Below are 72089 nucleotides of genomic sequence, written 5' to 3' on the forward strand. Positions count from 1 at the left end.
GTTTGAGCTCCAATATGAACACATCGGTGTGACGTGGACCCGCGCGCCGTCCCGACCGGATTCCCTTTGTACGTTTCAGCTCAACTAGAACTTTGTCAAACAGGCTAATTTGCCTTTTACGTCGTTTTAAGTGGAAAATACATGCTATTCACATTCACTTTGATATATATTGATTTATTTTAAAACATATTTAAGTCTAAGTCTGATCTGATCTGGACTGAAGTCACGAGCTCTCACCATTACTGCACACGTGTCTACTGCAAATTAGTAATTATTATGTGAATATGTCTCTAAGACGACTATGTATCTTGCACGCTGTCTCTCAGCCCCTCCACGGGAGCCCGGCAGCCTCGTAGAAAGTGCATTATTCTGCACAGTATTCCTGCAGTTGGCATGATTGTTAATGGTACTTATCCCAACAGCGAACCGCTCCTCTGATTAAAAAATATTCCTCCTGAAAAAACATTTCCTTGAAGATATTCGAATCGATGTTGGAGCTTCTCGAGCTGCTTTAATTGTTAGTACTAGTTAGCCCTCGTGAGTACAACTATCAGTCGGTGCCGCCTGGCTCGGAGTTACTCTCCTGAATAATAGACCTCGTACATAGCATAAACAGTGCAGTAACTTGTTTACGACACTACTACACTAAAACGTAAATGCCGCGACCTACTTTGAGATATCAGTTCTAAGTCTCAGTTTTTACAGTACCACGGCCGGCCCACCCTTCAAACTGAAATAACCAAAATAAATTAAAAGGAAACTTTAGCCTTTTGCAGTTTTCTGTGTCTTAGGCGGAAATAATTTCCTTTTATTTATGAGACACGATATTAAATTAGCTAGTAAAGTGAAATGTTTTGGTTTACATATTTAAATTCACAAAAATCAATAAACTACTGTATTTATCGTCACAAGTCTTCGCTACGAAATATTGCATTGATTATTAGTGGTTATCATACCGTTTGTCCGTATATCTGGTGCATAAGCTTAGCAATCACTTAGTTCTCAGCGTCGGTCGGTTCACAACTCTGTTAGTAGACCGCCCCGCGACGCTTTACACTGTAAATGTACTGCATTTTCAACTTTTTCAATAATTACATCACATTTTACATAATACGTATTTAAAGTTTATGTAGAAACATAACGGTTACGAGGTGCAGTCTAATACGAAGCCTTTAATTAGTTGTGGCGCAGTGACAGCTAGTACTACTATTGCGCCGCCGTTGATCGTTAAAACTCAGCCGAAAATTAGAAAATTACCTTTAAAACTTTAAGTAAAAATATTTTATCGAGTTCGATAAAATATTTTTAAGGAAATAATTTAAAATACAAACCAGCTGAAATATCTAATATCAAAAAATCGTTTACTTCTGTATGTTATTTTGGACGTTTGAGAAGAATCCCTCATTACATTAATTTGTTCCAGTAGTGCCATGTCTATAATAATATCAACTTTAAGCTATTCGCCTTTAAATATGTAACTAATCACGTAAGTACTCACAAATTTATGCACAGTCTGAATTTGTTCGTTTTTTATATATTTTCTGAAACCGGAGTATAAAAGGGATCGATGAAATAGTAGAAGAATAATGTATTTAAGCTGTGACGAGTGGCAGTCAGCATTTAACTCGGCGCCTCCAATTTGTTGAGGTGAGGTTCGTTACAGGTCTCGAGGGAGGTGGGGGGAGCGGAGGCGGGGCGGGGGCTACACGGACACACTGCGCGATATAAACGTAGTAAATAGCATACAAAATGAAACATTTTCGTTGTTATGGTAGCTAATGCGTGATAAGATAAGGACTTCATCGTCACCTTTCTATAATGAAGTGATGCTTCTAGAAGAATATGAAGCATTACATCGGGCGAAATCATTACGGGGTGACAGCTACATACGACAAAAACTACAGACATATAATTTAGGATAGTTAGCGGCTTGGCTGTGTCTATGACATTTCTGATTTCCATGAGCGACGCCTACCAGACGAACCATATGTTCATAATTATCTATCGTGGGCAATTAAAACAAGAATGCACATGAAAAGCTCAAGTTTTGATTGAAAATATGTATATACTTTTTCCTGTGTGTGATTTTGTAACTTTGACCATATGTTTAGATTTTTTGGGAAAATGTATTTTAAGCGAATTACATTTGATTTTATATATTATAATATACGTAAAAGTTGAGTTTTTATATCAAAATAATGTGAGTTACAACGTTCAACTCTACAACTATCCGAATCTCATTGGCGGTCGGCGGAGTCGATCAGACAATCGCTTTCAGTACGAGACACGAATTTATTTACTCTTTGTGGCGCTCATTCTTAATTCTACAATTTTTATGGAGATTTCATTACACCGTGCTCTCGGCGACGGCTCGCTCCGGTGCATTCGGCTCGAGTTTGTTATTTCTTCATTCAAACAATAGTTTTAATATTATTCGAGAGTAGGAGTTGTGAGCGGTGTGAATGGAGTAGTCATGACTTGCGGCGCGGCGGTGGAAGCGTGCTCGAGGCTCGCCACTGTGCGGGCCTAACACTTGAGATATTAACTCTAAGTTTCAATTCAATGGGGTAGTGGAGCTTATCCTCGCTGGATCACTTCATAATACTAGCAGCAGCAGTAAACATATAATCTAATTGTAAATCACGTATAAACTCTCGGTCGCACGAGACACCGCAGCGCCAAAATATAATGGTCAAGTTCTAGTTAACACCCGCCCTGCCTAATAGTCTACTTTGTTATTCATGTTAGTTAAAACCGTTACATGAAATCTATTATCATTTACTAAGGTACGATACATCAGCCCGCTGAGTTTCTGGTCGGATCTTCTCAGCGGGTCGCGATTCCGATCCGGTAGTAGATTCATTCGCGAAGCAGCTGCTCTTGAGTTGTTAGGTCTCCTCCGAAGGCGTTCGGGCAGCTGTTAATAAATTCCTTCCCTGAGTGAGCCTTTGCTCGCCCACCTGTCCTGGAGAAACTGGAAAGGCTTCCGGGCCACCAGTAATCCTTCATTCAAAAAATAGGTGTACGATGACACCTGCGCCATCATGTGGCTGCAACTGCCAAAGCACATACTGCGAGCTCGACTCCAAAGATCGTCTGCAACTGGTACCAAGCTAACCACAAACCAATACATTTAATAAGATATGCTTACTATGAAATACGTTTGAAAACTCTCTGAAACTAATGAATCTGTACAAAACCGAAATAACGTTTTTAAAACACCAAATATACCACAAAAACAAAACTTATAATTTCATAATTAATTTCTAAAAAAATAATTTCGAAGAGAATAAAGTACCTACAACATAATTCACTAGATTGTTATTAAATTAAAACAAAAGAGAAGATGAGAACTTCCGTAAACATCTCGTAAATGCAAATTGTTTTTGTTACAGCGTGCTCGTGCTCGGCGTGAGCTATAAAAAATTAAAATGAAACTAAACACACAGGAGAGCGAGAGAGATGACTGGGCCATCGCGCGACACGCTATACAATATTTTTGTGGCCCGAAGGCATTTCCAGTTTAACCAGGACAGGTGGGCGAGCAAAGGCTCAGCCAGGAGGGGTGGGATTTGCTAACAGCTACCCGAGCGCCTCCGAAGGGGACCTAACAACTCAAGAGCTGCTGCTTCGCGAATGAATCTACTACCGGATTGGAATCGCGACCCGCTAAGAAGATCCGGTGAGAATCTCAGCGGGCTAATGCATGGGTTAGATTGTCGAACTCGACGAGTACAGTTAACGAGGTCCCTAAACCTGCTCCTAGTGTTAGAGCTGAAGGCGTTTAATGCAAAGGTTATTGTATCTGATGGATCCGTAAGGACGTGTCTAGGGCGTCGACGGTGACTGGCTCCTGCGTGATCAGGATTCGGGAAGTAGTCAGCGGCGGCAACGATAAGACGATTATCATGAAGCATAGCCATATATCGAAGGTACGATCCGCAAACACATGAAGTCAGTGTCGGAACGGTAGTTCCGACACTGACTTCATGTGTTTGCGGATCGATTCGAGGCCCAGGTCGTCGTGTAGGTCGACGTTCCTCACGAGCTCCGGAGCTCCGACGGTTAACCTGCAAAAGCGGGATTGTACTCGTAGGGGTTGGAGGGTGTGTGTGCGGGCCGTGTGAGCGAACACCACACTCACGTATACACGTAGATGTAGCGAGAAATTATTTTCCTTCGGGAAAACTCGGATCTTTATCGGAATACGATAACACCCGAACTGTCAATGAATGATCGTATTAAATGACTGACATTTTCATATCCATTAATATGGAACTTTTTTTTATTGCCTAGATGGGTGGACGAGCTCACAGCCCACCTGGTGTTAAGTGGTTACTGGAGCCCATAGACATCTGCAACGTAAATGCGCCACCCTCCTTGAGATATAAGTTCTAGGGTCTTAAGTACAGTTACAACGGCTTCCCCAAGGTTCAAACCGAAACGCATAAATGCTTCACGGCAGATATAGGCAGGGTGGTGGTACCTATTCGCGCGGACTCACAAATGTTCCTACCACCAGTGATAAAATGTCAAAATGAATAATGTCATTGTATAATATAGAGATGTTACAACCATAACAATTATTAATTGAAATGGGATATTAACCAGTGTATTATACGAAATGAGTTCCCGATATTTTTAAGTAATAATTGTTATGTTCGTGACCATGTTAGTTTAAAATCAATTATGTTACAACCACCTTCTGTAACTTAGAAAATACTCAGTTTTATTGTCATTAGTAAACAAAAGCTTATTGGGAAATATTTACAATAATAAAACTCAATACCTGCCTACATTTTATGTCATTGGCGTCCTTCTCGTACCTAAGTAAATAACCTGCGTCTGAGAGGGATGCAATCCATATAAAGGCTTAAAATTTAATTAAAACCTACTGCATATTTAGATCGATATTTTCAATATTTTTCATTTCACAATCAGAGTAACAGTAAAATATATTATCGTAGATTCGTCAGTGCTTTCATTGACGTTAATAACAACCCTATCAATGTGATCATCCATCGAGTGTTGCTGTGAGTAATATTTATTTTTACATTTGAAAGCATGATCACAAACTTCGGGGAAGTCGGGGTGGTATGACGATAACTTTAACACTTCGTGTCCATGTTGATATCAAATTTTGTCAATGGAATATTCTACAAAGTCTTCTTTATGTCGACAAATAATTTCGTGTAGTTGTATTTTGGTTAATGAATATATTTTTTTACCTCATTTACCTTTACTTTTTTACCTCCACTTTATTAATAGGTAGATTAATGTAATTGTTTAATGTATTATATTGTGAATATTTTTTTTTCCTTACATTATTCGTTAGATTAGTTTTTGTTATTGTGTTGTTTTGTCATAATTGTAAGGAACATTGTTGTACAAATTCAGCACTATATGTCTTGTTTTGTCGTGCGCACATAACTTATGTTGCAAGCCAGATTTTGTTTCTTTTTATTTGTGTTTTTTATGTATCTTTAGCTTGTGATGTGTATTGTGAGCATAATAAAATAAAAATAATAAAATAAATAAATTTTATTTCAATATTTGAATTGCGTATTATCCACTCTATATATATATATATATATATATTGTTCTGCTGATGCGACCTACCCCTACGGCTCTAAGATGGTACTGAAGCTATTTGAGAAAACACGATAAATACGAACTTTTCCGAAAAATTACAAAAGAAAATCTTTTCTCACTATATCTATGTCATGACGGGCCGTTTTACTCCGCTTACAGATCATGGGGTAGAGTCTGCCGATAATACGCACGGTCGGGAACTGATTTTATACGCGGGTGGAATGTCATAGATACGTCCAGGGTTACTTCCAGGTACTTGACCTTTCTGGGCCAAGTTATAGGTTGGCTAAATGGTAATCGGGGTTGTGAGATTCTTCCTAATCGAGGAGGAAATCCGTTTGGAGTTTCCCCCTTGAAAGAGCACCGCTGTGCTTTTCACTGCATTGATGTCTATGCGCCATTTTCGGTGCCACTGTCCTAAGGTTACAGCAGCGCTCTGGAGTTTCCTCGCCATTAGGAACTTGTTGTTCGACAAGAAGTCCCGTATGATGAGCACGAGACTATCCGGCACGCCCATGTTGAATAGTTTGAAAATCAAACAATTATGCCAGACTTTGTCGAACGATTTTGCGACGTCGAACGAAGGTTTTGGGTGATTAAGCCCTACGAGAATATGCTCAGCGGTATCCTGAGGGGACGGGGTAGAGTACGGGCTAAACGGGAGCGATGGTGGATCAGATTCAGCCAGGCTGATGCCCAGCGTGTGCCAATCCACCACAGTCCTCTTGACGGGAACGGAGTCGGGAGTGTGACTGAGCTTCATAACGACGGGACGGTGGTCTGAATCTAACTCTGAAACTACTTCGATCAAGTGTAAGCGCAGAGCTACGTTTTTTAATAACGCTATGTCGAGTATATCCGGGCGATGCGCGATATTTAGCGGGTAGTGAGTCGCATATCGAAGGTGAGATCATCCACTAACGCGTCGAGGCGCCTGCCATTAGGGGTTGTGGTGTGCGAGTTCCATTCCACCTGATGTTTTTACAATTTAGGTCGCCCGCCAGAATGACAGCATTCCATGCCGAGCAGCACCTCGATATCATTGCTTAAAATGATCTTATCCAGTGAAAGATAAACGGACGTGATAACGATCGGCGCGTGTCCCGTCAGTGAAATTCAGCAGACTGATACTTCGATCTTAGCTTGCGTAGGAGCATCGAGTGGGACGCAATGCAGGGCTCTTCTATAGTAAATGACGGTGCCATCACCACGAGCAGTGAGCCTGTCGTTCCTAGCCATGTTATAGTTCGCAATTTTAGGGTCTCGGCACGCGGACTTAAGTAGGGTCCTGAACTATGAAAATGTCAATGTGATGATCATGCAAAAAATCAGAAGCCCGATCAGACGTTGATTTGCAAGACCGGCAGATCCCTATTCCACATTTAATGTGGATGTTAGCAATGTTAGGGGCTTACATGGCTTGGCAGCCCGGCTGCACGTCGACTGACGCTAGAAGGAGAAGCCGCTGCGGCTGACCATCAGTGGGACTAAATCTTACGATATTTAGATGCTCCTGGGGACTTTCAACCAGGATCCCTCGGGATGCCCGTACAAAACGTTCCGCAAGAACTTGCGATCGAGGGCGTCCCGGTAAACGAGTGACTCCAGCCTCGGCAACTGTAACTAATAGGGCTAATGCTATTCTTACACGGGGAGAGAATCTTCCAGCTGTCCTCCACGGGTGCGCCACCGTGTCACGTGGGTGATGATGCCTCTACCGAGGTACCCTCTCTTAAAATTTTGACTACTAATCATAACCTATCGGTCCTTCTCTCCTGACATCCTATTTTGTTTATCAATTACTATGCAGGTGACAGCATGGGGGACGTGCGATATATCGGCCATCAGAGTTTCTCTCGAAGTGAGTTGCAGGAGACATGATCAAAACTTGTGTCTAAAATGGAGAACTCTCCGGAACGGATCTTTCAGTGGGGTGAATTAAATTTAGTTCAAGACAACTTTTTTGAGATTCTTTGTATTTTGTACCGCATATTCCATGATGAGTGCTCTGAGAAATTATGTGAGATGATCACATCATCTCATTTTTACCATCCCACTACTCACCATGAAAAATAGTTTATCCATACTACCTAGAACTATCAACTGCGACCATCAACTGTGCGTTTCCGGAGATCTTTTTTGTCACGTACCCGACTTTAGAATAAACATCCCTCTATGTTGTTTCCCGAGCGCTATGACATGCCTTTCTTCAAACGTAGTTGGTTGGTTGCAGCGGTATGCAGCGTTAACGTCCGTGAGCGATTAAGAAATATCCTTGGTATTACGCTGAACATCAGTATCAACATGACCAGCATGTGTTCAGCCAAGATATTCATCATAGTAACAATAATCAAGATCAATCTTAATCTGCAGCAAAGCGTGTGAAGGGTCGTGTGAGGTGCAACTCGTTTACAGAACTGTTTAATGTTTGATGGATACAAATGATGCTTCGTATAAATCAAATGCGGAACAAGAAGACGGGCAATAAAACAAGTAAGGCGCGAACAAAGCTCCATGAATATGCACGGGGCGTCCGCTCGACGGGCGCTCGACGAGGCGCCGACCTTAGAATAGAAGAGTCTTTAACGGGGGCTCATAATCTGCACGAGGGCGGCTCCCTCAGAGGAATACTCACCGTCTTAATCACTATATACTTTTCATTAACTCAAACTCGTAAAAACCATAGCTTGTTTTTCTAACGTTGTAAATCAAAATCACGTGATTTTATAAGCACTTCTGTGCTTTATTTATGCTCGCCGGCTCAACAAACAGTTCATTATTATATAATATATTAGTAGCCGAATGTCAAACGTGACCATATTGGTTTTTGTGAGATTTGAACAGAAAATGGCGAGTATCCAATTTTGAGAGCTCTGGGTCAAAGGTAAAAAACAATCATCCAAGAATTATTTATAGAACTGCCATTTCCGGAACCCTTATCCACTATTTTAAGCGGAGCCACCGTGCACCCCTAACCAAATGTCGAGCCCAGATCTGAAGTCGCGTGGCTCGTGACTGCTGCGTCTGCTCCAGGCGCTCATCAGCTCACTACAGGAACAAAGGCCCACTAAATGACTTAAATAGGGTTTTTGTCACCAAGCTATATTTACCTACAATAGCAAAACTACAACTTTAACTTCCAAAGATTCCTCTTACTATCACAAATTCATTCTCGCCAAGTCGGCGGAGTGACCTTGTTGAAAGATTATGTGATTCAGCAACATCGTTACAGCGGCTCTGTAACAAATGTCGCTTCATCTCCAAAGCGATAGTTTATCGAGTTCAGGTCTGACGATCTGCGACGGTATTCGGTTTGGGATCGATGCTAGTTTCGTATTGGGCTCTAACAGTCGGCTGGCTCCTTTGGTACAGTACTATCCATTTTCAAGAATATTAAAAACAAAACGAAATGTTGTAGGTAATTAATTGCCCTAGACAGCCGCGCCGCCGTCAATGTTACAAAATACAATAAAGTGGGTGAAACGTTTAATATTTCTTCATTTATTAAAATCGAAAAATATTTTATTATCAAACTGAATCTAATAAAAATATTCGAACATTATGGAACGGTAAAAGAAGGTAAATTCAATGAAATGAAAATAAAAAATGAAAGACGAGCTCTGGTGACGCAGCTCTAGATCTAAATGTCAAAGTGTGTCTATACTCGACACTCGTCCTGGTGTGAGCGGCCACGGCGCGGCCTCACGAGCGCGGGAGGGCTCCGAGGTCGCGGTCTTCCCGAGGGCGGGTACCGATCTGCTCGTAATTAGAAGGTTCGTAGCAGAGTCGTGTCAGCGCGTTCGCTCTAAAACTTCCAATTTTTCTTTGTCATCTGAAGATAGCATTCGAGCGGCTGGAATTTTTCTACGTCATTGTTAGTGTCGGGTTCGCAGGCGGCCGCCCATCCGTCTGTGTCACGTCACTTCATTAGCGTCAATGAGAACACAATTACACTTAATCATGGTTTTATTCGGAAATTTCAGTTTTTATTAACATTCCGTCTTTATATAAATTCATTCTAGCGTTATGCCTAAAGTAACCTGCATACAGTTCCAGTCTTCGAGCGCGCTCCGCTCTGACTCCTAGTGCCTACAACTCACAGTCACTTCATCGTTTCAATATTAAATACCAAATGTTACATATCTCGTGATGCCGCGATGCCGTGATGGCGTGATGCGTGTGGCGACAGTATACTCCGGCACTAGCAGTGCGGGCGGGGTCGTGACGCAACACACGCACACAGTAACGGGAGCGCGCACACACACACACACACACCGCTCGCTAATTAATGTACATTCGTTTATTGGATACAGGATTAATAATTATTGTATAACAATTACAATAGATCGACCCCACTGGTCGCGCCGGCGCCGCTGCGAGATGCACGTATCAACATCTGACCGTCCAGGCCGTGAGACCAGAACAAGATTATACTAATTTATTACAAAGGAGTTTAAGCTCTATTTGGCTTACATTAAGTTATATTTAATAAACTTTAATGTGAAAAGTAGTTGATCTTGTCTCACGGCGATCACTTAAATGACTATGGAACTATCAATTGCATACAACTACAAAAAATAAAAAGTAATATTATCAGACTTTAGGAATAGTTCAGATAAACTCTGAATATCAAAACATTCCATCTCTGTGGCAATCAGACAAAAAATCGTTGTAAAGAAATCTCTGTACATTATTGTTATAACAATAGAGTATGTACTCTGTTTTAACCGATGCTTACAAAGTCATTGGGATTTTGTAAACATCGAATATCCGTAATCACATTCAAGAAAGCCCCTTTTATTTTTTGCAGGACAAAGATGTTGCATCGAATTCAAATCCATATTTTAGTGGCAACTAACTAGAATAAGGCTTTAACTTTAGTCGACATAAACTAGTTTAGTTGTTCTAACAAGAACGTCAGAACAAAACGTCATAAATATTACATACAAAGAACGTTTACATTTTGTACAGACAATAAATGACTAGAAATGTTATTTGGCTGAAAAATCACTTAAGACTTCGCTCGACTTAGGAAACGTATCTTCACCTGTTCTGTAATTCGTTTAGTTACATTATACAATACAATACAATACAATATGACACAAAAACGACGAATTAAGATCTTTCCTATTTAGTTTAAATTGCTTAGAAAAATTACAATATATTATTAGAATATTAAAATCTACAAAAATAAGATATTAAGAGACTTTTGACGAATTAATCTCTCGAAAAGTCTTTCATTAAGATAAAAATATATACTGTGTCAACTATATACAGAATACATACTTGTGCCTACGAGTACTTCAGGAGGCTTTGTAAGTAAATGATAACAGTCTAACATTAGGCTAAGCTTTTTGAGATGTTATCCGCAGAAATTCAGATGATAATTGTTTGTATAGCCCCAGTCTAATGTGTTTGGTATATATTGGTAGGTATATGAAAGTGGTTAATAAATTAGCTACATTTTCTGTTTACCCACTTTCAGAGATTATAAAGAAATGAATAAGAACGAGTAGAAACCGTTCGTCACGTATCTTGTGTTGTTGTTGTACTTTAAGGATGTATTAAGGTTTCTAATATTCTCTTCAGCGAAGCGTGGTGTATCCGACGGACGCGGGAGACGTGCGAACGTGTTTGGAAATTTCCCATCTAGGAGACGGTCTCTCCTTGTTTTAAGTCACTTTATAATCAAGTTCTGGTTTGAGTAGAGTCGACTGTCAGAATGAGCATTTTACTCATTTGGCACTCGACTTCACTCGAGTCGAGGCACCTCCTCTCACGTGGTGCTCCCATTCACGCACGTTGTACTTAATTAACTTCTTTGCTTGTTTGATCAGCTTGCTGCTTGCATCCATTGTTTCTAACAACGATTTGATTCACACTAGATGTAGCAGTATAATAATGTAATTGATTAATTTTACCGCAACTAATTCAAAAAATCACTAATTTGGCTCTTCTCTCCTTGTACTGGGATATCAACCAAAACTCATAGCGCTATCAAGGGAGCGCCTGCTTGGCTGAGCTATCGGCAACAGTAACCACCTACTACCTACTACTTTGCAACGGCTTGGCTCTGCCCCCGGCATTGCTAAAGTCCACGGGCGACGGTAACCACTCACTATCAGGTGGGCCGTATGCTGGTCTGCCTACAAGGGCAATAAAATAAATAAATAAAACCGGGTGAAACGTCCGCAGGTAACGACTGTAAAATGAAATGTTCCTGGTGGTGTTGTCTGTGATGTTGTTTGTTTGAGGATATTGAAGGAAACCGGGGGCCGCGCGGTGGACGGACCTTACTGCAAATACACGACACATAGTACTTACTATTTACATATAATCCAATTAAACTTAAATTATTGCTTCAAATAGTTATTGCTTTTAGTTTACATCGTTTCAATAACATCTTAGTGAGATACATATAATTCACATTCGACTATACAATAATGTTAATTTGACCTATCGAAAACAAATTTTAATGGTGAAAATTACTTTAACGTGCACTGTACTGATGCACAATAGTTGCACTGTTCTCTTTAGTTATCTTACAAATGTTTTTTTATTTGTACACAATCAGAATGTTTTTTTCACAACTCGGATAAGTAATATCTAATGTACACTTTATGAATAAAGTATAGTATGTAGGTAGTTTTTAGGGTATAATTTGAGCACTATCGGTTCAAATCGGTTGTTCCTCCGCGCCCCCTCCGCGTCGCCTCCGTGCCGCCCCCGCGAGTACTGTGACCAAACTGACTAACTGTAGCTAGACAGCACGGGGCAGTAATCAATCGCAGCTGAATTATACTAAATACAATCCATTGAACTTGAAACATTAATTTTGTACACCAGCTTCTCTTAGTCACGTACATATTTAAGTACATATTCACTGGTAAGCGACTTTCTAGAATTAAACCCCTGAGGTGGTGAACACCTATTTTTGGTATTCTATTATTATGTATATTATTATGCTGTTACAGTATTTAGTTTGACTTATAAAATGTTAGTGAATAATAAAAACAACGAAGTACGTGGATAATTCGGTAAGTTCCTTATTCTGATAAACGATATAAAATAAACAAACACGCGGCACAGTGGCCGCGGAGGATACTGCGTGCGTTCAAGTATTTAATCCCTGATCATTGTCCGGGAGGAGCCCGGGGACATTGCCAGCCCGATGCGCGGAGTCCTCGTGCAATGAAGTACAGAGCGCAAACTGTACTCTATTAGTGGTTTCTTATTATATGCACTTTGAAAACAATACATAAGATTTAAGTGGGAAATACTCAAATGACATCCACGAGTGTGCAAGTCACACACGGTAGAAGTCAAACTTATAAAATATAAAAATAATCGCAAGGGTCAACCACTCCGCAGTACAATGGAACAGCCGCGCCCTGGGGGAACCGCCTACATGATCACGGTATGCCGACGCCAGGTAAGTATGATCGATAGCAAGAGAAAGACGAGAACGTTTATCAACTGTGTAACATCTCGTCACCGCGATTCAGGAGTTGTTGAATTTACGTGCAGCGACATCTGTTGATAACAAACTAAATAGAAATAAAATAAACATGGCGCGTAACCGAAAAACGTTACATACGTTTTTTCCTCCCTACGTCGATAAATAAGTTTCACTTCAATTATGAAATCCTTAAAAAAGTACAGAGATTTAAATTAAATCATGTACTTAATATATTCAGCTCTCGTGCTAACATCAGCATAATCTTGAAACGAGATTTTTAATATTTTCGTACCTAAACGTTATCTAACAGTGCTCAAATTATTTCCTAAAATAAATAGGTAGCACGTATAGAATGAATGTAAAGTTTTGTGCAGCAGTGTTGTGTTCAGGGCAGGTTGGTGTAGTGGGTGTGCGCGCGGTAGACGGAGGTGAGGCGCGGGTCCAGGTTCTGGTACTCCTTCCCGGAGCGCGGCCGCAGCGTGCTCGTCGTCTGCCGGAACACTCTGCACACACACACGCACACACGCGCTTTACACCAGGCTTAACGTGCGTAATTACTGGTGGTAGGACCTCTTGTGAGTCCACACGGGTAGGTACCACCGCCCCGCCTATTTCTGCCGTGAAGCAGTAATGCGTTTCGGTTTGAAGGGTGGGGCAGCCGTTGTGACTATACTGAGACCTTAGAACTATATCTCAAGGTGTGTGGCGCATTTACGTTGTAGATGTCTATGGGCTACAGTAACCACTTAAGGCTTAACACCAGGTGGGCTGTGAGCTCGTCCACACATATAAGCAATAAATAAAATAAAAACGTCATACAAAAAACGTAGCTTTGCATCAATGCGGAAAGCTCATTATTAATGTTCAAGTAGTAGTAGTTCAGGGCTTACCTCATGGTGATAGGAGTATCAGTGGAGGAGTGAGAGGAACAAATAGAGAGTGTCTCTATGTAGTCGGACATGTCGGACGTGCCGCTGGATGTGCTGTGCGTGTCCATTACACCTGTCGAAAAAAATAAACACGTGAAGCATTTTGAAAATTACAAACATGTTGCTAAAGCTCTGGACAGTAATTTTACCTCGAAGTGATTTCACGGAGAGTACAGGGACCTCCGCTTCTGCAGAAGAGGACTTCGCCGGGACACGAATCTTGTGTAAAGTGGGTAAGTCTGTGGGCGGGTCGGTGGAGCGCGAGCGGCGCGGCGCGGTGGCGCGCGCGGCGCCGGTGGCGTGCGTCTCGCTGCGGTACTGGCCGTACTTCCGCCGCGTCGCCACCCTGGTCAGGGGCAGCTCGAACTCCCCCAGCTCCGCGCCCCGCCTGAGCGAACAACTCGACACACCGGAGTCGTTCGAACTCGATGAATCTCTGTTCCCTCCCACTTTACCAGAAACAGAAGACGATCGTTTAGCGGGCAGTATACCTCGACCTGGATCTTTTGATGCCTCTGAACTATCTGCGTCTGAATGTTTGTTATCCGCCACCAGACAATCACAAGGCACGGACGTCCTGTCGTTATCCAGGACTATGTTTCGTAGGGTCTCAATGGACGACGTGGATCCGTGACTTTCGACACTTCCATCGAATTCTTTGACGTCTTCTAAAAATCTAGAAGAATCTGCTGAGCTTGATCTTTTCCTATATTCTATTCTTTCATTATGTTCACCGTTACCACGAAGAATTCCAGAGTTTTTATCAGAACCAGAATTACATCCTCGAGTTTCTTCAGGACCGCACAGAGTGGGATTACTTGCAGATTTTTCCTCCAGCAGTCTGTTGATTGGACTCTTTGCTGGATGTTTCAGAGACTGGAAAGCAAAACTGCTTATAGGTGACATCGGTGTATAGCCGGGTGGTAACGATCTGTTCCGATCTAACGAACACTCTAGAGATTTCGGCTCCATGATCAAATAATCGTCACTTAAACCACTGTCTAACGTTTCAATGTTTGAATCTTTTTGTTGTTTTACTTGTGGATGGCCACACTTCGCACAAATACTGTTTCTGTCTGTATTCGACAACGACAGTGGACGTAAATTCGCCGAGATAGCATTTAGCTCGGTCTGCGTGATGCCAGCTTTTTTAAGAAGATCTTTAGCATTTTCGTAGTACTCAAGCGACAATGCAAAGTTAAGGTTTTCGTAATTAGCTAAAGGCCCGTTGTCGACTTCTACGGCTTCAGGACTCAAACATTGTTTAAATCGGTCTTCAGCGGGTAGTTCTCGACAGTTGTCTGGGCTAAGTTTCCGTCTAGTTTTCCGCGATAAATCAATGGTAGCATAGAGAGCACTTCTATCACTGTACGTTGGCACACAGTTTTCCTTGTTAAGCGCTAAGTTATCACTAGAAACAGTAGTCTTTTTACAGTAGGGGAATTTAATCCAATTGTTGGCCCAGTCGGTGACTCGCTGGCAAGGACACTGGCTACCCGGCTGAATGGTTTCCTCGGTGTCTATGACAGTGGGCTCCCTCCGTCTTTTGCCGAATTTGAGCAAACAGCCGCAGGGTTTTTTTAATATAACGGCGTTTGAAGTCGAGTTCTTTGTGATTTTAAAAAGTTCATTGTTGAGACTTTCTTTGAGCCTTTTTGGTGTGTCGTAGTAGTCTTCCTCCACCTAATAAAATGAATTTCTTTAAATGTAAGTCTGAGTAAGCTAGGTATAATTTGTATAGATTCCTCATTATTCACTTATATTTCGGACATCAAAAATATTTTATGAAGTACGATGACGTTATAAAACATAAACTTTGATAATACAGTATCGGATATTAAAAAGTTCAAGTAGTGTACTTACGTCTGCTGAAGGAAGCTTCGGAACGTCATAGTTTTCATAGGGACCAATTTTACTTGAATTTTCTACAGGAAGTACATGCGCACAGTTACACGTCTGTACAGGAACTGGCATTGGCGGCTTCTTATTTAATTTCAAATCTAATTTATTGCTCTTTGGTGGTCTCTCTGGCGGTCTGTCGGGGCAGTGACATACATTTTCGGTCTTATTGCGTGAGTGTAAAGGGTCATAATTAGTTGCATCTCTTGGCGGAGTTTCTTGTAACGCTTCCATAGTCCATGCTGGATTAAAGTGCTTAGCACCTGGAGTCAAAGCGGCCGTCGAAGATCGAGATAGGGCTCCCAGCTTGGACATACAGCTCATGCACCTCTCTAGAGTTACATTTCCTTGCCCGCTCCACGGTGCTGTGTCTGTCCCTTCTGTAGTTTCGTTGACTGAAACCGTATCTCCGTGACCCATGTCCTGGTAGTGTGTCCTCTCGGTAGAAGGCCAGTAAGGAGATATCGCACCAGCTTCCTCTCCTACGAATGGATCTTCGTAAAGCCGAAGGTCCATGGGAGGCAGGGAGTGGTCGATGGTGTTCAGTTCAGAGAGTCTTGTGTCGGGACGATACGCTTTGTGTGATTTCGGGCTTTCCGTACCTGCTTTAGAGTGATTTCCATATTTTAATTTAATACTCGTAATATGTAAAATAATGCGAAAAAATGTGATCAGCAAAATACTTTGTGAACTTGTTTAGATGATCTTTATTTATAGTGAAACAATCAAAAGCAGTAAGGCCAAAATTAAATGATTTAATGGTCAACCTTCATTTCGCTTAGATCCAATAGGTCTCCTCCTTGGAGACAATCGTCCTTGCGAAGCGAGGTCGAAGTCGTGTGATATCTCCACGGCCTGGTCGGTGATGAGGACATGCAGACCTTCACCCTTGCCGCAGTGCGAACCACCTTCAAAGCAGAACCGACCTTCCACCACACCGTAGCGTCTAGATAGAAACATATAAATCAAAGTCACAAACACAGAATGCATGTTTGGATATTCAGCTGTTCTCTTATAGTTCCTAAGCTGCTTGTGCTAGATGTTATTTGACAAGTGTCTCGTTTATTTATCTCATTTTCGTTTACTTATTTAATTACTTGTACATCGGCTTTATTTCTAAATTTGAATGAGACATAAAAATCACCCTTTATGAATTACCTCAGATGTGCCAGCTCCCACACTCCCAACAGCCGAGGAGGTACACCAGCGGTGAGGGCAAACCTTCGTTCGTGAAGGTGGAGCCTCGCAGGGCCCGCCGGTAGTCTCTTGTTGCTGCCACTAACCGCAGAGCCCACCAGCAGCAGGTAGTGACGAGGCTCACCCAAATGCGCACTCACTTTCACCTAAACCAGTAATGGGGGGAGATCATATAAACGTTTATACGTGAATTCTTTTAGATATTATACAATTCGGAACTGTGCAAACTCTAGTCGCCTATCTGGAGCTGGGCACTAGAGCTCACATAGCGTTGGTGTTTATGAACAGTACCGTACTTGCAATGATACTATCGACACTAATGAATGAAGTATTTATTCGGGTGATATTTGCATAATTTAATTGTCACTAGAACAACACATCAATGTGTTCTTATCTGTAGGTGCTGTATTAAGGCATCACTTTATGGCCGGCGAGGGAATTTTATTAGCGTACAACCAACCACCATACAACATTAGGTGGATTCACCTCAATCTTAAACGTGTATACAGCGGCATGGTGGTGCCAATGAAATGAGAGTTCTCAGTACGTCTTATGGACCAGTATTACGTAAACATGCCTTTGTTACGGGCTACACGACAATGTCTACACCGTGGAACTTGTTCGTAAACACGTGCTTTACGTACGTATTTCCGAAAGAGCATTGGTACCTGGTGGGATGCGGGACATAAGCGTGCACGTCGCCGCATCGCTGGATGTGAGCGCGCCGGGCTTATAATCCTCTAAGGCGCAACGGCTTCTAAACATAAGACCTACTGTACTACCAGGATGTTTGTCGTAGAGGAGGTCGCGGAGGTTTGGTAGCGAAACCAAACTACAACATACATAATAATATGAAAGTTATACCGTACCTGCCACTGTATGAGACGCTCTCTGGTCTCGAAGGCGAGTAGCGCGACGAGGTCCCGGCAGACGAGCGCCAGGGTGTTGGAGTGCTTGTCCAGAGTGAAGCCGCTCTCGCAGCCGAGGTAGTGCTGCAGCGACAGGGACGCCTTGCAGCCCGCGCCGCCCCAGCGCGCCCGGGAGTCGCGGTACAGCTGCACGTGGACGCAGTCTGACAGACAACAGATCAACTATCTCAAACTATCATTGTGCTTCGGAACGGTAGTACAATACGAAAACGCTTTACTGCACTAAGTTACGCTAAAATAATGACATTTTATAGAAAAAATAAATGAGTAAAAATAAACATATTACTTAAGTAACCCTTGGATAAGGTGATTTTAGATAATATAGGATAGATTGGCGTAATTTAAGTATAGTTACTTGTACATATATATTATATGTATATAAATGGGTAATTATGTGAGCATATATACTTATGTATTTTTTTTATTTTTTTTATTGCTTAGATGGGTGGACGAGCTCACAGCCCACCTGGTGTTAAGTGGTTACTGGAGCCCATAGACATCCACAACGTAAATGCGCCACCCACCTTGAGATAGAAGTTCTAAGGTCTCAAGTATAGTTACAACGGCTGCCTCACCCTTCAAACCGAAACGCATTACTGCTTCACGGCAGAAATAGGCAGGGTGGTGGTACCCACCCGCGCGGACTCACAAGAGGTCCTACCACCAGTAATTACGCAAATTATAATTTTGCGGGTTTGATTTTTATAACACGATGTTATTCCTTCACCGTGGAAATCAATCGTGAACATTTGTCGAGTACGTATTTCATTAGAAAAATTGGTACCCGCCTGCGGGATTCGAACACCGGTGCATCGCTCAACACGAATGCGCCGGACGTCTTATCCGTTAGGCCACGACGACTTCAATACAGTATGTATACAATAAAATATATTATATGTGGAAATAAATGAAATAGAATTTACTCCATAATATTATTACAACCTTAGTTCGTATGGAACTTTTTATACAAGACAAACAGAAGCTGGGAAGTCACAGTCGCACACATACTACAGTTGATTTTTTATGTAAATGGAATAGACGACTGATCTAACAGAATGACAAAAATGACAAATAATAATTTTTGGCTTTATTTTTGAACGCACCCACAGATTCTGCTTGCTTAATAGAAACAGCGAGCTGATGGAGCTGAATCCAGCAGCTTTAACAGTGATAGATCTGCCATATATAACTCACTTTCTCATTACTTTCATGAGTAGGCAAACTCAGTATAAGGTGGTTAGATGATCTACGAGAGCATGTGCGGGACGAATGCAAGAATTCTTTCAGGTATAGGAAGAGAGTGAGGGGTGGCGGGGTCGGCGGGGGAGCAACCATCGACATGGTCACGAATAGGCAAGAGCAGAGTCTGTGCGATAACCACCTTAGTAGCAGTTGGGAGAAAATTAGGGAGCCTACGAAGAGAGCCACCTGCAGCAAACTTATATTAAGATGTACTCAAGAAGATATTTGTTATTTCTCGTTTTTGGCGCGTTTAAATATTCAAATGTCCACAAGCAAAAATAGCATATTTTCAAGAATTGATCTGAAGTCTCGTTCCAGGTTCGTTGAACACACCTTTAATTGGAACTAATAAACACTGACATTATTATTTAGAATTCAATCTTCATCCAAGGCATATCCACTGCAGAGAAGTTAGAGGGAGAAATGTGGAAACGAAGCCGACGTAGTTTCTGTCTACTAAAGGATATTAGGCACTAAAGTAGTCCACAATATCCACGCCTAGTCCGCGTTGTGTCCTAGTGCAGCTCGGTACGGAGCTCGACTATCGTCGGCCTGGGCACTACATCGGTCCAAAGCTTATAAAATGTTTGTGTGGGTATTATTTTGTATGAACGACATAAATAGGAAGTTGGATTCCAATCTATACACGATAATTTCCCTTTCCCGGGCAAATATCGAACGCATTTGATTACAACAGGTAAGGCGCTCAATTTTGTATTTAGATTTAATACCCGCTTGTAACTTGAGTTTGAAAATTTAAGTGTAGGTAACTAGAACTTTTTTTCTGAAGTTTTAATTTTATTAATAAATTATTTATAATTATTTCCTTTTACAACTACAAAACCAGTTAATGATATGAAAAGTAACTGGTTGCGCCAGCGTCATTACAGATTTGTAGATAGATGTTTTTATAATAATATGGCAGCTATGACACTTTTCCCTTCCCCTTCCTCACCCATCCCCGCGCCCTGGATTGGTAATTTTTTTTTTTTTTTTTTTTTTTTTATGATTGAAAGTTTACTGGTGGCCCGAAGGCCTTTCCAGTTTCACCAGGACAGGTGGGCGAGCAAAGACTCAGACAAGAGGGGCGGGATTTGCTAACAACTGCCCGAGCGCCTCCGAAGGAGACCTAACAACTCAAGAGCAATTGTTTCGCGAATGAATCTACTACCGGATCGGAATCGCGACCCGCTGAGAAGATCCGGCGAGAAACTCAGCGGGCTGATGCATGGGTTAGGTTGCACGTCGACCTCTTTGTCGAGTTCGACGAGTACGGTTACCGGGGTCCCTAAGCCTGCCTCTAGTATTAGAGCTGAAGGCATCTAATGCAAAGGTTATTGGATCTGATGGATCCGTAAGGACGTGTCTAGGGCGTCGACGGTGACTGGCTCCTGCATGATCAGGATTCGGGGAGTAGTCAGCGGCGGCAACGATAAGGCGATTATCATGACGCATAGCCTTATCGAAGTATCGTTCCGACGCTGACTTCATGTATTTCCGAATTGATTCGAGGCCCAGGTCGTCGTGTAGGTCAACGTTCCTCACGAATCACGGAGCCCCGACAGCTAACCTGCAAAAGCGGGATTGTAGGGATTGGAGGGTGTCTATGTGTGTGCGGGCCGCGTGAGCGAACACCACACTCGCGTAAGTCATGACGGGCCTTATGCAAGTTTTGTAAAGTGTCACCTTGTTCCGAAGGGACATTTTACTCCGCTTACAGATCGTGGGGTAGAGTCTACCGAGAATAAACGCGGCACGGTCACGGACTGATTTTATATGCGGGCGGAATGTCATCGATGCATCCAGGGTAACGCCCAGGTACTTGACCTTCCTGGCCCAGGGTATGGGTTGTCTAAAGAGAGTAATCGGGGGTGTGAGATTCCTCCTCCTAATCCGGGAGGAAATCCGTGTGGAGCTTCCCCTCTGAAATAGCACCGCAGTACTTTTCGCTGGGTTGATGTCTATGCGCCATTTTCGGAACCACTGTCCTAGGGCTAGGGCTGCGCTCTGAAGCTTCTTCGCGATTAGGGACTTATTTCTACTAGAATAGTAAACAGTCGTGTCGTCGGCGAATAAAGCTAAATGGGTCGGCGGCGACCGGGGAATATCGTTGACGAATAAGCTAAATAGGAGGGGTGAGAGGACAGAGCCTTGTGGGACTCCAGCTGTGAGAGGTCGTGGGGAGGAGCGGGTTCCCTCGACTCGATATCGAAAAGAGCGGTTCGACAAAAAGTCCCGTATGATGAGCACGAGACTATCCGGCACGCCCATGTTGAATAGTTTGAAAATCAAACCATTGTGCCAGACTTTGTCGAACGCTTTTGCGATGTCGAAGAAGAGAGCTCCCGTGTATAACGGTTTTGGTCGATTAAGCCCCACAAGAATGTGCTCCGTGAGGTGGTGCACCTGTTGAACGCATGAGTGATTTGTACGGAATCCGAATTGTTCATCGATGAGAATGCCCTTGGATGAGACAAAGTCTCTGAGGCGTTTGTAGAGCAGACGCTCATATAGTTTGCCTAGAGACATGAGGAGGCTAATCGGGCGGTAGCTCGTCGGATGATTTTTTGGTTTACCGGGTTTATGTATGCCGATAACGTCCGCTTCTTTCCACACCGCAGGAAAGATACAGTTCGCCATAGCGGCATTGAAAATAGATGCCAACATCACGATGAGTTGGACGGGTAGAAGTTTAATAACGCGGTTAGATATACCGTCGGAACCGGGAGCCTTGCGAGGACGTAGGTCTTTGATCAAGTCTTTAACTTCTATCGGGGTGATGGGTGGTAACGCATCCGATGGTGGCAAGGAGGCTCTGCGTTCTACCTCACTGTCTACTAATTCTACATGAACAGGGTCCACGGATTGAGTGCTGGGCGTGCACTGGGTTTGCAATGTATCGGCCAGCAGCTCTGCTTTTTCGTCATCATCGAACGCCGCGAGTCGGCCTGAGGGGCCTACGAGGGGGGGCATAGTTACTACCGTATCCGATTTGAGAGTACGAGCTAAGCGGTAGTAAGACCTTTGGGAGGGCGCGAGTCCTTCTAAGAAATCAGACCATCTGGCATCTCGGACTTCGGCGATGCGAGACTTTACGTCGCGTTGTAGGGCACGCATTCGAATACGATTTTCCGCGGTAGGATACCTGTCGTAGGCGCGTATCGAGGCGTTCTTAGCTCTAAGGAGTTCCTTAATATCGTCGGACAATTTGAAGCGGTGAAGGAAGTCCTCCGCTACAACTTGTTTCGATGACCTATCTAATGTCGAGGTGATGTATGACGTTAAGATGTCTATGGCTTCAGCGGTATCCTGAGGAGACGGGATAGAGTCCGGGTTAAACGGGAACGATGGTGGATCAGATTCAGCCAGGCTGATGCCCAGCTTGTGCCAATCCACCACAGTCCTCGTGACGGGAACGGAATCGGGAGCGCGACCGAGCTTCATAACGACGGGACGGTGGTCTGAATCTAACTCTGAAACTACTTCGATCGAGTGTAAGCGCAGAGTTACGTTTTTTAATAACGCTATGTCGAGTATATCCGGGCGATGTGCGATATTTAGCGGGTAGTGAGTCGGGGTTAGCGGAGCGACGATATCGAAGGCGAGATCATCGACTAACGCGTCAAGCCGCCTGCCATTCGGGGTTGTGGTGTGTGAGTTCCACCTGATGTGTTTACAATTTAGGTCGCCCGCCAGAATAACAGAGCTCCCCATACCGAGCAGCGCCTCGATATCACTGCTTAGAACGATCTTATCCGGGGATTGGCTAGTACGAGCGTCGCGGGCACACAGAAAGAAAAAGGAAGAAAAATATGGCGGTTACCTCGCGCGCGCTCCGCATTACAGAAATCAGTTATTTTGTGATTTAATTATTGAGATGGCCTAAGACTTTATTCTTATACAACATCAGTGTCAGTGTATCACAGTGTCGTGCAAGATAGAAGATACACCATCTGGCTTCAAGCACTTTTAGCAGCCGTGATTCGGACGATCCATCGTCTCCAGGTACGGCGTTTTCTTTCACAATTTCCCTCGGGTTGTGTTCCTTTGTTTCTTCCCGCCACGGCCCGAGAAAGTGTCATAGTTAAACTACGCAAATACAGTCCACACTCATTTTGTAATAGATAACCGTTACAATTTTGGTCTACCAACCGCATAGCGCAACCAGTAACGTTTTTTGGAAAGTATTGCTTCGCTGACTACATTAAAACGAATTAGATATAAAATCACATAGTAAAATAATTTAACAAAAGAAATTGCAAGCGCACTAGGTAATCAGAATAAGTAATTTATTTTTCCGAATATTTAATTTAATAAAAAAACTCGCCCGTACGCTACGGGCCGCCTCTCTGTACCAGGCGCTCAGGAATGAGAGGAGGTCTCAAACACAACCGCGCTCGTGTTTACACAGGATCGCTGCCTGTTCCCACTCTCGTTTGATAACCATCATTGTTTACTTTTTTATTTCTCTTGATTACATTTTTGATGAAAAAGAAATATATTTTTATGTGTGTAATTGTGTATGTATATAGTTTGATATATTATGTATTAGTGTTTATTTTTATTATTTTTATTGTTAATGTCTATAGTATAAATAATTAAATTAATTAGATTGTACTCATCTACCCACTCATGTAAAGCTTTCCTTCTTTGAGAACGGTTAGCTGGTAGATAACTCAATTGTTGAGTTAAGCTCGCCATTTTTTGTATCTTATCGCAATTACTGTATTATATTAACATTATTTTATGTGACAACAGGGTCGTAACACATCAGTTAGTACTACGCAGTCTAGTCTAGTGCAGACGCTTTCTTGACTCCTGATACACACAGTGCATTGTTAATATTGTAGAAATAGTTAACAATAAGGTCGTACACCTTTATCATTGGTCTATAACTGTACATTGTAACGCAGATTCCTTATCTCGCAACCTCGTTCATACTCTCGATGAACCAACCGTTTTACAACCACCCCCATACCTTGATGAACAGTCTTGAGTAGATGAACCCCTTACGTTCGATGACTTGTCTCCGTTACCACCCCCCATAGACTTCAACGCCCCAGGTTCCGTCCCTTCGGAAACCCCTCTTGGACAAGAAATGCCTAGCCACCCTACTCAACCTCCTACAAAAGTCCCTTCTCCATCACTGCCCTCGCAACCGTCACCGCCGACTCCTGAAACCTATGAACAATATCTAAAAATGTCCCGACAGACGAAAGATCCGTTTAACACAAATATTCAGGAATTTAACGACTCTCTACTTAAAGCTAAATGTAAGCTGATAGCCTACCCTACCTCAATTGACCTTGATGAGTCTGTACCATATTGTTCAGAAATCATAGAAATGTCCACAAGTACGCCTGACATACGTGAAGTGGAGAGAGAATTGTACTCATTTTATTCTACCGATAACGCCAGTCATTTATTTACACATTTGTTTGTCCGTGTTCATTTTTACGATGAGTTTACGTATAAAGATATTTTTAATGTTCTACGTTGTTACCGTGACATGATAACTACATGGTATAGCGAGGAAAAAGAATGTGCTATATCAGATTTCTCAGACCCTTACACGAAATTGTCATTTACGAAAATTTACAATATCGTTGCGTTTCTATTTCATGACACTCAAATCAAAGTAAATATTTACCATAACAATATCCTATATCCTACGCCTTCCGAAATCAAAAAAATATTAAGAGATCACCATGATTCCACGACTGCAGGTCACCACGGAGTCGCTCGTATGTTAGGACGAATAAAAGAACTATATTGGTGGAAAAATATGCGACAGGACATAGAAAACTATGTCAAAAATTGCAAATCGTGCCAAATAAACAAACCGCTGCGCCAAGTTAATCGCTCCCCAATGATAATCACGTCTACCGCCACTAGAGCTAATGAAAAGTTATTCCTAGATTTAGTGGGGCCATTACCCGAAACACACCATAACAAATTCAAATTCATTCTTACGTTACAAGACGATCTCACTAAATATTCTCAAGCATATCCCATGGTCACATGCTCCGCCGAAGAAACAGCTCGTTCATTAGTAAAGTATATCTCCCATATCGGTATCCCTAAGATCATTATTACAGATCAAGGTGCTAACTTCTCTTCCGAAGTAATGAAGCAGTTAGAGCGTTTATTCGGAATAAAACACATTTTTGCTTCTCCATATCACCCGCAGACTTGTGGCGCCCTAGAAAGAAGTCATTCGACTCTGAAAGAATATCTTAGGTCGTATATAGTTGAAAACCAACATACATGGGACTTATATCTTAGAACAGCAATGCTAGCGTACAATTCCAATATCCACTCTACCACAGGCTTTTCACCATTAGAACTGTTATTCGGGTTTAAACCCTACATCCCTAAAAGTATAGACTCTCTCGACCTTAATACATACAGCGATTATATAAGAGCACTTAATCACCGGTTATATTACAGCCGTCAAAAAGCTTTACAAAATATAGAGTCGTCAAAAGAAAGATCAAAAAAATACTACGACTCTCACTCGAAACCGATTACCTATAATATTGGTGACATGGTCTACGTCCGTTGTCATCATAAGCAAAACAAAGCCTTATCTCCTGTATGGAAAGGTCCATACAAAATCATAAAAATAAACGGCAACCACACGGTCACCTTATTAATGAATCGTAAACACGTGCGTCACCATTATGATGAAATAAAATTAGCAAATGACGACGCACTATAATCTTATTAAGGCTAACTCGTTAAATAATCCCTTTATTTTTGAACATACTTAATTCTTTTACTCAAAAAGAAAAAAATACATTATAATTATAATAATAATCTTACACTGAATAACTATTTGAAACTTTTACTATTTTATATGTTTACTATTTTACAATATTTGATTTAGTGGTAGTAATAAACGAATGCTTACTTATTACTATTTTTGTTCCCTTTCAGGCCCATCTTAGTGCTATGTACAAGTCATCAAATCATAACCCAGATAACAGATAGTCCCGGTCTATACTACGATAGACTATCTGACGTCAAATTTACTAATGATAACTGGAATGTTGTAACTTATTTAAATACTAATAACATACAGTCTCACCTTGATAAAGTAGATCAATTATTCGAAAAAGTAAACTCTTTCTGTAAGGACTTCGAGTCCTCCAAAATACAGTTCGATTGCATGAACGCCATTTCGTCATTACAAAGTCAACACGATAATAACATCAAAAAGTTTGCATCTGTATCCTATCTTACTAGTAGTCGACAAAATAGATCAAAACGTGGGCTACTCGACTTTGGTGGCTCTGTTCTTAAAACATTCTGTGGCGGGTAGCCATCATACAACGCAAGATAATTGACAGATGCCTGAATCTGGCTTACGACATTTTCAAGATAAGCTTGCATATATACAAGTTCCGAACAACAACATTCGGACCGTCGGTCTACCGAGCAATATCATCCGCTCGGTGGAAGATCTTCTCTTTGTCGTATATATCTCTCCAAAATTCTTTGGCACTCTAGATTGCAACGACGGTGTCAAGTTCTCTGATGCTATCGACCAAGTACAGTCAGACGAAAAAGCTTTAGCGCATCTTATGCGTGATAATATACATGTGATAAAATCTACAATTTCCACATTTAATAATTCAATGTTAAAATTCAGTGAAAATGAGAAACGTCTAAATAAAAATCTAGAAATCATAAATTCGGCATTCGAATATATTATAAATTCTAACGATAAATTACAAATAAAAACAAAATTTAATTCTATGATGTTGCCAGATGAATTAAAATAACTGATGTCTGAGTAAACAGGAACTTTATTCGTTCATGTAACAAATTATACAAAACACACGGATACGTAGATATTACAGTAAACGTACAATTCCTAAGGGTGGTTCTTGGAACGGGCTGCGGGGCTACCGCGTTCCTTAACCTCCTAGCTGATGCTTTTTCTGAGGGCTGCGGGGCTACCGCTCAGATCAAACTTGGGCAGACGAGTGGACTGCGGGGCTATCGCACTCGTTGCCGTCTAGCTATCGAATGTCATAACTGGCGTGCTGCGGCCTCTTAAATAGCGATCGTTGACGCCGTAGTGGGGTGGCGATGCGTAGATTACTCATGGTTATCGTTGTGTGAGTGAGCGCGTCACAGTGCAGCGTTGTAGGTAAAATGTAGCATTGCTATATCCTCCCCCTCTGGTACTCTAAAGTCGTCTCGACAGAGTATCAGCACCTTAGGTTTTACGTGGTCGTCCTCGACGACGTATTGGATAAGTCGGCTGGACTATGTTATCGTTTCTCTTCTCAAATGTTGTTATTGCAGAGGAGTGGTATTTCCCAATTGATATATCTGGTGAATCTGGGTGTGCAACATCATAGGTAGAAGTACCGTGTTTCTTCATTATCACATAAGGACCATCTCGCTTTGGTGCAAATTTGGCAGAAAATTGCTTGTTAACATTACTAATAGGATGGGATTCTATTAAGACTAGATCTCCAACTTTATGTCCTGGGTCTGGTCTTCTCTTATTATTTGATTTATGCCGAGCTTCATCCATGTTGATCTCTGCATTTTCTCTTGCTAGCTTCAAATCCTGGGCTAGTTGTTTTAGCTTAGGTGTGATTTCTGCCAGAAAATTTTCAGATGCTACTATCGAACTAAGGTCATGAGTCAATTCGTACGGTGTCCGTAATTCTCTTCCAAACGTTAAGTAGGCTGGTGAAAAGCATGTAGATCGACAACGAGCTGTATTCATTGCAAATCGTATAGCTGGAAGTGTTGACGGCCACAAATTGCCCCACGTTGGGCGCCAATATGATGTTGCCAGAAGAATTAAAATAACTGATGTCTGAGTAAACAGGAACTTTATTCGTTCATGTAACAAATTATACAAAACACACGGATACGTAGATATTACAGTAAACGTACAATTCCTAAGGGTGGTTCTTGGAACGGGCTGCGGGGCTACCGCGTTCCTTAACCTCCTAGCTGATGCTTTTTCTGAGGGCTGCGGGGCTACCGCTCGGATCAAACTTGGGCAGACGAGTGGACTGCGGGGCTATCGCACTCGTTGCCGTCTAGCTATCGAATGTCATAACTGGCGTGCTGCGGCCTCTTAAATAGCGATCGTTGACGCCGTAGTGGGGTGGCGATGCGTAGATTACTCATGGTTATCGTTGTGTGAGTGAGCGCGTCACAGTGCAGCGTTGTAGGTAAAATGTAGCATTGCTATAATTCTTTATTCCAGTCCTTAGAAAGTATAATCATTGCATTGTCTTTCCATATCGAAGACATAAACAACGCTATTTTATTTAGTAAAATGAATATTTTGCACCCGACTGTACTCGGTCCATATCAATTATATGTCGAGTTGGAGAAACATATAAATGACCTGCCTAAGCATTGCGAACTTCCTATGTCAATATCTTTACAGAACATTCACGAAGTTATCGATATTTCTAAACTAGTATGCTACTATCATAATAATCGTATTATCACTATAATTAAGATACCCCTCGTGTTACCTCAAGTCTATAACCTTTACCATATTGTTCCTATGCCAGTTCCTTATGACTTAACAAAACCAGACACTTATGCACTTATAGCACCAAGCAAGCCATACATGGCATTAACAACAGATCGTATGCTTCACTCACTGTTAGAAGACTTAGACAAGTGCAAATTCGTGAGTGAAAAGTGTTATATTTGTGAATTGGGTAATGTGTATTCGACGCTTGCGAACCCAACGTGTGAGACAGTTATCTTAACCGAAGTTGTCAATAAAGTTCCAAGTTCATGTTCAGTAAAACTCTTAAGGGGTCACGTAGATTCCTTCTTTAAACTTAATAAAAATAGATGGATATTTGTTCAATCTGAGCCTGGTAAATTACATGTAACTTGTTCTAGTAATAGTCTCAACTATGATTATGTTTTGTTAGGAACAGGAATAATGTCCCTGTTTAAAGACTGTAAAGCTTTCTTCAAAACTTTACAATTTTCGTCTAGTGAAACATTTATTTCTAATGTAACAACTCAAGTAGCTAACTTCAACATTTTGGAAGATGATTGTTGCGAACGTACAAAACTAAATAAAACTTTAGCTAGACTTCCCTTGTTAAAATTAAAGAACCTTAATAATTTAGACTCATTGTTACACGCCAGTATTCATCTAGATACTCTAGAAAAAGAATTAAATCATTTTGAAAGTCCTTCGCACTTTCAAAAATATGCTGTTCATTATATGTCTATAAGTTATTCTCTTACTGTTCTATTTTTCTTGTACCTTATATTTAGATTTCGTAGATGGTTTTGTTCAAGTAAACATAATTCTCATTGTTGTATACAAATCTTTAATGAATGCAACAAAGATCGTAAAAACGATCATAATAATGTTACACAAACTGTGCAAATAAATAGTGAAAAAGACTATTCATATCCTAGGCCTTTTAGGAGAAATCTTATGTTGTCAAATTCGTCTAATAATGTCGTCGTCAAGTAACGTTATAACACATTATATTCTTTTAAATAAATTGTATAAGTTTAATTAGTAATTTTAATTAAAACTTTTAATAATTATAGATTTACTTACTATATCCTGTTTTCGTATTTTACTTAATAATTACTTAAGTGTTTTTGATATTGTACTTAATGTTTATTTCTTTAAGATATAGTTACTATTTCATTTTAAGTACTTACTTGTTTTATCCTGTATCGTATGTTTTAGTTTTCCTATTTTGTTATCCAAAACAAAAGCCAAATTCTATACTTACCGCTCTAGTCTATCTCAACGTCAACGTCCGTAACCATTCATCGGTGACGATGAATCTTAAGGAGGGGGATGTTACATATGCCCCTCAGTAATAACGTAATATAATAATAATGCCGACTAAGGCATTCTTGAATGCATTGTCTCTATATAAAGACGATATATTGCTTAAGCGCGGCAGAACAGATTTGGCTTGAGTAGCGGAAACACACATCATTTGTACTACTTCTTTAATAAAATAAACTCCGTGCCAGTCACCGTGTCCTTTTTTAAAAAGAGCTCCTGGACCCACCCCGTAACAGTACATCCACATACATAAGGTTCGTACAATCATTGGTCTTGAGCTGTCCGCACTCACCAGACTTCGACGATCTTTATCAAGTGGTCGGTCTGCGTGTTGGGCACGGCGAGACTGCGCCTTCTGGATCGCGGTCGTTTGACCCCAGTTAGAAGTTTATCAATCGACACCACCGAATTGTAGTAATCAGCTTAGAACGTTAATTTTTATATTTATGAGAGGAGAGGTAAGATAAAATACACCATCAACATACAAGGAGTATATTAATATATTTATTCGGATTGATGTAAGATACTACAAATAAGATGACGTCGTTTCACAGTAAACTCCAGGTCGCAGCTACTAATTCAAGGTTTTTTTAAGGTTTCAGAAGTGGTACATCGATATCAATCTCACGAAAATCTGTATGACATTATCAAGAAGTAGTACCGCGCGTGAGATTTGATTTCAAACAACTTTAAGCTTCGTGCTCTACGTTTCTATAATAATTGCTGAATACTTTTTGGCTCCGGTTACTTAAAAGACAAGGACACACAAAAAATTGAAACTTGAATACATTTGTTCCGGAGGGTTAGCAAACGACGCGGCGCTGATCTGCGAGAAGACATGGCCTCAGGGGTGCAGGGGTGCAGGGGTCGATCAAAGAGATGCTGTTTGTATTTATAACGGCTTCCATATTTATACTTGAACTAAACATTTATAAAATGTACAAACTTTTCTAGAATTAAATAATAAAGATAATAAAAATGGTTGTTGGGTTAAAATTCAGAAAAACGTTACCTTGGAGTGTTCGACGTCCCCTCGACGCCCGACGCCTCACAGACTGACTAAATCGAAAGAGAGACTGAACGACAGGTCTAGATTCGTCGTGCAAGTCTAGCGGAAGGTCAACCTTATTGAATCTTAATGACAGACTCACCGGAACTGTCACAGGCGTGGCGGCAGCACGCTAGACGCTCTTCGCATTCGTTATGTTCATTATATAAAATGAAACAATCGTAGTATTTGCCGCGTCGCGAACCTGAGACTCCACCTACAGGCGCCGCCGGATCACGAGTCGATCGCAACACTAAATTGATTATAAGAGACCGCCACGAGCCAGCGACCGGTTCGACAACGACAAAGGAAACAGTCACGGAATTCTCTTATTTAATTGTGTCTTGTCAACGTCTGATCAAAGAAACCTTTTGATGGAACTCACTCCAATTATTGAGCATTGTTCTACTAAATATTGTTCGCTGTTTTTATTTCGTGATTTCTCACCGTAAATAATTATCACAAACAGAATTGTAGACACCCGCACCTCAACCTTACCGAATTTAACTGACTAACTACATACATAAAGTTAACAGTTCCCGGGGTCAGCGAGGACTAAGGCGTTACTCGTCTCCATCTGAACGTTGTATTAACTGCCATTCTAGACTTGTACCTTTCGTTTCGCGCAGAACAAACTAACAGTAGCCTTGTGGTCTAGCAGTGTCCGACTTCGGTTTTGATATTCGCGACAGTAGGTATCCGATCCGGGTGTTAGATAGCGACATCAAACCGTGAAATAGTTTTAGTGATGTCCACAACCCGCACCTCCGCAGCCGACGATAAGTACAAATTGGGTACTTCGTATTGTGTGGCCGGCAGTGAAGTACATCGTATTTTTCGATCAATCTCGTCGATGACGTATTCAAGTAAACAGTTCTTCTTTCATAGTTGCAGGAAGCGGACGCTTATACGACAGATCGTAGTCCGTTGACAAGCCGCGGTAGGGCGCGCACAGACGGCCGGCGGGGCGCGCGTGCTGCCGCTCATCAGCTTACTGTTTGTTAGTGCTGCTACATTCACACTACTTGTGCAATTTTATCAACCGATCTCAAAGTTTCCAAAATTGGGACAATAATCACAATGAAGTTTCGCGACCGTTTACCCAGTGCTGAAACACGGGCCGCACCCCCCCCCCTCTCCCCGCCTCGCGCCGAGCGAAGCCCGAAGGAAATCTACCAACTCATTTACTCGTAATAAAAGTTACTGATCAAATATTTATATAAACTAAAACAATACATACCGTTGCTTGTCTGTCTACACCACGCATTAATGAAACAAGTCTTCTGCCGTTCGTAGGCTACAACAATGCTAATGAAACATTTAGTGTTAACCTTCACACTCCACAATATACCTATGTAACTAAGTATATCCTAGAATTTGCTTCGCAATGATGTTTCGGGATCCCAAGGAAAATTCACAGCCAGCTCTCAATTCATGTGACATATTTTGTGAAGCAGTTTTAATTCTTCTTCCGTCATCTGCTGGACTCACCAAACGAGTACTCCCGACGAATGTGAGACCGCCCGAGTAGTCAGAGCACGCCGCGCGGTGTGTGAGCGCCCTTACTCGCAGGCGGCCACACGCGGAGAGTCGCGCTGCTCTCGACATCACTTTTATTGGTATTTAAGTAATTTGGGACATTTGTGAGCCGCTATAAAGCATTCCACTCCGGTGGTCGTGTCGCAAGAGTGTACTTACTAACGGCTTGATTTATCGTATTTGTTAAACAGTATATAATTATATATTTAATAATACCAGTAATATAAGCTAAGTTTAATCAATTCATTCTTGTTTATGTTGTATTTGACTTAGTTCTATATACGTATATGTATGTACATATACACACATACGAATGCTAAATGTACATGCGAGTGTCCGCGCCAGTACACAGGTCTGCAAAAGTCCAAAGGGCGGTTCGTGTCAAATCATTTGAAAATAGTGATGGAGAGAGATCGAGAAGGAATCCTCAAGCGGTAAGGTGGCCGGACGCTCGCTTTGGATGGATCGTTTGGAACATCTGTTTTGTACCGTATTCTCGATACGGAGTGCTCTCAGGGTTAATGTTTTACACATGGATAAACGGGCTCACGGTCCACCTAGTGTAAAGTGGTTACCGGAGCCTATGGACATCATAACATGGATGACCCTAACTGAAATTGATTTCAATGAAAATTTCAGGAAGCCTTCAGCATACCCTCGCAGATGATCGACCTCGTGAATTTTGATAGCGGTCACATCAAGGTCAAGTCAAATATCGGCCAGCGGAGCGCGCTAGCTTTTACTATTAGTTCATAGCAATAGAGCTAAAAGTGTGAAATTGCCGTTCTATTGTAATAGGTACCTACATAATTCGAATTGACATAGAACCTTCATGGGTGAAACTTTTTTTCAAACGGTACCTATGAGGTTCTTCTTTTAAAAAATGTGCAACATTCGATTATCAACTTGCAGTTGTTTTTTTATTCAGCTTAGACAAGAAAGGTGAATACTTCGAAAATACGAGTGAATTATAAATACGAGTTCCGACGCGGAACTAACGCTGCAGAAACAGCTCGCAATATCAATGTTGCGTTTGAGGGGGAGACTGATAATGAACGCACCGGGTGATTTTGGTTTAAACGCTTTCGTGATGAAAATTTTGATTTGAATTTGAATTCCACGTGGAAGACGACCTACATATGTGAATAACAATAGCTGAAACTTGTATTGCCTTGTTGAATCGATACAGAAATGAAGGAATATAGGTTTTGAATTATGTGATGAAAAGTGGATTCTTTACGATAGCCGTAAGCAAAAAATACAATGGCTGACCCCAGGTCAAAAGCGAATACAGTGTCCTACAGCAAAGCTTACCAATAAAAAGGTTCACTATAGCTTTCTCCGATCTGGTCAAGCAATAATAGCATATATCTATTGTACTGAACTCCGAACAATGATAGCAAAACTTGCAGTGAAACAGCCCCGACTCATTAATCGATCTTCACCATTATTGCTCCATGATAACGCGAGACCTCATACAGCACGAGAAACCGTTTTAACTCTACAGGAACTGCAATTAGAAACCATTTGTCACCCTCCGTGTTCGCCAGACTTTGCTCCAAAGGACTACTTTACTTTTTTTCGTGATTTGAACAATTTTCTACGCAAAAAGAAGTTTTCTTCCCAGGAGGCTGTACAAAATGCTTTCAGACAATTTGTAGAACCTAGATCACCAGAATTCTATCGCAAAGACTTAAATGATCTTCGTATTATATGTTCTTCGCTCGGGCAGCTGTTCCACCCCTCCTGGCCGAGCTCGTTCTCGCTCACCTGTCCTGATGAAACTAAAAAGACTAGGACACCAGTAATGCCTCCTATCTAAAAACAAAAGAAAGTTTTGCGAGAATAATTATTTACGTCAATTATAATGGCGCGGACTTACTCCGTGTACAGATTTGCTTCGACAGCAAAATACAACAATCCTATATGGATTTCAAAGATTTCCCCATGACGCGTGGTAAGTTTATTTCTATAATGTCGTATTACCTAAACAAATAATGCCTACAGCATTTTGAATAAAAATAATGAAAAATGTAAACAAGCTTCAACATTGAAACAAACTAATGATACAATGAACTAGAAAAACATTTTATACAAAATTTTGGGTTATTTGTGAGAGACGACATTTGAGAGAAATTGTTTACCATACCAAGTAAAGTAAAATTTAAATTACGCTCATGGTCGTGATTCCCTCACATGTTAATGATAAAATTGTTCTTACGAATCTAAATATATTATATTTAATAAATTCATACAAATCTGGAAACGTCAGCACTCATGGACGTCAGCAATTTCAGGGGCAGAGCCAAGCCGCTGCCTACGGCTAAGTAGGTACTCTGCGCAAGCCTCGTTTGAAGAAGGACATGTCATATGCCTCGGGAAGCACCGACGAGGGATGTTCATTGCTATGTGGATGAACGCGGCAGTTCTAAGATGTATTGATGAACTGTGCTCCGGTGGCAAGCGGTGCGATGGTAAAAACGAGATGATGGGATCATCCCAATCAATTTCTTATAGCAAAATATAGGGAGATACGAAAATCCTCCCTAGACCCAGAGGCTCTAAACGATCCATGAGAATAGGATTATCGACAATCCGAACGGCCCTCTTTTGTATAGAGTCAAATTGAAGTAGCTGATATTTGTAAGCCCCGACCCAGAAGTGGGAGAAGTACTCCATGCGAGGCCAGATTTGTGATTTATAGAGAAAAGTCTTTGTCCGTCGTGAAGTACGCTTCGCTCTGCTGAGGACTCACACCATTTTTGACGGCAATGCTTTCCCCTCCGAATGACCCCGATATTTATTTATTTATTTAGACACACCAACAGCAATACACACAAAACATTCAAGCTTAAAATTAACAAGTATAAAATTAAGTACTGGTATGTAAGCCAGTTACAGGCATGTAGTACAGCAATTTCTTGTAACACACTATGACATGTTACAGCAATTTTAAAAACAGCGGAAAAATAGGTTAAATTTAAATGTTAACAGTACGACATAAAAAAATGTAAAGAACATGAAATAAGAGTTAACTACTTAACATTCTCTCATCAATTATAAACAAAGGAATTATTATTATTAAATATTATAATAAAATAACAAAGGATCTTGGTCATCGCTCGAAAGGTCGACCCCAACTCCCAAGTATCTTAATAATCGTGGAAACTTTTATGGATACTTGTTAGGATTGTGGCGCCATTATAAAAGGGTCCCTCTTCGCAGTGAGCGCACACTTTGTCAACCAATGCATGGCATCAACAGTTAGCCTTAAATGATAAAAGCATGGGCGGAGCATCAAACCTTGTGGAACACCAGCGTCAATAGTCATGGTGTCGGAGCAGCAAAACTCCGCGACAACTGTGAGATATATGCATCCCGGACACCAGCGGAATCGCCGGGGCGGCCTGACGGGCCTCACCTCGTCCACCCGTCGCCGCGTCGGTCGGGCGTCCTCTGGTGACACCGCAAGTTTTGTCGTAGGGTTGACAGCGGGAACCCCCATACTCTGACCGGGTTCTGAGCCCGGACAGAGATTTGACGTCGGGTGTGAGAATGCAGGTAGCTGCTTCCAACATCGGCAGACCGTCAAGTCCTACATAGCCACGTACCTCCTTGGCGCGGATACCTACGTAAGAGGTTCAGCCCCTTGCCCGAAAACAGTTATAATAAAACATAATCAAACGACAAATAAAAAAAAAAGGTAAAGAAGGAAGGTAGCAGTATGTACACAGGTTTCGAGTGCCAGTACGCGGTGGATACGATGCCATTAATTACTGCTGCAGAGTATGGCTGCTAATTAATACGCAAATTGCACATCGTCTCTCTCCCTCCCTCGCGGTACCGTCTCTTTCAGTTTTTAGTTTCATTCGGATTATTCTGTATGAGTGGCTTAGCTCAGCTGTGTATGTTACTTTTAATGTTTTAAATTTTTGTAATTGTTTATTCCGAGTTCCAAAAAACAATTTTAACTATTGTCAACTCTCGAACCAGAACGCCTGTCTGTCACATGGTTACCTTGTCGTTTGTCGTAGACAGTGCAATAATATAGAATGACTAACTAGCATCACAGTTTAATGACCGCAAGCTATGCAGCGTACTCATATGATAAGTAAATCACGAAATTAGTCGATATGACGTACACTATCGACTACCGAGGGTCATTACCGGCGTCTCTCCAGCCGGCTCAGCACCCCTCCCAGATTTCAATATCTTCTAAGACTTTTGTAAACTTAAGAACGAATCACAACTTAATTGTTTTACTAGTGGTAGGACCTCTTGTGAGTCTGCGCGGGTAGGTACCACCGCCCCGCCTATTTCTCACGGCAGAAAAACCAAACCCGCAAAATTATAATTTGCGTAATCACTGGTGGTAGGACCTCTTGGGAGTCCGCACGGATAGGTACCACCACCCTGCCTATTTCCGCCGTGAAGCAGTAATGCGTTTCGGTTTGAAGGGTGGGGCAGCCGTTGTAACTATACTGAGACCTTAGAACTTATATCTCAAGGTGGGTGACGCATTTACGTTGTAGATGTTTATGGGCTCCAGTAACCACTTAACACCAGGTGGTCTGTGAGCTCGTACGCCCATCTAAGCAATAAAAAAAAAACGTGCACATCTCATCTCTCTCATCTTATCTAATCTCATAAATGTACAGCACATTGTAACTGAATACAAATCGTGTTATGAAGTAGATCTGTCGTGCTCTACAAATAAGTAGAGCTGCACAGTTCTCGTATAATTGCAAAGCGTGACAGTAGAATCACTTCCCACAAGTTCATCCGATGGGTTTCTGCGTGAAGTGGGGCGCGTTATGAAAGATTATGTTTAAACAAATTAGGTATGGAATGTGGCCCCCTTCCGAGACGCATCACACGACCACCCTCGCGACCTACAACGGTAACGACTTAACAAAAGCAAAAGTTTTTCGGATAAACTCTGATATTAAAAATATAATAAATTTACGTTTGAATGATGCAGCCGCTTGTATGTAAACAAGTTAGTGTAGCATCGTAGCCCAATGAGAGTTATGTAAATCGCGCCTCTTTGAAGTTTTAACGTTGCCGAAGTGGTCTCGGGTAGCGACAGAACGTCGCAGACGGCCGACCCGCTCCGGACGACACCGGCTCTGCGTCCAAAAGGCTTCTGTATCATTCTCGAATTTGCTGACACATTTTGATTTAATAAAATATATGCCTACATAAGACAGTTTTTTATCATCTTCTGTGGCACTCGAGCATACGGCCCATCTGATGGAGAGGGGTCGCCGTCCTTGATGGATGACAGCAATACCTAGAGTATGGCCGAATTTCGAGCCTTTTTTGAAGAAGAGCATGTTACAGGGCTGCGGAATACCGTAGAAAAGAGTTCATTGCACGGCCGTATATAATATCTGCAAAGCACTGTAGATGAACGCATTGGCGCTAGGTTTTATGTCAGTCTTGTAATCTTGTACACTGATGGACGAATTTTGCTCCGATGGTAAATATCGTGATCATCTGAAATCAATTCATCCACATCGAGCTAATAATCTTAATCTTAATGATAATATTGATAGGACGAAGGCTTCCTCGAGCTACCGGCGTCACCACTTCCCCCTCTTGCATCTCTAGTGGGGCAACTGGCATGCCCGTACGGCTGTGTACCATTATCCTAATTACTTTTACCGCAGTGATTGCAGTTTTATAAATTGCTTATTAATTTGCAGTGCACGAATATGCATTCCAATTCGAAAGGAAGTACCTACAGCAGCTGTAGCAATGCAATCGAAACATTGATCATTGAATAATCCCAGACGGACTGCGGCGTTGCTGGTGTGATGCTAGAGGGCTGATCGTATTTATTAAACATTTAAGAAGTTTAAGGAAAATTGTAGTTTACCTACAGGCGGGAGATATACGCTAGAAATTTGACAGCTCATAGCGGCCATCGTGGAAAAGAAATAGCTGTCAAATTTGGCATGAACACATATTTAGTCGTGACATTTCACCATGGAACACTACACCCTTGTCCGGCGGTATCATCGGCCCTTTTTTGGTCGAAGATGCGCAAGGAGCCGCGTTCACTGTCAATGGGGACCGATATCGGACGATGATAACAAACTTTTTGTGGCCTAGGATAAATGGTATGGACGACACAAACATGCGGTTCCAACAGGACGGCGCCACTTGCCATACAACACGGAAACATTAAATTTGTTGGATGAGAAATGCAAACATTTCGCCATCTCGCGTGGTGGCGACATCAACTGGCCACCGAGATCGTCTTCGGCGCCTGCGATGGTACATGCGGGCCTGCTATGGGTCATAGTCTGACGACTTCATTTATATCCTACATAACTCTGAAGTATGTCGAAATTAAAATGTATGGGCTCAGATAAATTATATAACATACTTAAATAATATAATATGTACACGGCCCATCGCAATAACATATTTAAATTGCACCATCTAAGGCGATTGGCGTGAAGACTGAAGAACCATCAAAATCACAAAACATGTGCTCGGTTTTTGTTCGAATGATCTTCAAACCCACGCTTTCTTACCTTTCTTTCCATTTTGCCAGTTTCCTGTGTACCTTAGACCCTTCCTCTCCAACGAGAACAATGTGGTCGGTGAACAATATACACCAGAGCGTCGCCTCCTCCTGTATCTTCGATGTTAGGGCATCTATTATTATGATGAACAGGTAAGGGGTTAAAGCTGATCCCTGGTGTAAGCCTACCACCACACTGAAATCATCGGTATCGTCAGCTGCGGAGCATAAGTACGTACTGGTTCTACTGCGCATAGCTCGAACAAGCCGCTGGTATTTCCTTGGCACTCCTTTCACTTTCATGCTCCACCACAGAACCTCACGGGGAACCTTTTTTCATACGCTTTTTCCAAATCAACAAACACCATGTGCACGTTTTTACTTGCACGGTAGTATTTTTCACCTAGTTGACGAAGGGGAAAAATGGCGTCCGTTGTACTGCGTCCCGGCGGTCCCGGCATGAACCCGAACTGATTCTATGATACCTCACTCTCCTCTCTCCTCGTTATCACTCTCTCCCTTACTTTATAATATATATTATGTAATAATTAATAAGAATATATAACAATTATACGACAACATCTGACTTCTGTGACGATTCCACCTAACCAGCTGGTGCCCGGGTTCAGCTCATTGGTTTATCCATCTATTTAAGATTGTGTGTGCGGTAGTGGTCAAACATGCGGGTACAAGTCGGTCCTGAGTCCGGCAGAGTCTTCGGAACGGACACCAAACAAGTTAAAGTTCCGCCTCAGCCATTAGCTAATTCATGTAAAATAGGTAAGTGGGGACCCAACGCGCCCTCCTCGCCATAATTCAATTCGTCTCCCACACACGAGCCAAACTCGGTTTTGTTCCCAGGAGGGTAAAGTTTATAATAAGTTGTGCAAGGATCTGATTAAACGTAAATAGTAGTGGGCTGGACAACGAGTTATTAATTGACCACTCACAATAAATAATAATTAATAATCAATTTCCGTCCTCAGAGAGCGGCGCTGTACGAGTAGTCTGTGTCGTAGCTACATCCCTGTACCTTCACTGAACTTTATCAATTAATTTATTCAACATGATTAATTATTGTTGACGTTATTTGTACATCTTAAAAGATAGATGTTTTTGTTGAAACAGTTCGACCCGTTTGATCGTGCTTGTACGTCGCACCGCCCGCCCCAGCACCAGAACTTATTCCTCTCCCTAGATCCCCTGCGTTCGTCCACGATGTTTTTGCAGAGATCGTTTTCACCACGTAACATTCGAATTAACTACCGGCTACGTCTAAATTTTGTTTGAGCTTTCAAATCAATTTCATTTTTTTTATTTATTGCTTTTTTAAGCAGACGAGCATGAGGCCCACCTGATGGTAAGTGGCCACCGTCGCTCATTGACGTCAGCAATGCCAGGGGAAGAGCCAAGCCGCTGCCTACCATTAAGTACTCTCCGCAAGCCTCGTTTTTTAGTAAGTAAAAACAAATGTAAAACAAAATGATTAACAAAGAAATAGACCGAAGCGGGGCGCTATAAATTAGTGCTCCGTAATCTGCGCGTTAATCTCAGCATCTCGGAGCACAGCTTATCTTCGTTATCTTCGTCTGTAAATCATTGCCGTCGCTCGTTAACTAACAGACTTCATGTTGAAGCACTTGTACAATGTTTGTGTGCAGGTACGCGGTCGCGGCGCTGTGCGGGATGTACCTACCCGCAGTAGAACGCGTGTATATTATGTAGATATCCTTACCTTGTACGTGCTGCTTCAATCAATATTCTATATTTCTTATATAATATTGTCACGATTCAACCGTTCCTTGGTTTGGTTTTATATTAAACTTATACTTTGAGCGAGTACCTCTCTCGTTGTATAAATGAAACTGCACAGGAGAAAAGATTCGCAAAACGACAAGATTTCAGTCGCACTTCATCGACTCGTTGTCCACATTAACATTACCGAACACAAGCGAAATTGCACAAGCTATCAATGAATCGTATATACAGTATTGTAGGAAGTTATAATGCGGTCTTGGGAGAAATTCCAGTGGACCCTGTCTCCAATGTGCTACAGCTCACGGGACAATGAGCGCACTCATTGTAGAGTAACCAGCTTATGAACAAGGTGACCTATTAGGCACCGTAAATTAAATTAAATAATCGATTTGTAGATTAAATCGTATTCATAGAACTCCTTACGTACCTGAACTAAGACAACAGAATGAACTAGAATATATTATTTGTAGCTCACACGCCCCGTCCGCAGCTTCATTTACTTTAGATCAGTAATTGTTACTTGGTTCATCTGTGGAGCGGTGTACGGGGCGCACTGTTCACGACACATTTCATTCTTAAACAAACGCAAAAAGCAGGATAAATTATCTAACTTCCAGCTGAAATGGCATTTTTGTTTCATTTAGTTTGTTGGTCGCATTAAAAAAGTATTGGTGGGCATAAATACATAGATTACTATTTTTGTTTTATTGCCCTTGTAGATGGACGAGCATACGGCCCACCTGATGGTGAGGGGTTACTGTCGCCCATTGACTTCAACAGCAGTTGAACCAAGTTCAATTCACCCCACTCGGAGACTCGCTCCAGAGAGTTCTCCACTTCTGACACAAGGTTTCATCGTCTCTCTTGCACCACGCTCCGAGAAAGACTCTGATGGCTGATATATCGCCCATCCTCTGTGCTCTCATCCGCATAGCAATACATGCCATCAATATACAGAATGTCATTGATATACAAGATGAAAAGCGTGGGGGAGAGCACCGAACCTTGTGGAACGCCAGCGTTAATGGTCATGGTATCGAGCAGCAACGGTCTACAGTGACAGTGATGCTCCGCCCATCCAAAGAGCTAGAGCTAGGTCCAGTTGCAGAATCCCACGGCTATTCCGTAAGAGGGTAGCTTCGACAGAAGTGCCTTATGCCAGACCCTGTCGAATTCCTTCGCGATATCAAGGCTCACAGCGAGAGCCTCCATCTTGCTCTCCATTACTATCTGCAATATATGGATAGGTAGTTTGTAGTTCTGCAGTGTGCTTAGGTTGATGTCTGCCCAAATAGTGATCATAATAATATTTTATGTTTTTGATAATATCGGGACGAACTAGTAAAGGTTGCGGAAAAAAAAAGGTTTTAATTTTTATATGGAAAGTAGACCAACTTTTTTCCCGTTTAGTGGTAAGTAGTACCGTTGCTTACCGGTATCAGAAATGTTATTCATTGAACAATTAGATGTTCACTAGTTTGTTTCCAATCACGACAAATCATTCTAGTTTCCGGTGTATGACGGTGCGACTATACCCACACAACTGCTACACTTCTAAAGTCGCAACAAGATCTAATCAATGCAATACCTCAGGAAGCAGCCGCGAGAGCCACTCCCACAATAACTAAAGTATTCGTTCGAAGTTATGTACTTAAGGTATTCGAAGACCTCTGCAAAGAATTACAAAGAAGCTTTTCGCACATTTATTTAGCACCACAAGAGTGAACATAGCCTAGACAGATCCAACGACACTACATTAGTTAGAATGCTTGAGTATTTGAGTAGTTCAGAATTAACTTATAGCAAGACTAATTTTGGATATCTCACTTTGTTTAACTTAAATGACATTCGTAATTGCTAGGTTCAGTTAGCTGGGTATTGCGGATACTTACCTATGAATGAAATTTCGTAGTTTACATTTAGTTTCGTACAGACACAATCGTTAAAGTATTGTTTAGATTTTAGTTTAGTTTTCAGTTCAAAAGGGCCCCCCTTAGGAGAGATCATGGTGTGCGACAAAGGACTGACTGACGAAGTACCGTTCCGACGCTGACTTCATGTATTTTCGGATTGATTCGAGGCCCAGGTCGTCGTGTAGGTCAACGTTTCTCGCGAACCACGGAGCTCCGACGGCTAACCTGCAAAATCGCGATTCTAGAGATTCGAGAGTGTCTATGTATGTGCGGGCCGCGTGAGTGAACACCACACTCGCGTAAGTCATGACGGGCCTTATGCAAGTTTTGTAAAGTGTCACCTTGTTCCGAAGGGACATTTTGGGGAGAAGAAGGACATGTCATAGCGCTCGGGAAACACCGTGGAAGGGAGCTCATTCCATAGCCGGATGGTACGTGGATTGAAAGTAAATGCCAAAATCACGATGAGTTGGACGGTTAGAAGTTTGATAACGTGGTTAGATATACCGTCAGAACCGGGAGCCTTGCGAGGACGTACGTCTTTGATTAGGTATTTAACTTCCATTGGAGTGACGGGTGGTAACGCGTCCGAAGGTGGCAAGGAGGCTCTGTGTTCGACCTCACTGTCTACTAATTCTACATGAACAGGGTCCACGGATTGAGTGCTGGGCGTGCACTGGGTTTGCAATGTATCGGCCACCAGCTCTACTTTTTCGTCATCATCGAACGCCGCGAGTCGGCCTGAGGGGCCTACGAGGGGGGGCATAGTTACTACCGTATCCGATTTGAGAGTACGAGCTAAGCGGTAGTAAGACCTTTGGGAGGGCGCGAGTCCTTCTAAGAAATCAGACCATCTGGCATCTCGGACTTCGGCGATGCGAGACTTTACGTCGCGTTGTAGGGCACGCATTCGAATACGATTATCCTCGGTAGGATACCTGTCGTAGGCGCGTATCGAGGCGTTCTTAGCTCTAAGGAGTTCTCTAATATCGTCGGGCAATTTGAAGCGGTGAAGGAAGTCCTCCGCTACAACTTGTTTCGATGACCTATCTAATGTCGAGGTGATGTGTGACGTTAAGATGTCTATGGCTTCAGCGGTATCCTGAGGAGACGGGGTAGAGTCCGGGCTAAACGGGAGTGATGGTGGATCAGATTCAGCCAGGCTGATGCCCAGCGTGTGCCAATCCACCACAGTCCTCGTGACGGGAACGGAATCGGGAGCGCGACCGAGCTTCATAACGACGGGACGGTGGTCTGAATCCAACTCTGAAACTACTGCGATCGAGTGTAAGCGCAGAGTTACGTTTTTTAATAACGCTATGTCGAGTATATCCGGGCGATGTGCGATATTTAGCGGGTAGTGAGTCGGGGTTAGCGGAGCGACGATATCGAAGGCGAGATCATCGACTAACGCGTCAAGCCGCCTGCCATTCGAGCTAAGCGGTAGTACTCGTAAGACCGTTGCGAGGGCGCGAGTCCATCAGACCATCTGGCATCTCGGACTTCGGCGATGCGAGACTAAATACCTACATACGCACTATCTACGGAATCAGTTTTATTTCGTAAATAGATAAAAAAAATAGTTTATTCTAAAAAAAACAATAGGAAACATGATTGAATTCCTATCTGATTATAATTATTGATTACATGTTTACATAATTAACTGCTTTAATCGCTTACAGTAATCAGCTCGCATCAGCACAATACTACATCATTAACATGTGGAGTATCAGCGATGCACAGATAGTTCAAAAAGAACACATGATCGATGCGATCGATAGCGATCTGATTACACGTCTTGAATTGAAGCCTGAGACATAGTAGCAGGCAGAGGCTTGGCTGTGTCGCTGGCATTACTGATGTCCACGAGCGACGCGGACTACTTGCGATCAGGTGACCGGGAGGCTTGTCTGCCTACAATGACAGCTAAACAAATAACATCTTACAATCACCCCCGACTTGTTGAACACAGAGTATCAACGACACAAGTACTGCCAAGGAGGGGTTCATTAATTACGCTTGGCATTTTTGTGAATATTTTGACCCCCTCCCCTCATGGTGAGGGGTGACCCCCTTCCTCAACACCCTCTCTCCACCCCTAATCTCACGCGAGATTCTTCAAAATGCATGTTTTGGCTGTTAACGTGTTGGATTAATGAGAGAAAAAAAAACACGACTTATTCTATAATAACCTTTATTGAAGACTAGCATAGACTAGTATTTGAGAATATTAGCGTAATTAAAATCACAATCATAAAATGAAATATCAACGTTGCGCTGCATGTCAGATTTGGCCATATTTTATTCTAGAAATAATTTTTCACGTAATGTTACACTGTTTTCTGTCAGAAAAAAAATTACGTGGTATTTGCTAAGATCCCCTTCCTCCTTAAGTGAGATTTGGAAAGATTTATCTTGATCCCCTCTCTTTAGAGCACCTCACGTAATTAATAAACGCGGTAATTAAAGGATACGCGCGCTGCACGCGGACCGTTTGTTGATTCATTATCAGAGTAGCTAATTACTGCTATCTTAACTCACAGTTGGGCCCGCGAGCTCACGGCCCGCCTGTAGGAGCCCATTGACATCACAATGTGACTCCCAATTTGTACATCTAGTATTACACGATGACATTGTAAAATCTTATTAAAAAATCTTGGTAAAAATGTTACATGGAACTTGTATGTGATTGATCATATTATGGTTATCGAAAGTCAAACTAATGTGTTTACTTGGTTCTCTAAGTGTCGTTTGGCACCTGTCCCAGAAGGTTGACGGGTTGAGAGAAGGAAGATTGAGATACAGAACTAGTGGTAGAGTGGAATGCAAACTCACCAGCGACGGGCGACAGTTTCCGCATGACGCACCAGCGCGACTTCCACTGTCGGCAAACACACAACTCTTATTAGTTCAAACTTCAAACAGAACCCAGGGTGCAATGTTTCTGCAAACAGATAGTACCTACATCGAGAGACGCAGCCTACTACACTATACACCGTCAACATCGGTGAGTACTAAACTATAACAAGTTAATAGTCTAATCACGTAATCTCCCAAACTACTCCAGAACTATCATCAAGCGCGGACGGAGCTTACCAGGACTCGGACACCAGCCGGGTGGCCGACAAGCCCTTGGAGACCTGAGGCTCAAATAATAACGAATTGGTGTCCTCCTCCTTCAGTCGATCGCTCATTGCTGAGCATCGTGATGCGCCCGCCTGTGACTTTTTTTGTAATTTTTAGCCACTTATGTCGGTCAGTGGCACAGTGAAGTGCGTGGCTCAGTCTTATGTCCAGATACTCAAACACTTGGTCACTCCATCTTTTTCGGCTACGACCTCTCGATCGTTAGTTGGTGTAACTAACTACTCAATTATGTATGTGTATAGTACGATACACCCCGCGGAAACTATACTTGTGTTCAATTTGTTGCTTTCAAATAATGAAATACGTGTCCTTATTTGAATTGAACAAGAGATACTAATTTTTTCCTCTAGCTCAAAAACTAGCTAAAAGTGCATCGATTCGGCTCAGCCTAAATGAATAACAAGTCAACAAACACACTTTTGCGTCTCTATTGTTCATTAATATTTACGAGTATAGATATGTGTATGAAGGTTGAGACAGTTGTACAGTGTAATACAAGGTCGCGCATTGTGCGCCTCACTAATCTTATCTACGTGCGTGCGTATCTAGGTGCGTCGATACAACAACAAGATAACTGACCTTCTTCCCGTCACGGAACTTGACGGTCCCCTCGATGATGGTGTTGTCGTCCGCCATCTTGTCTTCTCGCGTGGACCGTCAGGCGAAGCACATGTCGGTGACGCAGCTCCCGCCGCTGGTCTCGTCACATGGTCAGCTCACACTCCGCCTGGAACACAGGAGAACGTGCTCTGTTACTGATTGATATCAAGTCAGACCCGCAATAACATCCGGGAAAGGCGAGAAGTACACCCTTTTCTCTTATTCCGTGGACTGCGTTAGTTATTGGCTCTCGGCCCGTCTGGTGCGGCAGTTTTATTCAGATTTATATATTTAGTTTAGTACTTGTGTGAGGCAAACTTAGACCGGGAGTACAGCTGATTAGTACTTATCGAACAGCGTAACTCTGCCATTAAATATATACTTAATATTATGTATTTTATTATCTATACTTTATAATATTATAAAGCTGAAGAGTTTGTTTGTTTGATTTGTTGAACGCGCTAATCTCAGGAACTACTGGTCCAATTTGAAAAATGCTTTCAGTTTTGGTAGCTCATCGATTCAGAAAGGCTATATAACATCACGCTAAGAAGAATACGAGCAGAGCACTAATAAAGAATATTTCAAAATCGGGCTTTTTTCTTTTTAAGATCTTCCGTTGTGTGCGCTGTGGAAACGGTTAAAGTTTCGCTAAAATAATGTATGACAGAATTATTCCCCTTTAAAGGTTCTAAAAAAAAGTCCGCGACAGCGTATGTCTATATTTTAAGGTTGGCTCACTATAACCTTTTTTACGCTAACCAAATTTGTTCTAAAATAAAGCATTATTTGTGAAGGTTTTTTTATAAAGATGATATTCATCCTGATCCAAATAAATACGTTATTCATTACAAGTATTTTATTTAAAAGAAATTTGCCTTTTACATCATTTGATTTCATTGAGTATCTTACAAAATATCGCAGTTTTAAAATAATATCCCAGCAAAATAATGATCAAGCGCGTTATATTGATGTACAAGGCGCCGCCGGCCGGCCGGTGCGCGGCGGCACAGAATAAGAACAATAATAAGAAACACCCAGGTGTGGTTACGGTAGACAGCAGCTTGGCTCTGCCCCTGGCATTGCTGAAGTTCATAGGCGTCGGTAACCACTCACCATCAGATGGACCGTATGCTCGTATGCCTACAATGTCAATAAAAAAAAAGCTTTGAAAATTGTAGGTTTCTCGATTTCTCCAGGATCGATTTTGAACAAAAAAAAAAGAATGATCAGAATGGGTTCAAGCATTCTCGAGAAATCAGTGAACATACATAGATAAAAAATGGTGGTCGATTGATAGCCTCCTCTTTTGAAATCAGTTAAAAAGCGTGATTTTGGTACCTTAAATAACTCCTTAACATTCTATTATTCCAAAATATTTTCGCCTTCTACGTAAATCAAGTCGCGGGTAAAATTTAGCGTGATCCTAAAGTAACCGAAGAAGAAGTTCCGGGCAAAACCTAGTATTGTTCTATATTTAGATCTTGTAATATTATCTATTGCTGCAAACAGACGACCCATCGTTGAGTAGGGCGTCGCGCGTGTGAGCGGCGAGATGCGAATATCCTTGAAACGCAAAGACGGGCTAATAAATGTCCTAATCATTTTATCGGTGGTCATAAAGAGGCACAACGGCGCTGCGCTACAAGGTGAGTACTAGGTAGGAACTCGAGCACCGAACGTATGCAACTAATTTACAGAAACCAATCACACACATAATCAGCAGCAACAGATTAGATTATGTTGCTAAGGCGTTTTTTTACCGAATTTGGAAAGCATGAATCTGTGAGCCCTTTTAGTCTATGGATTGAATTGATATCTTTAAATCTATGAAAGCGGTTGAAAAAAAAAATAGTTTTTGATGTTTCTACAAATATCGATGAAACAGCTTGTACCCTTCTGGGCTTGACACTTTACAAGCTAACTCATGAAGCTTGTCCGCTTGTGAAATAAATCTTTTAATGTTTGTATGCCTGTTAGTTTTCACACGGCACCTTTTCAATTCTGCTGAACATATAAGAGTACAAACAGAAGAAGAAGAAGCAAGAACAACGGGACAAAGTTACCGAATAAATAATAAGAATGAAGATGACCTCTCTCTCGCATAGTCCCCGAGCGTGTGATGTGAGGTTCTGCTATGGCGGAGCTCACCTGCGTCGCTGCTTGCAGTAAATACTCTCTTGAAGTCTCACCGGGAGACTATATTGTGTATCGGACCGCACGCCCCGCTCTAGTGAAGCTGCGATATGTCGGCGCAAAACGGAGTGCACCCACAATTACAATAATTTGTGATATTGAACTGCCTTATATCGGTCTGTTGTTTATCCTGGATATCTCGTAGCGAGCTACCCACAACCTCCACAGCTATGCAATGACCGGCTTCAGGTGATTCCACAGAATTAGATAACAGCCCGCAGGACTGGCGCTACGTCACTATTTCGTGAGATGGCATAAGCCGGCGCCACGGCAACACGCGAGTGTGTAATTAGAAGACGTATTGGAAGCATGTATTAGTCATAGTCAAACAAAATCCGCCTAGTAGTCTTTTGTGTGCCTCTACGGACATACTCAATCGTACAAAACGAAGACAAAAAGTCCCAGAATTTTATTGCTATAACGATCACAACCTTTAAAACCAGAAAATTACAAAGAAATATTGTATCGACAGGATTTCATGTTCATTATAATAATATGCTTAGACTAGATGAACCAGTGAACTTTGTATCAATATGGTCAATACATAATACATTTTTTTTTCTGAATTATTAAATTTAACACAGTTATATACTTAATCAGTTGTAAGCTTTCTGATATACTGTTTTTTGTGTAATTATATGTATAGAGATGATGATTTCGCGAACACGTGACGTACACTTGCCCATGGGCGCAACAGGGGGATCCCAAGTTGATTCCGCAGACTTGCAGCGACTGGTCTTGCGATCTATTTATGGTCATTGCAAAGGCCAGACGCAGGAAATTGTAGACGCTTAACATCAAATAACAAATCTGTGGGAAAACATGATCCCCTTTGTATTTTCTGTTGATGATCTTGACCTTGATCACGGTTTTCATTAGTTTTTCACAGCCAGTCTCGTTCCGTTGCACAGTCGAGGTTCATTAATGTGACGCAGTTTAATCTTAACTGACCCTGCTTTTAATTGTAATTCTTGAGGTAGTAGTTCAGGCAAACCCAGGAAATCTGTGGGCTAGTTGACTACGTCATTTTGGTTTGGAGCTGTGTCAACTGATGTATAAGAAAACAACTCGCCTGGAATAAAGTTCTACTGGTCGGATTGAGACCATCGATATCTTTGTTTTTGGCCGCCCATATTGCTCGTTCACTCTGCCAATTATCGATTCTGAACTATTAATCGATGTCGGTAATAACTTGGCATTTTAAAACATTAAAATAGTAAATAAAGTTTTCGCGTACTGACAAATTAATGATAGATTTTTATTGTTATTTTAAAACCTCATCAGCTCATCTACCAAGCAGCACGTAGCTGAAATAGCATCTAGAATCAAAGCTTTGCATGTCCCTTAGAAAAACCGAAACCTCAGGTATGAGGCTCGGCACCCAGCCCGAAAAAAAAAGATCTTTCAGGTTAACCGATGCTTTTATATATATAGATCTACAACTATCAGTGAATGACATCGCAATCAACCCAATAATGAATATACATATTTATAATCTGTATTCTGTAAAGTTGATTAACAATTGATCGATAGCGGGGCGACATATCGTAATATTCGTCTGTCTGTATACTCGTGGTTGAACTCGTATATGATGGTTACAGTAGTAGTGAGGGCGCGACGCTGACCGGCTCGACGCTGACGGGCGCGACGCTGACGGGCGCCGTCTCCGCGTCCTTCTGAAGTCGTCTCGAGACGTCTGCTGCTCGCTGCTCCGTGACAAACGCAAAGGAAAACAGCTTCTTTTAAAAACTTAAAATTTTAATTTCAATGAAGACGCAGCTCTTTGCAAGACCGCTGAAGGGGCAACGTCAGGAAACTTTAACTTTCTTTTTGCTACTTTATAGTAACTAGTATATATGTACTTACGTACCTATTGCATGAGGATAACATACTACACAACATCAGTACCGTCGATATGCCATACAACAACAGGAAGTCGTAAAAGGCCTACTACTATTCTTCATTAAAATTCCTATTAATTATTTTTGTTTAACAAAAACTGTTGAATTTTCCCACCAACACAAACATTTTGTACACCTACTCGGAGGTGTTACTGCACTTGTGTTCTCTTCATGCTAAACGTGGTATAACTAGAACATAGTTGTTGTTGTTTTGAATTATTAACAATCCTCCAAACACCATCAAAGGAACGACCCAATGACGATCGTTAGTGGGCCCGTATTCCAAGTCGCTTGAGCAAATTGTATTGAGTAACGGCTCTCACACCTCTTAAACACGTGACGGCTTCGTTGTTGAGATAGACAGGACGGTAGTAGCGAGCTGCGCGGGCTCACACTACGCGCACCTACCACCAGTAGCGATTCCAATACGCTCCGAGAACGTTGTCACTAATTCTCTACTGGATTCATTAGTTTCATCACATCAATGAACATTAAGCGCATTAGTCAGTTTATGAGAAAGGGTAAAGCTGTTCTAAGCCACACAGCGAGAATATACAGCAACTCAACGTGTACTTTAAAGTATGTAGTAACTTAAGCAGCAGGTACGCGCTGCGAGCGCGGCAGCCCCATGTACCACTACCGATTGCACCGACCCCACCTCGAGGCAGCGCAGGTTCGAGAGACACCTCCAGCCTTCGGATCTTGCTGATGCAGTGCTTATCCCAAACACAAGTATAGTAATTAAATATTGATAACACAAGGTATGCAAGGGCACGGCGGTCCCTCAGCCGTTCGCTTGTTGCGTCTGGGGCGTGCGCACAGAACGCGCAGATCTATCTTTTTTTTCCTACCTAAGCTGATAGCCTTGAGAGGCTATATCAGCGTCACCTTAACTAGTAGGTGAGCTCACGGGGCTCAAACATTACGACGTTGCTAGCATGAACCTTAGCAAGAGCCGTGCTTCGCAAAATCTACCACCGGATCGGAAACGCGACCCACTGAGAAGATCCGGCGAGAAACTCAGTGGGCTGTGTCTGAGGGTTAATTTACTCGCCGAGCCCTTCGTCGAGCAAGCGACGGGTTCGATGAGAACGGTGACCGGGAGAACTATCTGGTTCCGTGGCTTGTATCGTTTAAGTTACGTTGCTCTCTTTTGCTCCTCTTCTATGGCGTCGGAATATGTTATTGCATTCTTGCTATATTTTTCTACCTCTTATGTTTCTGGTCTGCCATATACCGGAATGGGACGGGTTCTAAAATTTTATCTTAATTCTCATTCGCTAATCATATCGATTCTATTACATCGACGCCTAAGAAGATTAGGAAATTATAACAGTGTCTGAACAGCGGATGGCGACCATCCGATGGTTCGTCCGATATTTACTGATAGTTCATGAACTGGTATCATGCACTGGTAATTGTACAACAAGTAATGTGGCGAGCACGACGATACTGTTGCGGATAGTATCGGAGATGTGTCTGTTAGGCATGCGACTTGCAACTCTTTATCTAACAAGTAGGTAGGAAGGTACCTATCAGCGAGGCCAGCCGATAACGATCTGTCGGATTGTGAAGTATGAAGGCTGGTGGTATGCAACTTTATTTTTTATTTATTGCTTAGATGTGTGGACGAGCTCACAGCCCACCTAGTGTTAAGTGGTTACTAGAGCCCATTACATCTACAACGTAAATGCGCCACCCACCTTGAGATATAAGTTCTAAGGTCTCAATATAGTTACAACGGCTGCCCCACTGCTTCACGGCAGAAATAGGCAGGGTGGTGGTACCAACCCATGCGGACTCACAAAGGGTTCTGCCACCAGTAATTACGCAAATTATACTTTTGCGGGTTTGATTTTTAATACACGATGTTATAACTTCACCGTACAAGTCAATCGTGAACATTTGTTGAGTACGTAGGTATTTCATTAGAAAAATCGTTACCCGCCAGCGGGATTCGAACACCGGTGCATCGCTACATACGAACGCACCGGACGTCTTATCCTTTAGGCCACGACGACTACAGCTCCGACCGTGCTGGTGGTGTGGCACGTCGCGAGCCGGCACCACCTTATCCAGTTCTATCGCGAAGCAGTCACATTATTGCTCGTCACTAGCTATTTGTGAAACTATCGTTATATCACGCGCTGGCTGTATGTACTTCATGTGTCGTGTCGTCGCCGTGTCGTCGTCGTGTCGTCGTCCAGTCACACGAGTGTCGCGTGACACCGGTCGCCTAGCCGCGCTCGTGTGTATCTGCTGCTCACTACACGCACTACACTGATAACTCTCCGAAACTCTCATCTATCACGCACTTACTATTATGTACTCTGTTATCGGAAGTCAAGAACTTCATGTTATTTTGGATATAAACTATATTACACTTAATGCACAATAACACATGTAACGAACTTAATGGCCAAGGCATCCTTTACAATACGAACAATTGACGAATGATGCAGAACCTGCTTGTGAATATAAATTCCAACCACTACCAAGACGCTAGTGCCCAATTACTGGCAGAACCTTACTCTGCACGTCGGTATTCTACACCGTGCAGTTCTGGCAACGATTTTATTATAGGTCGTATGTTAAAAAGTGATCTTAGAGCATACGCCTTTGAGTTGTCCACTTTATTCATATACAACAAAACTGGTTGACCATTTCGAGTCGTACTGTGCAAAGATGCTCAAGTCCATCAACCGAATAAGCTGTAGGAGCTGTAAGAACTGTTAACTAGAATAAAAGAGGGAGAGGTAGCGAGAGAGAGAGAGAGAGACTTTTGTATCTTCATCTTTCACAATATCGCGCATATGGTTGTTTACAGTCATAACTAAACAAATATACAATGATGTAGTGTTTATGACAAAGTTTATCTACTTTAAATATCAGATGCGATAAAAGTATTTATTTTGATATAAGGATCGAATTATCAATTTTTATTCTATATACCCTACCCGCATTGACTAACGCCCGCTTACGTTTTGCTCCTCTGAACTTGAGCGTGTACCGCCCACAGCATTTTCAATTTTTTTTTCCTACTTAAGCTGATAGCCTTGAGAGGCTATATCAGCGTCGCCTTAACTAGTAGGTGAGCTCACAAGGCTCAAACCTGATGACGTTGCTAACACGAAGCCTAGCAAGAGCCGTGCTTCGCAGAATCTACCACCGGATCGGAAACGCGACCCACTGAGAAGATCCGGCGAGAAACTCAGTGGGCTGTGTCTGAGGGTTAATTTACTCGTCGAGCCCTTCGTCGCAAGCGACGGGTTTGACGAGGACGATGACCGGGTCGCATATATACACGTTCCAAGCAACAACATTCGGACCATCGGTCTACCGAGCAATATCACTCGCTCGGTGGAAGATATTCCCTTCGTCGTTAAGCCTTCCAAAATACATTATATTAGGTCCAAAGTACATTATAGGTGAAACTCCAACGGTTTTTGCGGCGCAAGCCAGAATAGCTCGCAGATGGTAGGTTTTTTCCTACTAACTTGATACTTATCGTTATATTTTGGACCATTCACACTATTTATAAATTAGAGCCTTTTTTATGCTGATGTGTAAGCTCTATTATTGTAAAGTTCCATCAAAATCCATCCAGTAGTGTTTTTCGTAAAAGCCTAACAAACATACATCCTTGCATTCTTACAAATTTTGCGATTATAATATTAGTAGGAAGAAGGATTTAGATTCATTGTACCTACATGCACTAAACACACAACGTTCTATTTTTCATGTACGACAATAACGTGAGCAATCCATACCAAGCTGTCTGACAATCATAAGCCAAGGGTTTCCGTGAGAGTGTATGTATGTGCAAATTAAATTCAGTTTTACTAAATCATTATTTCCTTCTAGAGTAAATAAAACTGATTAAAAAATAAAAGAACAATGCATAAAAAAGTATTTTTTTAAAGCATTTTATCTGATTGCCGTTCGTCGATTAGGTACTCAGAGAGGACACGCCGGAGCTGATCTGATAGCCGCTACCCAAGTACCTATCTCAGAACTATTTCATCTAAACATTAAACTGCGAATTAAATTTTTTTTATTGCTTAGATGGGTGCATGAGCTCACAGCCCACCTGGTGTAAAGTGGTAACTGGAGCCCATAAACATCTACAACGTAAATACCGTCACTCAGCTCGAGATATGGGTTCTTAGGTCTCAGTATAGTTACAGCGGTTGCCCCACCCTTCAAACCGAAACGCATTACTGCTTCACGGCAGAAATAGGCAGGGTGGTGGTACTTACCCGTGTGGACTCACATGAGGTCCAGTAAAAATATTCGATAATATTAAATAATTTACGCTATAGATTCCTCTGACACATTTTTATAATGTACATCAGGTAATCGCCACCTCCATCGTCATTCTCAACTCAGCTCCATTTTTTTACTAGGGTCATTTCACAAAGATTTCATATTTTTACGTTGAATGATATTTTAACATTTTCTATTTATAAATAGCCAAATACCAAATAGTAAATAGCATCATTTTCTCTTCTGCTAGCCAGCAACAACCGCTCGTATTAGCAACACACGCTGACGGACGACAATGAACTCAATGAACTTTAAGTTTGTGCAGCTAGCTAGTTTGTGGCGCCCACCGTGGGGCAGCACCGCACGCCAAATTATCTTATTTAAACTTCCTGATAATAATTAATTTATTAAGCATTTTAGATAAAAATTAATTTATTAAGCCTCTAGCGTATGCTAGAGGCATTATCGGTCGCATCATTAATAACAAAAAATAATATTATTAGAGTTGTCCATGTCTTTCATAAAGTTATAAATGTATCTTCGTTTAAATTTAAAAAAAAAACAATACATAATCTAATATTATGAAAAGATCCCTACCTAGGCTACGTAGAATATGTTTCTTTGTGCCTGTTCACAACCACACCGATCACTACACTCTGTGTGACTTCACTTATTTAAATTCCAAAGAACATCACTGAGATCGTATCACAAAGTAGCACGTAAAGTTCTGTATGGGGCGGCGAAGGCGACGCGTGCGGCGCGGGGCCCTGCGTGAGCGGGACTGCCGGAGACCAGCCCTCGGGACCTCAACCACCCGGACGGCAGGGACGAGGGGAAAGCGGAGAGCGGGGGGCATGGGGCGCGGGGTGCGGGGTACATGGAGCCTGGAGTCTTCGGGGAAATTTTGACGAATGACATTTTCGTAATGCTACAGTTTGAGAGCGTCGTCAGCGGCGAGGGCGCGGCGGCGCGCACGCCATGCACTCCGCTAATTGCGCTTTTAATGAATACCGATGCGTCGAAGGGAGACTCCCTATCTGCGTAATTGGCAAAGTTATCGCCGCCATCGACAGACTCGCTCTCTAGCTACCGACCACACTCTCGCTTCAACAGACTTAGGTCCCAACCGACGAACCACGGAGACGAAGAAAACGATCAACTCCTCGGTGCAATATGAAACAAAAAATGGAAACTACAGAAGACCAAAAGACAACTCATTCTGATTAAATTTATTAACACCGCCGTTACTACGAGTATTTATGAATCTTTATATCAGTGTAGTTTAATGATTGTACTCCACTTCAATTGAGCCATATTCATATTCTGATTTATTTATAGGTAAATGTTGCAAGCATTGTTTTTTTCCCAAATTCCTATATAATTTGAAGGAAGATATAAAAATAGCAAGATTGTCTATGTGTGATCATATAATGCAGTTTAGTAATGAATTAATATTGGAAACAGGTGATTGTTCCGTGCGTGTGCTAGTTTGTGTCCGACTAGTTGCGGCGTCTATTGATACATCAGCGCCGCACGCACCCCACGCACCCCACGCGCTCTGCTCTTGCTTATTGTTCACATTCAGATCGTATTTATCGCTCGGTATAATATGCATTATCTGAAGATATTATAACTTTACTATTAAAAACGTTATTATAATATTTTTTTAGTTGTACCATATTTAAAAAAGGAATGAAGCACGCGTACAGGTGGAGTCCATTAGTTTAATACGTTCGATCATCTTATTATCAATATCCCGAGCAGGGTTGCATTTATGGCATCGTCGGTCTTAAAATTCTTCAAAAACTCCTTTTGGTATTATTAACTCAAAATAAAATACGCTTAACTCTAAGATATCAGAAGTGTAAGTGCACCGAGCATCAACACACGAGCACTGAGGCGATATTACAGTTTAGTAATTGATCGCTTGTATGATGCATTAAGCGGCAGTAAAACGTATTTATAAGTACGTTGAAGGAAGGATAAAGGTGTGGAGGTGGCGGCGGCCGCGGCTAGCGCGTGTTGCTTCAGGTCGCGAGTAAACATCATTATACCGAACACATTTATCGAGATCACGATACGAAAACGCAGCAGAGAGCGATACACACGTACGGCACGGTGGGCCGGCCGGACTGCACCACCGACACTAGCAGTAGCAACGTGTCGCCTCGTCACCGCCTCCCAACCTCCTCGAGCCGCGGCTCCAAGGTCGCAACTGCATTAATTACATTATGACACCTGTCACTCCCCGCACCCCTCCCTCCGTCATAAACGACGTGCTAATTTTATAATACGCTTATTATCATTGATGTCATTATTTTTTAATTAATTTTATATCAGAAATTATAATACGTAGCCTAATCATATATACATACTAGCTGTGCCCGCGACTCCGTCCGCGTGGAATAGTGACTTTGGGCAGCAGTTTTAGGACATATCTTTTGGTTTATAAGCACCGTCATTTGGGTATTTAGAAAAATCTAATTTAAAGTAATGCTTCTCTATACACGACATAGACGTAGCCATCGGGGATCAAAGCATACAGGTTGCTAGGATTGCTAACATGTGACAGAGCTACATAACCGTGTGACCGAGTTGACTGTGTGAAAAGCAGTTAACACTTATATCTACACCCACAACTTTTAGCGTCTGACCTTGGGCTTTATTTATTATCATCATGAAGCATAGGCTCGCTGGAAACGCGATCGGTAGTGAGTTGTGCTTCCTGTTATTTTAGTGTCTCCCGAAACCGGGCAAGCTTTTGCTGTCCGAACCCTCTGAGAGCTCAGACGGATTTCCCTATCAGTAAAGGTCTCAGACTCAAGCGATAGTGCATGAGCCTCGCAATCGGCAGAGAGACGTGCTTCTCGTTCTTCAAGTGTCTCCTGAGACCAGGTAATTGCTGTCCGAGCCCTCTGAAAGCTCAGACGGATTTCCCTATTAGTAAAGGTCTCAGACTCAAGCGATAGTGCATGCGCCTCGCGATCGGCAGTGAGACGTGTTTCTCGTTCTTCAAGTGTCTCCTAAAACCGGGCATTTGCTGTCCAAACCCTCTAAGGAGCTCAGGCGGGATTCCCTATCAGTGAAAGTCTCAGACTCACGCGATAGTGTATAAGATTCACGATCTATGGACAAGCTTGCGTCACGCTGTTCCCTGTTCACCCTAATTCGAGTGGTCTTTTTTTGAGAACAATGTGAACTCAATCGAGATTCTCGCTGAGCCGAAGTTTCTCTAACACGAAACCTCGCCTGACGTTCCTGAGATGTAATGAGTATTGCCTCATGACCTGCTTCAGATTCCTGTGATCGAACTAATTTCATCCTTTTAGCATTGCTGCTGCACTGGGAGAGGTTGGATCTTTTTCGAGGCATTCTTACAATAAGTAGTACCTACTAACACAACGTTGTTTGGTAAACACGTACTTATCATAAAACTAAATTATAAATACTTACAGATTATTATACAGTTTAACTTTATTACAATTTTTTTATTATTAATAACTATGAAGCCGTGTCAACCTAATCTTTTAACTATAGAAAGCAAACGTGCCTCTGGGTTAATTTACTCGTCGAACCCTCGGCTCGGCAAGGAGGCAGCGGCGCGGCATCGGCGCGCTTTGTATACCCGCGCGGCTGCACAGACGTAATCATTCCGATAGAGGCACCCGTCACGTGCGGACGTGCTCATCGACCACTCGATCGCCCGGCCTTTGTTCGCCCGGCTTTTGTTAGCCCGGCCATTGTTCGCGCGGCCTGTGTTCGTGGTACATCTGCCGACCAAGTGTTTTTCCAGGAAGTTTTTATTTGTTTTGTTTCCTTTTGTTATTTCTGTGTTCGTGGTACATCTGCCGACAAACTGTTTTCTTGGAAGTGTTTAATTGTTTTGTTTCTTTTCGTTATTTCTGTTTTATTATGTTTTTTCTTTGTCCTGTAGTAATCGCGCCGCATCGCCACCTGTGTTCAATAGAACCGCTCAGTTCCGAGAAGTTTGGGCCTTCAAGGCCGATCACACCGCGAGCCCTCTCGTGGACTCCGCCGAGCTCGCTGCTCCTGCGTCGCCTGTACCTGCGTGCATAGCTTCTGCATCGAGCACCGCAGCCTCCGTCGTGCTTGCCGTTCCCGCGTCGCCTATACTGGCGAGTAAAACTGCTGCGTCGTCCGCCGTGGTCACCGTTCCAGCAGCGCGATCATCCGCGGCCTCCGTCGCGCCCTCCAAAACACCTACTCGTAGGTCACCTGCGCCCGCCTCCTCGTCCTCCGACTCTGACTCGGAGATGGAGGTCGACCTCGCCCTCGCCTCATCGACGGATGGATTCACCCTGGTGCAAAAGGGTAAGAAGCGTGCTGCGGAGTCTCGAGCTCCCGCGGCCGCTAAAATTAGCAAAGCCGCGAACGCGTCGCGCCCCCGCCCTTAGACTCCCGTTGCGCCTCCAGCCCGTGCCACACCGTCGCCGCATCCGGTGGCACAAAATAAAACCCAGACCCCTCCCCCGGTAATCCTTCAAGAGAAGGCAGCTTGGGAACGAGTTTCCCTAGCCCTTAAGGCCAAAAATATCAATTTCACGAATGCCCGTAACCTCGCGAACGGCATTCAAATTAAGGTTCGAACACCCGACGACCATAGGGCCCTCTCTTCTTACCTCCGTAAGGAGCGTATAAGTTTCCACACGTATACGCTCCAGGAGGAGCGCGAACTCCGTGCCGTTATACGTGGCATCCCTAAAGAGTTGGATGCCGAGCTCGTCAAGGCCGACCTTCTCGAACAAGGCCTACCGGTTAACTCCGTACACCGCATGCACACAGGCCGCGGAAGGGAGCCATATAATATGGTTCTCGTCGCCCTCCAGCCTATCCCCGAGGGTAAGCAAATATTCAACATCCGAACGGTCTGTAGCCTTTCCGGAATCGCAGTCGAAACCCCACACAAGAAAGGCACACCTAGCCAGTGCCATAACTGCCAATTATACGGGCATTCTTCCCGTAACTGTCACTCGCGCCCCCGATGCGTCAAGTGCTTAGGCGATCACGCCACGGCCCTATGCATTCGCGATCAAAAAACCGCGACGGAACCGCCTAGCTGCGTCCTGTGTCGAACACAGGGTCACCCCGCAAATTACCGCGGATGCCCCCGAGCCCCTAAAATAAATCGCCGCGTCGCCCGCCAAAACCGCCTCCGAGCTTCCGGCCCAGACATCAAAGCCTCGGCACCCTCTGTGTCGCAGGCCAAGCCAGCGTTCGTTCCGGCGCCGGTGTCTAGTGTCTCGGCCTGGGCGAAACCGCTGCCGTACACGAACACGGCTACAACTCCCTCCTCCGCGATTCATCCCGCCCCCGCGACTCGTCCCTCTCCCGCGACTATCCCTCCAACCGCGTCCGACAATCTCGCTTTAGCGATCGACTTCTTTCAGTCGATCAACTTTGAGCGCGTTAACGCTTTGAGCGACGCCATTCGCGCTGCCTCCACTGCACAACACTTTATCGCCGTTGTGCAAGAATACGCCGACGTATACGCGTCATTAAATACGTACGTCCTCCCCTCACTCCGCCGGTAATCAATGGCGTATATAAGTAGAATAAAGCCCCTATCCGTAACGATAGGATTTTTTAACGCTTACGGTCTCGCAAATCAATGTGATCAGGTTTCTGACTTTTTGCGTGACCATCAAATTGATATATTTTTAGTGCAGGAGACCCTACTTAAGCCCGCGCGCCGTGACCCTAAAATCGCGAACTATAACATGGTCAGGAACGACAGGCTCTCTGCTCGTGGTGGTGGTACCGTCATTTACTATAGAAGAGCACTGCATTGCGTCCCGCTCGATCCTCCCGCGCTCGCTAATATCGAAGCATCAGTGTGCCGAATCTCACTGACGGGACACGCGCCGATCGTTATCGCGTCCGTTTATCTTCCACCGGATAAGATCGTTCTAAGCAGTGATATCGAGGCGCTGCTCGGCATGGGGAGCTCTGTCATTCTGGCGGGTGACCTAAATTGTAAACACATCAGGTGGAACTCACACACCACAACCCCGAATGGCAGGTGGCTTGACGCGTTAGTTGATGATCTCGCCTTCGATATCGTCGCTCCGCTAACCCCGACTCACTACCCGCTAAATATCGCGCTTCGCCCGGATATACTCGACATAGCGTTATTAAAAAACGTAACTCTGCGCTTACACTCGATCGAAGTAGTTTCAGAGTTAGATTCAGACCACCGTCCCGTCGTTATGAAGCTCGGTCGCGCTCCCGATTCCGTTCCCGTCACGAGGACTGTGGTGGATTGGCACACGCTGGGCATCAGCCTGGCTGAATCTGATCCACCATCGCTCCCGTTTAGCCCGGACTCTACCCCGTCTCCTCAGGATACCGCTGAAGCCATAGACATCTTAACGTCACACATCACCTCGACATTAGATAGGTCATCGAAACAAGTTGTAGCGGAGGACTTCCTTCACCGCTTCAAATTGTCCGACGATATTAGGGAACTCCTTAGAGCTAAGAACTCCTCGATACGCGCCTACGACAGGTATCCTACCGCGGAAAATCGTATTCGAATGCGTGCCCTACAACGCGACGTAAAGTCTCGCATCGCCGAAGTCCGAGATGCCAAATGGTCTGATTTCTTAGAAGGACTCGCGCCCTCCCAAAGGTCTTACTACCGCTTAGCTCGTACTCTCAAATCGGATACGGTAGTAACTATGCCCCCCCTCGTAGGCCCCTCAGGCCGACTCGCGGCGTTCGATGATGACAAAAAAGCAGAGCTGCTGGCCGATACATTGCAAACCCAGTGCACGCCCAGCACTCAATCCGTGGACCCTGTTCATGTAGAATTAGTAGACAGTGAGGTAGAACGCAGAGCCACCTTGCCACCCTCGGATGCGTTACCACCCGTCACCCCGATGGAAGTTAAAGACTTGATCAAAGACCTACGTCCTCGCAAGGCTCCCGGTTCCGACGGTATATCCAACCGCGTTATTAAACTTCTACCCGTCCAACTCATCGTGATGTTGGCATCTATTTTCAATGCCGCTATGGCGAACTGTATCTTTCCCGCGGTGTGGAAAGAAGCGGACGTTATCGGCATACATAAACCCGGTAAACCAAAAAATCATCCGACGAGCTACCGCCCGATTAGCCTCCTCATGTCTCTAGGCAAACTGTATGAGCGTCTGCTCTACAAACGCCTCAGAGACTTCGTCTCATCCAAGGGCATTCTCATCGATGAACAATTCGGATTCCGTACAAATCACTCATGCGTTCAACAGGTGCACCGCCTCACGGAGCACATTCTTGTGGGGCTTAATCGACCAAAACCGTTATACACGGGAGCTCTCTTCTTTGACGTCGCAAAAGCGTTCGACAAAGTCTGGCACAACGGTTTGATTTTCAAACTATTCAACATGGGCGTGCCGGATAGTCTCGTGCTCATCATACGGGACTTCTTGTCGAACCGCTCTTTTCGATATCGAGTCGAGGGAACCCGCTCCTCACCGCGACCTCTCACAGCTGGAGTCCCGCAAGGCTCTGTCCTCTCACCCCTCTTATTTAGCTTATTCGTTAACGATATTCCCCGGTCGCCGTCGACCCATTTAGCTCTATTTGCCGACGACACGACTGTTTACTATTCCAGTAGAAACAAGTCCCTAATCGCGGAGAAGCTTCAGAGCGCAGCCCTAGCCCTAGGACAGTGGTTCCGAAAATGGCGCATAGACATCAACCCAGCGAAAAGTAATGCGGTGCTATTTCAGAGGGGAAGCTCCACACGGATTTCCTCCCGTATTAGGAGGAGGAATCTAACACCCCCGATTACTCTCTTTAGTCAATCCATACCCTGGGCCAGGAAGGTCAAGTACCTGGGCGTCACCCTGGATGCATCGATGACATTCCGCCCGCATATAAAATCAGTCCGTACCCGTGCCGCGTTTATTCTCGGTAGACTCTACCCCATGATCTGTAAGCGGAGTAAAATGTCCCTTCGGAACAAGGTGACACTTTACAAAACTTGCATAAGGCCCGTCATGACTTACGCGAGTGTGGTGTTCGCTCACGCGGCCCGCACACACATAGACACCCTTCAATCTCTACAATCCCGCTTTTGCAGGTTAGCCGTCGGAGCTCCGTGGTTCGTGAGGAACGATGACCTACACGACGACCTGGGCCTCGAATCTATACAGAAATACATGAAGTCAGCGTCGGAACGGTACTTCGATAAGGCTATGCGTCATGATAATCGCCTTATCGTAGCCGCCGCTGACTACTCCCCGAATCCTGATCATGCAGGAGCCAGTCACCGTCGACGCCCTAGACACGTCCTTACGGATCCATCAGATCCAATAACCTTTGCACTAGACGCCTTCAGCTCTAGGAGCAGGCTTAGGGACCTCGGTAACCGTACTCGTCGAACTCGACAAAGAGTTCGCCGTGCAACCTAACCCATGAATCAGCTCGCTAAGTTTCTCGCCGGATCTTCTCAGCGGGTCGCGATTCCAATCCGGTAGTAGATTCATTCGCGAAGCAGCTACTCTTGAGTTGTTAGGTCTCCTTCGGAGGCGCTCGGGTAGCTGTTAGCAAATCCCACCCCTCCTGGCTGAGCCTTTGCTCGCCCAACTGTCCTGGCAAAACTGGAAAGGCCTCCGGGCCACCAGTAATCCTTCAATCATAAAAAAAAAAGACGTAATCAATCTACAAACGCCCAGCTACGTGATTCTTTAAATTGGCATAACTTTTTTATTTATGAACCGATTGACATGAAACAAACACTAAATGTTAAGTAAAGCTTGCCACAATAAATTAGTAAAAACCACATTTAAATCGGCAGAGCTGTTTCTGAGATTAGCGTGCACAAACGCACAGACAAACAGATAAACAGACAAAAAATCTAAAAATCATTTTTTTGGGTTTTATTGCGTTCATAAAGCCCCTTATAACAGTTTTCCTGAGATATCTTCCATGTACAGACAGCGACCAGTTACGATTTTATTATATGTATTGATTATTATATGTACTTGAATAAATTCATGTCTGCGAGATGCAATAACAGAATTATTTCATATTTAGAATTTAATATGTTTTGGATGAAAGGTTCACTCACTTGAAGAAGATTGGCAACATATCAGGTGAATATTAAATTTCCTTGTTAACAATGAGTCACGAGTAAAGGCGAATAGAGCAGACTCGACGAGGGGCATGTGGTTATAATTACGAGTACCTGTAGATAATCGACGTCCGGCCCGATCCGTCGAGGATATGAACAAAACCATGTAAACAAGCCTAGTATTTACTATAAAAATAATTGACTCGCTGAACTACATATGTACACAGAATACACTCGATCATAGACTAATTCGATTACGTAACGTATCGGCCCACCTCTCTCTCTGTGACTAGGGAATGCTGATGTGCATGGGCTACTTGACCCTCTGACGCTCTTCCTGCTCCTACGGCACGCACCTTCACTGCCTCAACACGCCGCTATAGCACATCGCAGCCCACAGCCGGTTCATCAACACTCGGGGTCACATATCTCCAGCTTAGCAGTTATGCGTTACATGAACTGAACACGGCACTGCCACCGCATCCAGGCTCACCGCAGACTTCGCGCAGGGCTGGTACTTGCACAGCTAATCTCAGACAACGCTAACTTAATGGCACGGCCTCTGGTCTTGGAGGGGAGTGATGGGGCAGTAGCTGTAGCCATCATAGAACACAAGATACTTGAAAGATGTCTGAATCTCGCTAACTACATTTAGTTGCATTAGACGCCTTCACTTATAACACTAAGCAGCCAACCAACTGAGCTATCGACACATTTCAGCTCTAACAATAGAAGCAGGCTTTTTTTTTGGTCAGTTGGAAATTACCGGTCTTCCGCCCTCCACTGGGAATGGCATATCGGAGTCGAACCGACTAAAGTCCTCTGGTCGCTCAACAACCTACGTCCGAAACTCGCATGAGACAGAACTCATGAAAAGGCAAAGGGGAGAAAGTGAAAGTTTAGTGCGGAGCACATCTCTCCCATCACCCTCCCCCTCGGGACGCCGGACCGGCGGTCGTTGGCGCCAGGACCACCAGCCCTCACGGTCTGCAGGCTATCCGAAGCCCGCGTAGGTGAATTACCTCGACGGTCCTACGACCAGCCGATGGATCGGCCAGACGCCTGGACCATGACTTCAGCAGGGACCACCGAGATTGGGCCCTCCACGCCCTGACCACACTGGGGCTGGGACGCGCCACACCGCGGGCACGAAGGTCAGCCCGCCACTGGTAGTCAGCGGCGAGCGCCTCCGCCTCCAAAACTCAAGGCGACATCCCAATCAGTACATACGCCGCCTCGAAGGAGATGGTGCGATAACCACGGATGACCCTGACCGCGACGGTCCGTTGCGGCCATTGCAGTAGCTTTGCAACCCTCACGGCCAGTGACTGGCCCCACACGGGCGCCCCGTATGGGGCCATTGATTGTGCCACCCCTGTATAGAGACGGCGCGTCACCTGGTCAGGCCCCCGACGTTGGGCAGAAGCCAGCTTAACGCGCCGATCACCCCCACCAAACTAGGGACTAGGTTATGAAAGTGAGCACGGAAGGTCCAACGACTGTCCAGAATGAGGCCGAGGTATTTCAACTGCACCTCAACCCCGATACGGACGCCTCCAACTACGATATGGGCATCGACAGGTGAGGAGCAGGCTTAGGGACCCCGGTAACTGTACTGGTCGAACTCGGCAAAGAGTTCGACGTGCACCTAACCCATGCAATAGCCCGCTGAGTTTCTCGCTGGATCTTCTCAAGGGGTCGTGATTCCGATCCGGCAATAGATTCATTCGCGAAGCAGCTAGTCTTGAGTTGATACGTCTCCTTTGGAGGCGCACGGGCAACCGATAGTAAATCCCACCCATCTTGGCTGAGCCTTTGCTCACCCACCTGTCCTGGTGAAAGTGGAAAAGCCTCCGGGCTACCCGTATTTCCTCAATCCTAAAAAATATATATATTGAGTCCGTCAGTCTACCGAGCAACATCACCCGCTCGGTGGAAGATCTTCTCTTTGTTGTTAACTCCCAACAACCCCTTTTTGGGATTTAGTAAATGGTTTCTGGACCTACAGAAAAGATTTAGTAAATCACAAAACACTAAAGCTTTGAAACTTTGAAGTGAGGAATCTTTGAAGACATTAATATTAATCTAGTCTAGTCTACATAATGTGGATTAAGTTGATTCACATTAATAATTAGTATCAAACGTTGAAACAATCTTTGTAGGTTCTGTGCCTGTAATCGCATGGATAATGGACAAATATTTACTGATGGTAGGACTTCTTGTGAGTCCACACAGGTAGGTACCACCACCCTGCCTATTTCTGCCGTGAAGCAGTAATGCGTTTCGGTTTGAAGGGTAGGGCAGCCGTTGTACTGTAAAAATTGAGACTTAGAACTCATATCTCAAAGTGAGTGGTGGCGTATTTACGTTGTAGATATCTACGGGCTCGGGTAACCACATAGCAACAGGTGGGCTAAGAACTTGTCCACGCATTGGAGCAATAAAAATAAAAATATATATATAATTCACAGGGTGTTATCAGAACATCGCTTTTTATGAAACAACTAATTATTGCCACGTGTTAATAATCCTGTTGACACAATATCATTTATGATTACTTATAATCGCAATGATTAATGACTTCATTATTGTCCTCAGGGTTCGTATTTGCGTTTTGAGACTTAAACTTAATCTATTTCTTAGTGTTTAATTTATTAAGCACTCAATTATATATAATATATAATTCGTATATTTTACTATAATAGTATAGTCCCCGGCACGTAACTTGACAGGAGTCGTTAGATGCGCAGAAGTCGTTTTTTAGGTCTCTTTGGTTGTCAAGCGGGACGCGGGGAAAGACGTAGCACCGTTCCGAGCGCGCGATTGGTGAGTCAGTCGACGCACCCCTCCCGCACCGCGTCCACGTTCCGTTCGCTCCCGGCTACATATGCGCCTACTAAGTTGTAGGATACCCTTTTTTTATATTAAGTTTTTGTTAGGAGTTGTTATTATTGTTTAAATTTAGTTTTTGTTACGAGTGTTATTGTTTTAAATTTGTTTGCAATGCCAGGACCAAATACCAATGACCATATAGTAGATTCAGTCACTGAGCGTTTTATTATTTACGCCAGTGACGACAGCGACTCTTCGTTATGTCGACGATGAGGTGCCAACTCCTTCCACCAGCTCAGGTGCTACCATAAATTTAATCCAAGGGGTAGCACTATTAGAAAATGGTAATGACGACGGCGACACATAATTTTTAAAATTAAGTATATTTTTTAAAATAAACTTCTTCACTTTTAATTGTATTTTATTTATAACACCTAATACACTTCACGAATTCCTCTCTTTTCTTTAACTTTCTTCAAAACACACAGACTTAAAAATAAGTTATGGCAAATAAACAATAAAATAAAATTAAATTAAATTATATGCGGGCAATAAAAATGACCATTTTTTTGTTGCAATGTGCACTATGCGCGACATTACCCCCACTACACCAAAACCTTGCCAAGTTACGTGCCGCTTACTCTACGTACATCCAAACCAGCCTAATATGTTAAGGTACTTTTGTTTTTATTTCATTTTTGTACATATTCTATGTGAAGTGTTATTTTTAATGTAATATGGATGTAATCTGGATGTAGTTAATATTTAAAATAATGAAATAAATATTGAAATCAAAATTAATGAATGCGGTCCTGGCTAGTAACTTAAATGAATTTATTGAAATCAACATTTTCAAATATTACACGCGTATTGTTTTAACACTTTCTACTAAGCTGCACTAAAAGTATCGGGAATGGAATATTTCCACTGTTCCTGTCATATTAAAATCTTTTTAATTGAAAACTCCTTGGTTTTAAAAATCGAATACCATTTATTTATTTAAAAAAAGATTCTCGGTCTTGTCACGAGGTTTTGTCAAACTTGTTTAGTCGCTGAGAAATGGAATTGACTCGAGAAAATTCAAGAGCGATGATTTATTATGACTTTCGAAGTAGTTTAACACAAAAACAGTGTGTTGACCGAATGATTTCTGCATTTGGTGATGAAGCCCCATCCAAAACCACAATTTATCGCTGGTTTGCTGAGTTTCAACGTGGACGTGTCAAGCTCAGTGATGATCTCCGTCAAGGTCATCCAAAAACTACAGTCACCCAAGAAAACGTTGATGCTGTGCGTAAGCTGATTGAGGAAGATCGACATGTGACATACCGCGAAATTCAGGCAACTTTAGACATTGGCATGAGTCAAATACAAATAATCTTGCATGAACAATTAGGTGTAAAAAAGTTGTTTTCCCGATGGATACCGCATTCGCTCTGTGAAGAGCAAAAAGCGGCTCGCGTTACTTGGTGCGTCAGAACTCTCGAAAGATTCCACGCAGGATCCTCAAATGCTGTATACAACATTGTATTAGGTGACGAATCCTGGATATACGCGTACGAACCCGAAACAAAAAACCAGTCACGAGTTTGGGTGTTCGAAAATGAGTTAAAGCCACATTCGTGCGTTGCGACCGTAGATAGTGGACGTCTCCGTGGTTGTTGTGGCATTATCGTTTCATTTAAGTTTAAATTTATTAATTTTAAATTGTGATTGGTCGTTTTCAATTCATCGGTGGCTCCTTGTTCTTCATTAACGTTTTTAACAGCTGACTCCGCCTTTTGGGCGGTGTAACAGAGATAGAAGCTTGGTAAGATACGCCTTAGCTTTCTTATTGTGGCTGCTTCTCGCTTGAGCCTGCCTGTGGGTGCTTGTTTGCTTGACACGTGTGTGCGCTTTGAGTGTGTCGAGTCGAAGAAATTACAAACATTCAAAAAAGAACTCGGGCGGCCGGGCGTGAACTTGCGTCGCTGGACTTGCGTTTGGTCGTCGCCCTGTTGCTCCAACAATTTAATTGAACTCACCTGCTAAATTATACATTGCCTTCATATTACTTTGAATCTAATCTCGTAATTTATAATTTATTATGGAGTACACCTGCTGTAATAAAGTGGTCAATACTCGTGACAATAAGAAGTCAACCTTGGTGTGTACAGTATGTAGAAATTATTATCACATCGGCTGTGTTCTTCCTGCAAAAAAGGATTGGACGCCGGATTCAGAATTTAAGTCTACATGGATATGTCTTAATTGTGCGACTAGATCACGCACTGTTAATGATGACACTCCTGTCCGAGGCAATGTGAGGCCTCGAGCACCTGATACATCCAATGTTGCGATGAGACCGTTGCGTACTGGATCCAGGGAACGTGAGGGACCTGAATTACAGGTTGTCCCTTTGGAACAGGTCAGGAGTATAGTGCGCGCGGAAGTCCAGGAAGCTGTTGCTTGTTTCAGGGACACTATTCTTGAGCTCAAGAGTGAAATCTCAACTCTTCGTGATAGTGTCTCCTTCATTAGTGACAAGTACGAAGCCATATCAAAAAGATTTCTTGAGTTTAATGACCATCTGAAAGTTATTCCAACACTCAAAAACGAGCTCAGTATACTGGATTCAAGAATGCAATCCATTGATTCTCAGTTCAACTTAAAAGAGCAGTGGAGCAGGAGATCTAATATAGAAATTCTGGGTATCCCCGAAAGGAAAGGCGAAAATCTAATAGAATTGGTCTCGAAAATTGCCGAGAAGGCGGGTTTTGCCTTGAATCCTCAGATAGACGTCGATTTTGTTACAAGGGTTGCGCCGATGGACAGAGGCAGTAGCAGATCAAAGCCAGTTATTCTTAGATTTGTATCCCGATATAGGAAGGATGACATGTTGGCTAAATTGCGGAGATTGAAGGAATTGAAATCTTCTGATATTGGATTCCCACATGATTCATCTAGGCTTTATTTTAATGACCACCTCACGAAAAATAATAAACTTTTGTTAAAAAACGTAAAAAATTTAGCCAAGGAAAAATTTTACAAATATGTGTGGGTACGTAATTGTACTATACTGGTGCGAAAAAACGATGTTAGTCCGCCAGTCGTGATTGCTTCCCAATATGATTTAAAAAAAATTATATAGGTGTTTTCCTTATTATTATATTCATTGTTTTTAAAGCACATGCTATTTTTTGTAATGTAAAATATATCATAATTTTGTTTTTTTCTTTTCAAAAGTTGATGATCGGACTATTTCATTTTTTTGAGAAACTTTTAAATGTTTTTTTAACTAGTTTAATAACATTATTATGTAAGGCTTGTTATGATATAGCAACATACTTATTGTTTAGCATTGGAGAATTTTTTATATTGTTCGTTTGGAACTTTTACTCCTGGGGTGGGTGTTTGATTAATGTTGAGATCTATATTCTCGTATGTGTAGGTACTTATGTATTGACATGTCAATTATTATGCTCTGGTTTGAGCCGTGGACTATTAATACTGTTGGTTAATTATTTATATGATCTATTTTTTCTCTCTCTCTCTAATGGCTAATTTAAAGATTTTTTACCAGAACGTTCGTGGTTTACGTAGTAAAACTAATTTGTTTTATAGAAACATTATTTTATGTGATAATGATATTATATGTCTTAGTGAGACATGGTTAATGCCGGGTATTTATGACTCGGAGTTGTTTGATGAGCGTTTTGTTGTTTACCGTTGCGATCGGAACTATAACTCTCGAAATGATTCTTTGGGTGGCGGGGTACTTATTGCTGTGCGTAGAGGAATTACCGTTTTTAATTTAACCTGTCTCCCTTCCAACAGAAACCGATCAGCTGATATTATTTCGATAAAAATAAATATTAAGCACAATAACGTTAGTAAACTACTCCATCTTTACTGTTGCTATTTTCCTCAATGTTCCTCTCAGTTTGAAGATGAAATTGGTTTTTTTGAGGATATTTCTGACACAATTATTACTAATCCCGGTGCCGAATTTTTGTGCGTCGGCGATTTCAATATAAGGAATGCTTCTTGGGAGCTGATCGGTGTTGATGGACCTGCTAGACTCTTGAATGGTGATCGGTGGGACTCACTTGTCTTTGGTCTTTCTAATTTTTTAGCTTTTAATAGTTTTAAACAATTTAATTCGATTTCTAATATAAATAAAAGATGCTTAGATTTAGTAATAAGTAATTGTGCTTGTAAGGTTGTTCGTTCGTCCCTTCCTCTTGTATCTGAGGATGATCATCATCCAGCCTTGGATATTCAGATTGAGGGGTTAGACGTGAGACCCCTACGTTCTCCTGGCCGGTCCATATTGCTTTTCCATAAAAGTGACTACTCTATTATTAACGAGGAACTTTCGAAAATTGATTGGAAACAATCTTTTATGAATTTAGATGTCGACATGGCCGTGGGCAAGTTTCATGAAATCTTAGACAAGATTATTTCTGATAATGTGCCTGTGAAGGTCGTAAGAGGTAACTCCAATTTCCCTTACTGGTACTCCTCTGCTTTGATCAAGTTGATTAAAGAAAAAAGAAAATTTCACAGGAAATGGAAATGTTATGGTCGATTGGCCGACTATTCAAGTTTTTCTGTTCTTCGTGAAAGACAAAAAGCCTTAAAAATTTGCTGTTACAATGCACACATAACAAAGTGTGAGGATGATATCTTGAAGTGCAGTAAGCAATTTTGGAGATTTGTTAAATCCAAGAGGAGTGCTGGGGATTTTCCTAACGAATTGTTCTTAAATGATAGGTGCTCATCTGATGGTTCTGAAATATGTAATTTATTTAATGTTCATTTTGGTTCTGCCTTTTTAACTAACAATACACAGTCAACATCATCGTTAAGTTATACCCCTGCTTCTTACGACCTTAACTGTGTAGATATTTCTTCATTTTTTATTTCGGTGGGTAAAGTCAAGCAATATTTAAAAAATCTTGATATTTCCAAGGGTGCTGGTCCGGATGGTATTCCGCCTGTTTTTTTGCGACAATGTTACGCTCAGCTGTGTTACCCTTTGCATCTTCTTTTTAATCACTCATTATCAACTGGTGTTATGCCCCGTATTTGGAAGCGGTCGTTCGTGGTGCCAGTCTTTAAGAGCGGTGATAAACATAACATAGCTAACTACAGACCAATTTCTAAAATTTGTGCCATCCCTAAGATGTTTGAACGTATAGTTTAT

The 72089-nt window shown here is 42.7% G+C and overlaps 1 protein-coding gene across 4 annotated transcripts; it reads right to left on the bottom strand.

The window, feature by feature from the left end:
• Positions 1 to 9543: 9543 nt before the first annotated feature.
• Positions 9544 to 57186, bottom strand: LOC101738302 (uncharacterized). Of its 4 annotated transcripts, XM_062677067.1 has the most exons (11): positions 56946 to 57178; positions 55573 to 56593; positions 46592 to 46739; positions 45701 to 45746; positions 17946 to 18148; positions 17038 to 17222; positions 16647 to 16825; positions 15844 to 16484; positions 14130 to 15663; positions 13942 to 14053; positions 9544 to 13554 (listed from the first exon to the last, which is right to left on the bottom strand). In XM_062677067.1, exons 3-11 carry the CDS (start codon positions 46646 to 46648, stop codon positions 13437 to 13439), a joined length of 3075 nt encoding a protein of 1024 aa, XP_062533051.1. In that variant the 5' UTR covers positions 46649 to 46739; positions 55573 to 56593; positions 56946 to 57178; the 3' UTR covers positions 9544 to 13436. The 4 variants fall into 4 exon arrangements, with proteins under 4 accessions (XP_062533051.1, XP_021203989.2, XP_062533052.1 ...); XM_021348314.3 differs by having other exon boundaries at positions 55573 to 57186; XM_062677068.1 differs by lacking the exons at positions 55573 to 56593; positions 56946 to 57178 and adding an exon at positions 47954 to 48951.
• Positions 57187 to 72089: the final 14903 nt, after the last annotated feature.

The sequence above is a fragment of the Bombyx mori genome, chromosome 3 (assembly GCF_030269925.1).
Source record: "Bombyx mori chromosome 3, ASM3026992v2".
NCBI lineage: Eukaryota > Metazoa > Arthropoda > Insecta > Lepidoptera > Bombycidae > Bombyx > Bombyx mori.

Coding starts and splice junctions, on each gene's coding strand:
- LOC101738302 (XM_021348314.3), bottom strand. CDS start 46,648: ATGGCGGACGACAACACCATCATCGAGGGGACCGTCAAGTTCCGTGAC. Junction 16,485..16,646: donor TGGATCTAAGCGAAATGAAG/GTTGACCATTAA, acceptor ATCACTCTAAAG/CAGGTACGGAAAGCCCGAAA. Junction 13,555..13,941: donor GATACTCCTATCACCATGAG/GTAAGCCCTGAA, acceptor GTGTGTGTGCAG/AGTGTTCCGGCAGACGACGA.